The following is a 72,089-nucleotide window of genomic DNA, read 5'->3' as shown; positions in this document are numbered from 1 at the left end:
CGACATTGAATATCCCCTCACTGTCCCTTTCTCCAATCCAGGGGCACTGATGCCTTTCCCCTGCTTGGTTCAGTCCTCAAAGACTTCAGATGCTTTCACTACCCAGATGCTTTCTATCTGCAACACTTCCTGGATGAACAGGGCCGGTTTCAAGTAGAGTGAAGCCTTTGTGGCTTTTTCCTTGGATAGGTTGCTATAGGGTTTCAACTGACTGCAACAGAGCTTTCCCCAGGAACATCCTACATTCATCCCTCAACCTTTGTTTCATCCAGGAATCTGACCATAAGAGAAGTAGGGCCATGTGTTGAGCCCCCTACTGTGTCCCAGCCCCTAGCTGATAAATGTACTGCACAAACTCTTAAAATGGATACCGTGGTGACTACTGACCTAAAGGTTGGTGGTGGGAACCCACTCAGCAGTGCCAAGAATGAAATGCCTGGTGATCTGCTTCTGTAAAGATTACAGCCAATAACCCTTACAGAGCAGCTCTACTCTGTGACACAGGGGTCGCCAGGAGTCAGAATGTATTAGATGGCAATGGGTTTTGTTTTGTTCTGTTTACAGTGACTCTCAGGTGCTAAGGAGGGAGCTGAGGCTTGGAGAGGTGGTCAGGCAAGAAAGTGCCCACCACCCAGTATCCAGACCTTTGGTCTCCCCTAGAAAACACATCAGCCTGGGCAAGGCCTTGGTCCACACGGAATTCTTTCTCTACTTCTCCTCCATCCTTCAGAACTTCTCTCTGTGCCAGCTATTGCCACTCGGACATCAACATCACCCCTAAATTCTCCAGCTTGGGCAACATCTCCCTACCTCACCCCACCCCCACCTATGAGTGCTGCCTCTTGGCAGCTGAGAGCCCCCTGTTGAGAGAAGGGAGAAATCAGAGAACAATGTCAGCTCATGTGTGCATACGCATCTCACTAGATTTTCACAGTATCCGTAAGAGACGGGCACAATTACTTCTACCATGGAGCAGAGGTTTGCTAGGGTGACTGAAAATATAGAGCTGTACATCTTCTGAAAACCCTGGTGGTGTAGTGGTTAAGAGCTACAGCTGCTAACCAAAAGGTCAGCAGTTGGAATCCACCAGGCGCTCCTTGGAAACTGTATGGAGCAGCTCTACTCTGCCCTATAGGGTCGGAATGGACTGGACGGCAATGGGTACGAGTACATCTTCTACATCCAGTGCAAAAGTAAAGCTCCACCCAACATTTCTATAAAATCTCCTGCAGCGTTTACCTTCTCATGGTCATCTCCTGCTAGGCTTTCTGCCTCCACCAAATTCTTGTTGTCCATTCTTTACCTTTGTCTCTGGCCTGAAAATGACCTGATAATGACCCAAACGTGGGTCACAATCTTTTCTTCTTGATTCTTATCTCCCTTCACAAGAAAAAAACAAAGAAAAAAAGTACCTAGGAACTCAAACTGTTCAATGTAGTTAAATTTATTGTGTGTTGTAGCTTCACTGTCCAAACCAAACCAAACCTGTTGTCGATGAGTTGATTCGACTCATACCCTATAGGACAGAGTACAACTGCCTCACAGGGTTTCCAAGGAGCAGTTGGTGCATTCCAATTGCCGACCTTTTAGGTTAGCAGCTGAGCTCTTAAACACTGCACCACCAAGGCTCCAACTTCACTGTAGGGCACAGCAAACAACTTCAAATGGACCTTTAGATTTTCCTCTTATTAATTATGCTTTCCCCAGGCCACAGCTGAGACACTCACTGGTTGGGCAACTTGGATAATACCCCTGCCTCAACTGTCCTCTTCCTAAGCACACCCTTCCCCATCAACTCTTCCTGGAAACACCTGCCTTCTGGTCTTTCTCACCATTACTCTTAACTTGAAATTTTCCTCACTCCATTTTGAAGAATAGTTTAGCTTCCCCCAGCTGCTATGATTCTATTTTTAAACTTTATCAACTTAGTTAATGAAAGCCTTCCCTCCTTATTCAATGTTTATGAGATACGCAGCGTGGGCCAGCACAGCACACCCTCCAGGTACTTGGGATCCAAACAGTGAACAAAATGGACAAAAAATCCTGCCCTAGCTCCTGTCTGGAGGGGAGATGAGAAGGCAGAGGCTGACAGGAGCTGGCTGAATAGACATGGGGGGTAGAGGGTGGAGAGGAGGAGTGTGCTGTCTCCTTAGAGGGAGAGCAACTAGGAGTACACAGCAAGGTGTATGTAAATTTTTGCATGAGAGACTGCCTTGATTTGTAAACTTTCACTTGAAGTACACACAAAAAAATTCTGCCCTCGTGGAGCTTACATTCTAGTGGGGACGGTAGGCAATAAATAATAAAATAAGCAAATCATTTATTATGTTAGAAAAGTAAAGCAGGCAAACGGGATAGGGAATTCCAGGTTTAGAAATGTGTACCAGTGGCCAGGGGCACTCTCACAAGGAGCAAGCCATATGGTATCTGGGAAGGGAGCGTTTGTGGTAGAGATTTAAAAAAAAATCTCAGAGTTGTAAAGGCAGGAGCCTGAGTGTGATCAAAAATCCAAAAGGAGTCTAATGTGGTTGGAGTGGAAGAGGAAGGGAGAGAGTAGGAATAATAAGATGGGGTCAGGAAGTTACCACGGGCCAGATCGTGGGAGATCTTGTGGACCACATGAGGACTTCTGCTTTTACTGAGCAAAATGAGGGTCCTCGAGGGGGTCAGTGGTCAGAGGTTGAACTACACTGACACATTTTCCAAAGGTCACTCAAGCTGCTTCTTGGGAGAAGAGACTTCAGGAATTGGGATGCAAACAAAAACAGAGATACCAGTTTAGGGGCTAGCACCTCATCTTTTAGAACCTCTCCATCTACCTGAAACTTCCCAGGCATCTTCAGGCCCCGTAATAAAGTTCATATTTTTAAGCAACATAAACTACGCATTGCATTGGGCAAATCTGCTGCAAAAGACCTCCTTAACTTGTTAAAAAATGGAGATGTCACTTTAAGGACTAAGGTGTGCCTGACCCAAGCCATGGTATTTTCAGTCTCCTTATATGCATGCAAAAGCTGGACAATGAATAAGGAAGACCGAAGAAATGATGCATTTGAATTATGGTATTGGTGAAGAATATCGAATATACCATAGGCTGCCAGAAGAACAAACAAATGTGTCTTGGAAGACGCACAACCAAAATGCTCCTTGAAGCAAGGATGGCGAGACTATGTCTCAAGTACTTTGGACACATTATGAGGAGGGATGAGTCCCTGGAGAAGGACATCGTGCTTGGTAAAGTAGAGGGTCAGCAAACAAGAGGAAGATCCTCAATGAGATGGACTGATGCAGTGCCTGCAAAAATCTGCTCAAGTAAAATAAAGATTGTGAGCATGGCGCAGGACTGGGCAGTGCTTAGTTCTGTTGTACTTAGGGGTCGCTATGAGTCAGAACCAACTCAACAGTGCCTAACAATAAATAGTTTCCATCTCTCTCAATTGTCTAAATATCTAGGAATGGGATTGCTGGGTATTTTGGCAAATTTATGTTTAGCTTTATGAGAAATTGCCTAACTGTTTTCTGAGTGGTTATGCTATTTTACCAACCACCTGTCTGTCAGTTTGTCATACTGTGTAGCTTGCATGTTGCTTTGATGCTGGAAGCTTCGCCACTGGCATTTCAAATACCAGCAGGCTCACCCACAGTGGACAGGTTCAGTATAACTTCCAGACTAAGACAGACTACAAAGAAAGTTCCTGGCAATCTAATTCCCAAAATTAACCAATGAAAACCCTATGGATCATAAAAGAATATTGTTTGATATAGTGCTGAACATGAGTCCCGTAGGTTGGAAGGCACTCAAAATACACAATGGCTGCAACAATGGACTCCAGCATACTAACAATCCTGAAGATGGTGCAGGACCAGGCAATATTTTCTCCTATTGTGCAAGGGTCCTATATGAGTCCGAGCCAACTTGATGGCTACTGACAATAACATACCATTTTACATTCCCACCAGCAATGTATGAGCACTCCAGTTCCTCTGTATCCTCACCAGCAGTTGGTATTGTCAGTTGTTTTGATTTTAGCCATTCTATAGGGTGTGATAATATTTAACTTGCACTCATTAGCTCATGGTTTTAACTTGTACTTCCTTAATGACTAATGATGTGGAGCATCTTCTCATATGCTTATTTGTCATCCATATATCTTATCGGTGAAGCATCTGTTCAAATCCTTTGCCTATTTAAAAAAAATTGTTGTTGAATTTTTCAATTTCTTTAATATTCTAAATACAAGTTCTTTCTCAGATATTTGATTCGCAAATATTTTCTCCTAGCCTATGACTTATCTTTTCATAGTCTAAACAGTGTATTTGGAAGAACAGAAGTTTTTACTTTTGACAAAGTTCAACTTACAATTTTTTTACTTGTATGGATTATGCATTTGCTGTTGTGTCTAAAGCATCTTGGCTTAACCCAAGTGTTGTGAATTGAATTGTGTTCCCAAAAATGTGTGTCAACTTGGCTAGGCCATGGTTCTCAGTACTGGGCGATTGTCCACCATTTTGTCATCTGGTGTGATTTTCCTATGTGTTGTAAATTCTACCTCTATGATGTTAATGAGGTGCGATAAGCATGTTAATGAGGAAGAACTTAATCTACAAGACAAGGTTTTGTCTTAAAATGGGATCACACCAGATGTATGCTTTTGTTATTTGCTTTTTCCACTCAATATTATGTTTCTGTAATTCATCCATGTTGATCCAAGTAGCTGTAGTTCCTTATGGATTGCATATTGTATAAACAATTTCATTTTATGAAAATACCACAGTCTCTTTATCCATTCTCTTATTGATGGACGTTTGGGTTGTTTCATGACTTTCTTATATGTCTCCTGGTGCAAACTTGTAAGAGTATCTCCAGGATACATAAATTTAAGAGGGAGATTATTGAGTCAAATTGGTTTGATAAAGCTGAACTTTTCCAACATTACTGCACAATTTGCAATTCCGCTAGTACTGGAAAAAGTTCCCATTGCTTCACGTATTCTCTATCAGTTGATATTATCAGACACTTTTAGATTTCCCTAATTTGGTAAAAACAAAATGGTTAATCATTTTAGTTATAATTTGCATTTTCCCAATTACTGGTACAGCTAAGTATCTTCCACATGTTATGGGTCATTTATACTTCCTTTTCTGTGAAATGAGTGTTTGTGTCTTTTGCCTATCTTTTCCCTGGTATATATTTTTTGTTATTGTTGATTCTTAGGTGTAACTTACCCTGTTTAAGGCATTAGTTCTGACAGGTGATATTGAGCTCAATGTCATCACTCAGAACAAGACCAGGGGCCCACTGCAGAACAGACCATCAATTGTTCGTGTGCAAGTACAAGTTGAAACCGAAGAAAATTAGAACAAGCCGACAAGAACCAAAGCGCAAGCTTAAGTATACGCGACCTGAATTTAGAGACCATCTCAAGAATAGACTTAATGCGTTGAACACAAATAACCAAAGACCAGGCGAGTTGTGGAATGACATCAAGGACGTCACACATGAAGAAAGCAAGAAGTCATTAAAAAGACAGGAAAGACAGAAAAGACCAAAGGGGATGCCAGCAGAAACTCTTGAAACTTGCTCTTGAACATCGAGTAGAGAAAACGAAAGGAAGAAGTGATTAAATAAAAGCATTGAACATAAGATTTCAAAGGGCGGCTCAAGGAGACAAAGTAAAGTATTATAATGACATGTGCAAAGAGCTAGAGATAGAAAACCAAAGGGAAGAATACACTCAGCATTTCTCAAGCTGAAAGAATTGAAGAAAAAATTCAAGCCTCAAGTTGCAATACTAAGTGACACAGAAAGCAGCAAAAGAAAAAAAAAAAGCCCAAACCCATTTCCGTTGAGTTGATTCTGACTCATAACAACCCTATAAGATGGTGTAGAACTGCCCCATAAAGTTTCTGAGAAGCACCTGGTAGATTCAAACTGCTAACCTTTTGGTTAGCAGCCTTAGCTCTTAACCACTATGTCATCAGGGTTTATGCATCAAAAGAAGATGGAGAGAATACACAGAATCATTTTACCAAAAAGTATTGGTCGAAGTTCAGCCATTTCAGGAGGTAGCATATGATCAGGAACCGATGGTACTGAAGGAAGAAGTCCAAGCTGACCTGAAGGCATTGGCAAAAAACAAGGCTCCAGGGATTGATGGAATATCAACTGAGATGTTTCAACGAATGGAGGCATGGCTGGAAGTGCTCACTTATCTATGCCAAGAAATTTGGAAGACAGCTACCTGGTCAACTAACTGGAAGAGATCTATATTTATGCCAATTCTCAAGAAAGGTGATCCAACAGAATGTGCAAATTATTGAACAATATTAATATCACACACAAGTAAAATTTTGCTGAAGATCATTTAAAAGTGGCTGCAACAGTATATTCACAGGGAACTACTAGAAATTCAAGCAGGATTCAGAAGAGGTTGTGGATTGAGGGATATCATCGCTGATGTCAGATGGATCCTGGTTGAAAGTAGAGAATATCAGAAAGATGTTTATCTGTGTTTTACTGACTATGCAAAGGCATCCAACTGTGTGGATCATAACGAATTATGGATAACTTTGCGAAGATTGGGAATTCCAGAACACTTAATTGTGCTTGTAAGGAATGTGTACGCAAATCAAGAGGCAGTCATTCGAACAGAACAAGAGGATACCTTGTGGTTTAAAGTCAGGAAAAGTGTACACCACAGTTGTATCCTTTTGCCATACCAAGTCAATCTTTATGCTGAGCAAATAGTCAGAGAAGCAGAACTCTACGAAGAAGAATGGGACATCAAGATTGGAGGAAGATGCATTAACAACCTGGGTTATGCAGCTGACACAACCTTGCTTGCTGGAAGTGAAGAGGACTTGAAGCACTTATTAATGAAGATCAAAGACCACAGCCTTCAGTGTGGATTACACCTCAGCATAAAGAAAACAAAAATCCTCACAACAGGACCAATAAGCAATATCATGATAAACGGAGAAAAGACTGAAGTTGTAAACGATTTCATTTTACCTGGATCCACGATCAACACCCACGGAAGCAGCACTCAAGAAATCAAAAGACCCATTGCACTGGGCAAATCTGCTGCAAAAGACCTCTTTAAAGCATTGAAAAGCAAAGATGTCACCTTGAAGACTAAGGTGCACCTGACTGAAGCCATGTTTTCAATCTCCTCATATGTCCAAGCTGGACAATGAATAAGGAAGACCAAAGAAGAATTGACACCCTTGAATTGTGGTGTTTGCAAAGAATATTGAATATACCAGGGACTGCCAAAAGAACAAACAAATTTGCATTGGAAGAAGTACATCCAGAATGATCCTTATAAGCCAGGATGGTGAGACTATGTCTTACATACTTTGAACATGTTATCAGCAGGGATCAGTCCCTGGAGAAGCACATCAAGCTTAGTAAAGTAGATGCTCATCAAAAAAGAGAAAGACCCTTAATGAGATGGACTGACAGTGGCTCAAGGATGACTCAAGTGTAACGATTGTGAGGATGGTACAGGAGTGGGCAATGTTTCATTCTGTTGTACACAGGGTCACTATGAGTTGGAACCGACTCGACAGCACCTAACAACAAGGCATTAGTGAGCTGAAATGAACTGGTACTGGCCATTTTGAATCAGACAATCATATGGTCTACTATGCTGGGAATGACGAATTGAAGAGGAACAACATTGCATTCATAGCCAAAAAGAGCATTTCAAGATCTATGCTGAAGCACAATGCTGTCAGTGATAATATCCATACGATTTTATAATGAAGACTGGTTAATATGACTATTATTCACATATAACCACCAACCACTAATGCCAAAGTTGAGGAAATTGAAGATTTTTACCAACTTCTGAAGTCTGAAATTCAGTGAACATGCAATCAAGATGCACTGATACTATAGACTCCGGGGACATCTACATCAGTTGGCAGAACATAGTTCTTAAAGACAGTGTCCTACATCCCACTTTGGTGAGTAGTGTCTGGGGTCTTAAAAGCTTCCATGTGGCCATCTAAGTTACAACTATCAGTCGCTTCTAGTCCAGAACGAAGAAAAAAATAAATAAATAAAGACCTAAGGGGGCAATTTGTCCAAAGGACTAAAGGAACACATGAATCACAGCCGCACAACCCAGAGACCAGAAGAACTAAATGGTGCCCAGCTACCACTACCAACTGCACTGACGGGATTACAATAGAGGTCCCAGACAGAGCAGGAGAAAAATGTAGAACAAATGATCAAATTCAGAAAAATACCAGACTTACTGGTCTAACATAGACTGGAGGAACCCCCAAGACTATGGCCTCTGGACACTCATCTAACTCAGGCTTGAAGCCATTCCCAAAGTTCTCCTCTCAGCCAAAGATTAGGCTGGCCCATGAGACAAATAACAACACACTTGAGGAATATGCTTCTTACATTAATCAAGTATATGAGATCAAATGGGTAACACCAGCCCAGGAAGAGAGATGAGAAGGCAGGAGGTGACAGGGAAACTGTACCAAAGGACAAGGTGAACCCAGGGTGGAAAGAGAAAGGGGGAGAGTACTGACACAACATGGGATTGCAGCGGATGCCATGAAAAAAAATTCGTATACATTTTTTAATGAGAAACGGATTTGCTCCATAAACTTTCACCTAAAGGATGATAATTAAAAAAAAAAAGATGTGGTGAGAATTACTGGTAATTGGAATGCCAAAGTTGGAAATGAAGAAGGATCAGTATTTGGAAAATATGGCCTTGGTGATAGAAATGACGCCGGAGATTGCATGACAGAATTTTGCAACACCAACATCTTCATTGCAAATACCTTTTTTCAACAACATAAACGGTGACTGTACACGTGCACCTCTCCAGATGAAATATGCAGGAATCAAGTTGACTACATCTGTGGAAAGAGATGATGGAGAAGTTCAATATCATCAGTTAGAACAAGGGCAAGGGCCAACTGTGGAACAGATCATCAACTGCTGATACGCAAGTTCAAGCTGAATCTGAAGAAAATTAGAGCAAGTCCATGGGAGCCAAAAGATGACCTGAATATACCCCACCAAATGTGGAGACCATCTCAAGAATAGATCTGACATCTTGAACACTAATGACCAAAAACCAGAGAAGTTGTGAAATGGCATAAAGCACGTCATATATGAAGAAAGCAAAAGGTTATTAAAAAGACAGAAAAGAAAGAAAAGACCAAAATGGATGTCAGAAGAAACTCTAAAATTCCTCTTGAATGTAGAGTAGCTAAAGCCAACAGAAGAAATGAAGTAACAGAGCTGAACAGGAGATTTCAAAGGGAGGCCCGAGAAAACAAAATAATTGTAATGAAATGTGCGAAGACCTGGAGTTAGCAAACCAAAAGGGAAGAACATGCCCAGCATTCCTCAAGCTGAAAGAACTGAAGAAAAAATTCAAGCCTCCAGTTGCATTATTAAAGGACTCTATTTTTTTTTTTTATGGACTAAAAATTGAAGGACGCAGGTAGGATCACAAGAAGATGGAAGGAATACACAGAGTCACTGTACCAAAAACAATTAGTCGATGTTCAACCATTTCAAGAGGTAGCAATATGATTAAGAATTGATGGTACCAAAGGAAAAAGTCCAAGGGGCGCTGAGGTGAAATGGTGAAAAACGAGCCTCCGGGAATTGAAACAATACCAACTGAGATGTTTCAAACAGATGCAGCACCGGAAGTGCTCACTCATCTATGTCAAGAAATTCGGATGACAGCTCCCTGGCCAACTGACTAGAAGAGATCCATATTTGTGTCCATTCCAAAGAAAGGTGATCAACGGAATGTAGAAATTATTGAACAATACAATTACTATTACACACAAGTAAAATTTTGTTGAAGATTATTCAAAAAGCAGTTGCAGCAATACATTGACAGGGAACTGTCAGAAGTTCAGGCTGGATTCAGAAGAGGACATGGAATGAGGGATATCATTGTTGATGTCAGATGGATCTTAGCTGAAAGAAGAGAATACCAGGAAGATGTTGTGATCATTAAAGCTGTGTGTCAACTTGGCTGGGCCATGATTCTCAGTGGTTTGGCAGTTATGATGTAGCTTGACAGTCCTATGATGATGTGATTTGATATAATGTGATCACCTCCATGATGGGATCTGCTGTGAGTAGCCAACCAGTTCAAAGGAAGTTTCCTTGGGGGTTTGGCCTGCATCGAATATAAGTGGACTTTCTGACAAGACTCGTGGGCTTTTGCTTGCTCTGGGTCCTGCAGCTGGCTCCTGATCATCTGGCCTTCCGTCCCTGGGACTTGAGCTAGCAGCTTACCTGCCATCTTGCCTGCCAATCTTCTCAGCCTGTGAGCAAGAGCCCTGATGTCTGACCTGCTGATCTTGGGTTCACCAGCCCCTGCAGTTAAGTGAATCAGAAGAAGCCTCTTTCCTGACCCACAGGCTTTGGACATTTCAGTCTCTACAATGGCACGAGCCATGGCGTTCCTTGACATAAATCTGCATGTGTGTGTGGGGGGGGGGGTACATGCTTTACTGGATTTGCTTCTCTGGAGAACCCAGCCTAAAACAGATGTTTACCTGTGTTTTATTGAACATGCAAAGGCATTCAACTGTGTGGGTCATCACAAATTCTGGGTAACATTTCAAAGAACGGGAATTCCAGAACATTACACTGTATTCATGAGGAACCCGTACATACACCTAGAGGCAGTCATTTGAACCAAATAAGGGGATAGTTCATGGTTTAAAGTCAGGAAAGGTATGTGTCAGGGCTTATTCAATCTGTATGCTGAGTAAATAATCTGAGAAGCTGGACTATACGAAAAAGAACACAGAATCAGGATCGGAGGAAGACTCACTAACAGCCTGCTATACGCAGATGACACCACTTTGCTTACTGAAAGTGAAGAGGACTTGAAGCACTTACTGATGAAGATCGAAGACTACAGTCTTCAGTATGGATTGCACCTCAACATAAAAAAGAAAACAAAAATCTTCATAACTGGACCAATAAGCAACATCATGGTAAACAGAAAAGATTGAAGTTGTCAAGGATTTCATTTGACTTGGATCCACAATCAATGCCCATGGATATACCAGTCAAATCAGATGACATATTGCGTTGGGCAAATCTGCCGCAAAAGATCTCTTTAAAGTGTTGAAAAACAAAGATGTCATTTTGAGGACTAAGGTGTGCTTGATTCAAGCAATGGTGTTTTTAGTCACCTCATATGCATGCGAAAGCTGGACAATGAATAAGGAAGACCAAAGAAGAATTGATGCCTTTGAATTATGGTGTTGGTGAAGAATATTGAATATACCCTTTTTTTTTGGCCAAGAAGGTTGAACAAATCTATCTTTGAAGAAGTACAGCCAGAATGCTCCTTAGAAGCAAGGATGGGGAGACTTCATCTCACATACTTTGGACACGTTATAAGGAGGGACCAGTCCCTGGAGAAGGATATTATGCTTGGTAAAGTTGAGGGCCAGAGAAAAAGAGGAAGACCCTTGACAAAATGGATTGACACAATGGCTGCAACAATAAGCTCAAGCATAGCAAAAACTGCGGGGATGGCACAGGGTCAGGCAGCATTTCATTCTATTGTACAGAATGTCGTTATGTTTGAGAACCAACTTGACCCCACCTCCAAAAAGAACAAGTCCTATGGTTAGATTTTATTTTTAATATTTAACTTTACTCCACCCAGATGTCCTGATAAGTAACATAAAGGGAGGAGAGCCAGATTTGTCCTCCATTTCCCAGTCTTGCTCAAAACAGACTTTCCTCTCAAGAGCACACCTTTCCCTAACACCATCTCAAATGAAGGTTACTCATTCTTTTACGCCCAAAGAGCCTCAGGGTCAGAAGTTAGGGTCAATACCTCTTGCTCTTCGGTACTATTTCTACATCCTTGGGCATAGACATAATAGCTGCTTTAAAAAACCTTGTCAGAGATACATAAAACAAACTTTAACAGAACTGAAAAGTGAGATACACACCTCCACAATTATAGTAGGAGACTTCAATACACCACTTTCAGAGAAGGACAGGACTTCCAGTAAGAAGCTCAATAGAGACGCGGAAGACCTAATTGCTACAATCAACCAACTTGACCTCATAGACTTATACAGAACACTTCACCCAACAGGTGCAAAGTATACTTTTTTTTCTAGCGCACATGGAGCATTCTCTAGAATAGGCCACTAGGTCATAAAAAAAACCTTTGCAGAACCCAAAATATTGAAATATTACAAAGCATCTTCTCAGACCACAAGGCCGTAAAAGTGGAAATCAATAACAGAAAAATCAGGAAAAAGAAATCAAATACTTGGAAACTGAAAAATACCCTGCTCAAAAAAGACTGGGTTATAGAAGACATTAAGGAGGGAATAAAGAAATACACAGAATGCAATGAGAATGAAAACACTTCCTATCAAAACCTCTGGGACATAGCAAAAGCAGTGCTCAGAGGTCAATTTATAACAATAATTGCACACATACAAAAAGAAGAAAGAGCCAAAATCAGAGCACTGTCCCTATAACTTGAACAAATAGAAAGCGAGCAACAAAAGAATCCATCAGGCACCAGAAGAAAACAAATAATAAAAATTAGAGCTGAACTAAATGAATTAGAGAACAGAAAAACAATTGAAAGAATTAACAAAGCTAAAAGCTGGTTCTTTGAAAAAGTTAACAAAATTGATAAACCATTGGCTAGACTGACTAAAGAAATACAGGAAAGGAAACAAATAACCCAAATAAGAAACGAGAAGGGCCACATCACAACAGACCCAACTGAAATTAAAAGAATCATATCAGATTATTATGAAAAATTGTACTCTAACAAATTTGCAAACCTAGAAGAAATGGATGAATTCCTAGAAAAACACTACCTACCTAAACTAACACAATCAGAAGTAGAACAACTAAATAGACCCATAAGAAAAAAAGATATTGAAAAGGTAATCAAAAAACTCCCAACAAAAAAAAGCCCTGGCCCGGACGGCTTTACTGCAGAGTTCTACCAAACCTTCAGAGAAGAGTTAACACTACTACTACTACAGGTATTTCAAAGCATAGAAAACGATGGAATACTGCCTAACTCATTCTATGAAGCCACCATATCACTGATACCAAAACCAGGTAAAGACACCACAAAAAAAGAAAATTACAGACCTATATCCCTCATGAACATAGATGCAAAAATCCTCAACAAAATTCTAGCCAATAGAATTCAACAAGAGATCAAAAAAATAATCCACCACGACCACGTGGGATTTATACCAGGTATGCAAGGCTGGTTTAATATTAGAAAAACCATTAATGTAATCCACTATAAAAATAAAACAAAAGACAAAAACCACATGATCTTATCAAATGATGCAGAAAAGGCATTTGACAAAGTCCAACACCCATTCATGATAAAAACTCTCACCAAAATAGGAAGTGAAGGAAAATTCCTCAACAAAATAAAGGGCATCTATACAAACCAACAGCCAACATCACTCTAAATGGAGAGAGCCTGAAAGCATTTCCCCTGAGAATGGGAACCAGACAAGGATGCCCTTTATCACCGCTCTTATTCAACATTGTGCTAGAGGTCCTAGCCAGAGCAATTAGGCTAGACAAAGAAATAAAGGGCATCCAGATTGGCAAGGAAGAAGTCAAATGATCTCTATTTGCAGACGACATGATCTTATACACAGAAAACCCCAAGGAATCCTCCAGAAAACTACTGAAACTAATAGAAGAGTTTGGCAGAGCCTCAGGTTACAAGATAAACATACAAAAATCACTTGGATTCCTCTACATCAACAGAAAGAACATCGAAGAGGAAATCAGCAAATCAATACCATTCACAGTAGCCCCCAAGAAGATAAAATACTTAGGAATAAATCTTACCAAAGATGTAAAAGACCTATACAAAGAAAACTACAAAGTACTAGTGCAAGAAACTACAAAGGACCTACATAAGTGGAAAAACACACATACCTTGCTCATGGATAGGAAGACTTAACATAGTAAAAATGTCTATTCTACCAAAAGCCATCTATGCATACAATGCACTTCCAATCCAAATTCCAATGTCATTTTTTATTGTGATGGAGAAACAAATCACCAACTTCATATGGAAGGGAAAGAAGCCTCGGATAAGTAAAGCATTACTGAAAAAGAAGAAGAAAGTGGGAGGCCTCACTCTACCTGATTTTAGAACATATTATACAGCCACAGTAGTCAAAAGAGCCTGGTATTGGTACAATAACAGGCACATAGACCAATGGAACAGAATTGAGAATCCAGATATAAATCCATCCACATATGAGCAGCTGATATTTGACAAAGGCCCAGTATCAGTTAATTGGGGAAAAGATAGTCTTTTAACAAATGGTGCTGGCATAAGTGGATATCCATTTGCAAAAAAGTGAAACAGGACCCATACCTCACACCATGCACAAAAACTAACTCCAAGTGGATCAAAGACCTAAACATAAAGATTGAAACGATAAAGGTCATGGAAGAAAAAATAGGGACAACCTTAGGAGCCCTAATACAAGGCATAAACAGAATACAAAACATTACCAAAAATGACGAAGAGAAACCAGATACCTGGGAGCTCCTAAAAATCGAACACCTATGCTCATCTAAAGACTTCACCAAAAGAGGAAAAAGACCACCTACAGATTGGGAAAAAATTTTCAGCTATGACATCTCCGACCAGCGCCTGATCTCTAAAATCTACATGATTCTGTTAAAACTCAACCACAAAAAGACAAACAACCCAATCAAAATTGGGCAAAGGATACGAACACACACTTCACTAAAGAAGATATTCAGGCAGCTAACAGATACATGAGAAAATGCCCTCGATCATTAGCCATTCGAGAAATGCAAATTAAAACTATGATGAGATTCCATCTCACTCCAACAAGGCTTGCATGAATCCAAAAAACACAAAATAATAAATGTTGGAGAGGTTGCGGAGAGATTGGAACTCTTATACACTGCTGGTGGGAATGTAAAATGGTACAACCACTTTGGAAGTCTATCTGGCGTTTTCTTAAACGTTAGAACTAGAACTACCATACAACCCAGAAATCCCACTCCTTGGAATATACCTTAGAGAAATAAGAGCCTTCACACGAACAGATATATGCACACCCATGTTTATTGCAGCACTGTTTACAATAGGAAAAAGTTGGAAGCAACCAAGGTGTCCATCAACGGATGAATGGGTAAATAAATTGTGGTATATTCACACAATGGAATACTATGCATCGATAAAGAACAGTGACGAATCTCTGAAACATTTCATAACATGGAGGAACCTGGAAGGCATTATGCTGAGCGAAATTAGTCAGAGGCAAAAGGACAAATATTGTATAAGACCACTATTATAAGATCTTGAGAAATAGTATAAACTGAGAAGAACACATACTTTTGTGGTTACGAGGGGGGGAGGGAGGGAGGGTGGGAGAGGGTTTTTTATTGATTAATCAGTAGATAAGAACTGCTTTAGGTGAAGGGAAAGACAACACTCAATACATGGAAGGTCAGCTCAATTGGACTGGACCAAAAGCAAAGAAGTTTCCGGGATAAAATGAATGCTTCAAAGGTCAGCGGAGCAAGCGCGGGGGTCTGGGGAACATGGTTTGCGGGGACGTCTAAGTCAATTGGCAAAATAATTCTATTATGAAATCATTCTGCATCCCACTTTGAAATGTGATGTCTGGGGTCTTAAATGCTAACAAGCGGCCATCTAAGATGCAGCAATTGGTCTCAACCCAACTGGAGCAAAGGAAAATGAAGAACACCAAGGCCACACGACAACTAAGAGCCCAAGAGATAGAAAGGGCCACATGAACCAGAGACCTACATCATCCTGAGACCAGAAGAACTAGGTGGTGCCCGGCCACAATCGATGACTGCCCTGACAGGGAGCACAGCAGAGGACCCCTGAGGGAGCAGGAGATCAGTGGGATGCAGACCCCAAATTCTCATAAAAAGACCAAACTTAATGATCTGACTGAGACTAGAAGAATCCCGGCGGCCATGCTCCCCAGACCTTCTGTTGACACAGGACAGGAACCATCCCCGAAGACAACTCATCAGACATGAAAGGGACTGGTCAGCGGGTGGGAGAGAGATGCTGATGAAGAGTGAGCTAATTATATCAGGTGGACACTTGAGATTGTGTTGGCAACTCTTGTCTGGAGGGGGGATGGGAGGATAGAGAGAGAGGGAAGCAGGCAAAATTGTCAAGAAAGGAGAGACTGAAAGGGCTGACTCAAGAGGGGGAGAGTAAGTGGGAGTAGGGAGTGAGATGTATGTAAACTTATATGTGACAGACTGATTGGATTTGTAAACGTTCACTTGAAGTTTAATAAAAGTTATAAAAAAAAAAAAAAAGACCACTATTATAAGATCTTGAGAAATAGTATAAACCGAGAAGAACACATAGTTTTGTGGTTATGAGGGGGGGAGGACGGGAGGGTGGGAGAGGGTTATTTACTGACTTTAGGTGAAGGGAAGGGCAATACTCAATACAGGGAAGGTCTGGTCAACTGGACTGGACCAAAAGCAAAGAAGTTTCCGGGATAAACTGAATGCTTCAAAGGTCAGCGGAGCAACGGCGGGGGTTTGGGGACTATGGCTTAAGGGGACTACTAAGTCAATTGGCAAAATAATTCTATTATGAAAACATTCTGCATTCCACTTTGAAGTGTGGCGTCTGGGGTCTTAAATGCTAACAAGCGGCCATCTAAGATGCGTCAATTGGTCTCAACCCACCTGGATCAAAGGAGAATGAAGAACGTCAAGGTCACACGATAACTATGAGCCCAAGAGACAGTAAGGGCCACATGAGCCAGAGACTTACATCATCCTGAGACCAGAAGAACTAGATGACTGCCCGGACAGGGAGCACAACAGAGAACCCCTGAGGGAGCAAGAGAACAGTGGGATGCAGACTCCAAATTCTCATAAAAAGACCAGACTTAATGGCCTGGGGACTAGAAGAATCCTGGCAGTCATGGTCCCCAAACCTTCTGTTGGCCTAGGACAGGAACCATTCCTGAAGACAACTCATCGGACAAGGAAGGGACTGGACAATGGGTTGGAGAGAGATGCTGATGAAGAGTGAGCTACTTGTATCAGGTGGACACTTGAGACTATGTTGGCGTCTCCTGTCTGGAGGGGAGATGGGAGGGTAAAGAGGGTTAGAAACTGTCAAAACGGTCACGAAAGGAGAGACTGGAAGGAGGGAGCGGGCTGACTCATTAGGGGGAGAGTAAGTGGGAGTATGGAGTAAGGTGTATATAAGCTTATATGTGACAGACTGACTTGACTTGTAAACTTTCACTTAAAGCACAATAAAAATTATTAAAAAAAAATAATAACTTGTCAGGAAAATTCCAACATTAAGATCATCCCAGCATCAGTCCCTATCAATGGCCTTTCTCTTCAGTATGGGCTACATTTTCCTGTTTCTTTGTATGCCTAGTAATTTGGGATTTCATTCTCGACATTAGTGATATACTGTAAAGACTGGAATTTGTTGTGTTCTGAGGAAGAATACTGATTTTGTTTGTCAGTTTCAGAGGGCAGTTAACTTGGCTGAACTCAAAACTCAATTCTGAAATCTCAGTTCATTTCTTTTAGCCTTAGCTGGGCACCTTGGAGTTTTCCAGCGCATGAGTGGTTCAACAATCAGCCAGAAAGGCCGACAGAGTTTATATACAGAATATGGGGTTCCCCCTCTCTGACTCTCCTTTTTTGAGATTCAACCATCAGGTTCTTTGCTCACCCTGAACTTTGCCTTCTAGCTCTTCAAGTCAGAAAAACTACAAGGTTTCTATCTGTGTTTTAGCCACCCCACTTGGTGCTGACCAGGTTCTGCCTGCCTTCAGGCCAAAAGCTATAATAAATGGGAAATTCCCTTCCAACCTCCTCAGTATCTGCCTGCTTTTGTTCACTCTCCAGTGACTTCAGGGTTTTTTGTTTTTTTTTTTAATATTTTATTCAGAGTGTATAGTTCTTATTTGCCGAATGCCTGACATAATAGGAGCTTCTCAACCATCATCAGAAACAGAAGCGCCTAACTGCTCTTCTAGACTATGACCCCCTCCATCCTCTTATAAAAATCCTTCATCCTTGGAGCCTCTTCTTTCTCTTCTTTACCCTTTCCATACCTAGCTCTGATCACACTTAACCATGCTTCATGTGCCTTCTGGCCATTATAATGGAAATCTCTCTCCCACCTCTAACAAGGGTTTTAAAAGCAGCTATTAAGTTCTGCCATTCTCCTGGTAGGGTGGCCATGAGCATGAGCTGTCCAAATAGCCAGAGAGTGAGATAGTTGACTTTCTTCTCTTCTTCGGCCTTCTTCGCTCCATTTCAGCTGAAACTCTCACAGCCCAACCCTAATCCTTGGCGTCATTCAGGGTGCCCTACCTCTCAAATTTGAAACACAAAAGCATTTCCCTCTCTGATCACAACACCTTGTTCTCTAGACTCACTCACCACCTTACTGGCAATGCCCTGAGTGGTAACACTGGTTGACCAGGTGTTTGGTTAAGGTTCCAGTGAATGTAAAAATGAGAGGTCAAGTCTCCCTCTTATTAAGACTTTTAAAAAAACTTTTTGGAATCTTTTGTTTCAGGCTTACAGGGAAATTTCTCAAGAACCACAGGTGATTAGGTGTAGTTTTTTTTTTTTTTTTATAAAAAAACTTTTTTCATAAAAGAAAAAAGGTAGGGTTCAGGAGTGCTGAGTAGTGGTTAAGAGCATAGAACTGAGAGTCACACAAACAAGTCTAGGCTCTACCTGTGAAACCCAAAGCAAGTCACTCCCAATTTTTGAGGCCTTACTTAATTCATTTGCAAAATGGGGGTGATAAAACCAACCCATTTGCTGTGAAGACAATAAGATCATGCTCACAGAAAACTTTGCAAAGTAAGATAATAAGCTCAATGAATGACATCATTATTAACAGTGCTGGTATTTAAATTTAAAGCAAGGAGGCTCACTTAAGATTCTCATTTGAAAATGTTTTGGAACTAGAGGTAGTGGCTGTACATCCCTGTGAATGTACTAAATGCCACTGAATTGTTCACTTTGTGGTGGTTGTGTGCCCTTGAGTGGATTCCAACTCATAGTGACCCCATGTGACAGAGTAGAACTGCCCCGGAGGGTTCTCAAGGCTGCAATTTTTTTTTTAATTCATAAAAATATTGAATTTCAGAAACTTGGTACTTTTCCATTAAATTTTCAAATCCTTGCATACCAATCACCACTGTACTTTCTAGAATAGTGTGTTAGGACTTCAAGATTGTTGTTTATATCCTGTGGCACATAACATAGAAATCCCAAATCCTGACACTGCTCCCACTCCACCCTCCTTTCTGACCATAACTACTGACTTCTCTGTTATACTAAAAAGCAAAAAACCCATTGCCATTGAGTTAATTCCAACTTACAGCAACCGTGTAGGACAGTGTAGAACTGCCCCATAAGGTTTCCAAGGAGCAGCAGGTGGATTCGAACGGCCAGCCTTTTGGTTAGCAGCCAAACACTTCGTCACTGGGCTACCAGGGCTCCTCTCTGTTATACTAGCATAGGACAGTGATGGAGGTGGCTGGTATATTTAAGGAGCTCAACCGTCCACATGCATGCTCCATTGAAGCAAGAGGAAGATCAATTGAGAAATCATTCCGTGGATGATTTGGATTGCAACACATAATTTGGATTCTATGTGAGTTTCCCTTTTGTATTATTGTTTGATTATGGCCAAAGCTGTTGACGTTAAGCTTCTGCTCCCTGAGGGAGCTCAAAAGTTTGGCAAAGGTCAAAGCAGGACTTCCTTAAAATAAAATATTTAGGAATCACAAGTGGATAGCTGGGAGCTCACTCCACATGTATCTGCGTGGAGACGCAAGAGTAAGAGATGGGATGTTGACATGGTAGCTGTGAAAGTGCCCGACAGCTGCATCCTGATATGAGTTCAGTGATCTTTGGTGTGCTGAGGGCTCTTGGGAATTTAGGGCTCAACCCCAACTTCAAAAAGTGCCTTAAAGGCTGGGAAGAAAAGCTGGGATATGGTAACTTGCTAGCTCATGGCTTTGTTTCTGCCCTTTCCTTGATATTTGTAAATTCCTATGTGCAATGAATAAGCTAACTGAATACAGCGGCCAGAAGGAAACAGGAAAAAACACCCTCACATCTGACAAAAGGCACACCTTTTAGTCTGAGCTGATGATTTAGAATGCTGTCCTTACAGCAAAACAACTCATGCTTTTCCCTCTGTAAAACCTGAGAACTGGGCAACTCTCTTACATATAATCCCAACAAGAATATCCCACCAGCCCTAGAAAGCCTGTTTTAGGCTGGAATCACCCACTTTCTGGACTGTGCCAACGCAGGGTGCCTTATTTATCTGGTGCTGCTATAGCAGAAATACCACAAGTAGATGGCTTTAATAAACAGAAATTTATTGCCTCGCAGTCTAGGAGGCTAGAAGTCCAAATTCAGGGTGCCAGCTCCCAGGGAATGCTTTCTCTCTCTGTCAGTTCTGGCGGAAGTGCCTTGTCATCAGTCTTCATCAATCTGGGAACTTCTCAACGTAGGGACGCTGGCTGCAAAGGATGTGCTCCACTCCTGATGCTTCTTTCTTGGAGGCATGAGGCCCCTATCTCTCTGCTTGCTTCTCTCTCCTTTTATCTTTTAGAAGATGAAAGGTGGTGCAGGCCATATCCCAGGGAATTCCCCTTACATTGGATCAGGGCTGTGACCTTAGTAAGGGTGTTACATCCCACCCTAATCCTCTTTAACATAACCTAATCTTGCCTCATTAACCATAAGGAGAGATAAGGATTTAAAACACATTGGAAAATCACATCAGATCACAAAATGGAGGACAACCACACAATACTGAGAAACACGCCTAGCTAAATTGACACATATTTTGGGGGTGATGCTATTCAATCCATGAAATTTCACCCTTTGGCTCCCAAGAATCCATGTCCTTGCCACATGTAAAACACATGCGGTCCATCATATCATTCAAAAAAGTATTAAATCAACTCCAAGTCCAAAATCTCCTGGGGGAAAATGTCTCCTCATCTGTGAAACCTAGAATACAAGTTACCTGCTTCTACAGTGCAATGGTGGAAGGGGCACAAGGTAGACATTGCCATCACAAATTGGAGAAACTGGAGGGAAAGAAGGGATAACATGCACCAAGCAAGTCAGCAGAACACATTACATTAGCTACCGAGGCTTGAAAATAATCCTCTGTTCTCTGAGAACATTTAAGCAACAACCCTGCCCTACAAGCTTTGGGTGTTGGCCACACTTTCCGGATTCTGGGTGAAGGCTCCTCAGCCCTGGGCTTTAGCTCTGCCTTCCAGGTCCACCAAAATAGGAATTCTGCTCCCTCGCATTTGGGCAGCCCCATTCTTCTTGTCCATCTGAGTGGCAGCCCTGAACCCTCAGCTTTGGGCAGCAGATCTGGCCCCATCTCACTGAATTCTTGAATGATGGCCCCACACCCTAGAACCTAGTTGGTGAAGATCTGACTGTTTGAAACCTAGGATGCTGTGGCCCCACTCTTTGAAAACCCAGAGGCCATGGCCCCACCCTTTGAGACCCCAGAGGTCATGGCCCTACCCTTTGAAACTGAGACAGTTCTTCTTCCTGTGTTTTTTGTCTCTTCAGCTTCTGCTTCCTTTTCCCTTGGCCTTCGGCCTCTCAGAACCTTGGGCTGGCCTGGCGTCTGCCCTGCTTGGGCAAGAGTTCCAAAGCTCTTTAGTTCTACCAATAAGTGCCTGGAGGCATCCCACTCCACCAGTAAACCTTGGCTGGAAGGCACTCAGCTCTCGCACGGTGGGTCAGCAGGCCTACCTCCAGCAATAAATGCCCAGAGGCACCCCACTCCACCAGGAAGACTCCTGCCCAGAGGCAATCAGCTCTCTTGCTCCATGTGTGTTGGCTCCAACACTATCTCCCTGAAGTATCCTGGTTCTGCGGCTGACATTTCTCTGCCACTGCTTCTTGCTGTCTGCACCGTCTCTGGTGTTACACCTGTCTTCACTTTCTTCTGAGTCCTCACCAGAATTGTCTTTGATGTCCATAATTCCACCAACAGTCTCTTCAAAGCAATCTAGGCTACTACCGTTTGGCAGTTTTAAAACTCTTCTGGCCTCTACCCGTTCAGTTTCAAAACTACTTCCACATTGTAGGTATCTGTTAGAGCAGCACCCTACTCTCCTGGTACCAAATTCTCTCTCAGTTAGCTAGTGCTGCTATAACAGTAATACCACAAGTGGATGGCTTTAATAAACAGAAATTTATTCTCTCACAGTCTACGAGGCTAGAGGTCCAAATTTAGGGTACAAGCTCCCAGGGCATGTTTTCTCTCTGTGTCAGCTCTTGGGGAAGGTCCTTGTCATCAATCTTTCCCAGATCTAGGGGCTACTCAGCGCAAGGACCCTGGGTCTAAAGGATGTGCTCCACTCCTGATGCTTCTTTCTTGGTGGCATGAGGCCCCTGTCTCTCTGCTTGCTTCTCCTTTTATCTCTTGTAAGATAAAAGATGGTGCAGGCCACATCCCAGGGAAATTCCCCTTGCATTGGATCAGGACTGTGATCTGAGTAAGGGTGTTGCATCCCACCCTAATCCTCTTTAATTTTTTTTTTAATCTTGCCTCATTAACCACAGGCAGAGATTAAGATTTACAACACTTAGGACAATTAAAATCAGATCACAAAATGGAGGACAACCACACAATAGTGAGAATCATGGCCTAGCCAACTTGATACATATTTTGGAGGGACACTGTTAAATCTATGTTGTTTGTTGTTAGGTGTTGGCTCCAACTCACAGCGACCCTATGTACAACAGAATGAAATATTGCTCAGTCCTGCACCATCCTCTCAATCATTGCCATGTTTGAGCCCATTCTTGGAGCCACTGTGTCAGTCCATCTTGTTGAAAGTATTCCTCTTTTGCTGACCTTCTACTTCACCAAGCATGATGTCCTTCTCCAGGGACTGGTCCCTCCTGATAACATATCCAAAGTACGTGAGACAAAGTCTCGCCATCCTCACTTCCAAGGAGTACTCTGGCTGTATTTCTTCCAAGACAGAATTGTTCATTCTTCATGCAGTTCGTGGCCAATCCATGACACAGGACTAATCCACCCTCTGAGATGTCCTGGATGACAACGGAATGTAGCACACTGCCCAGTAGAGACAGCTCCAGAAGATGCTTTGTCCATTCACCTGTCTGAAGTTCCTGGGCTGGTCCTCTGTGGAGGATGTGAGCACAGGGCTGTTCCTCCTATGCTGGCTCTGGAACCAGCCAACCCCACACACAGGATACAGGGAAATCCAAATTATTTCACAAACTGCCAATCTCCTGAATAAGAAAGCAGAAAAAACTATGCATTCCAAGGTATCTGTGAAGTACTTGGAAGCCGTGGGCTGCAGCACTGAGGCGTATGAACTCCCAACATGCTGCTGGCTTAGCTTTTGCTACACAATGCTCTCTATTTTTTTTTACATGTCTGAGTCTTAAATCCAGCTAGTGTGTAGGGATTTCATAACCTTTAATAGCATATCTGCAGGAACATTGTGATAGGTCCATGCTACGGATCAACACAAAATACTTAAAACAGATTTATCATATTTGGTCTTTAGGTAAATAATACAATGCCTTAAAATTGCTGAAATATACCATTCTGGGCTGTTTAATTCCACTAGGAAAATACAGGCTGTTTTCTCTCTCTAAAAGAAAAAATGAAATACCAAAATAACTATATTTAAATGAATAATGTGATAAAGATGATTGTCTTAGTCATCTAGTACTGCTGTAACGGAAATACCACAAGTGGATGGCTTCAATAAACAGTTTATTCTCTCACAGTCTAGGAGGCTACAAGTCCAAATTCAGGGTGCCAGCTCCAGGGGAAGTCTTTTTCTCTCTCTCAGCCCTGGAAGAAGGTCCTTGTCATCAATCTTCCCCTGGAGTAGGAGCTTCTAAGAGCGGGGATTCTGGGTCCAAAGGACACGCTCTCCACTCCTGCCTGTTCTTCCTAAGTGGTGGTGGGATCCTCTCTTTCTGCTCTGAAATTGGCCCTCTTTTAAGGAAAAAATGAGCAATTCCCTCAGTGGGCCACAATTGCCTTATTTGCACAGTCCTACACAATCACTTGCGTGGAAGTCACAAGACCATGGGAAGGAAGGCCACAGAAAAGTAATCCATAGCACCCCACTGTCCATGAAAAATTCCTACTTAGCCCTCATATGGTCTTCCCTGAACTCCTCCCCGCCAGGTTGAGTCAGGTGCCATTTCTGGGCTCCCACAGGTCCCATGGGAGCCTTCCCCATTCTGGGCCAGACCCCTCTGCCTGTGCTTCCCCTGTTCCAGGCCCAACATCTCCGCCTATGTTTCCCCTTTCCAGCACTGTCCATTCTGAGCTTCCACTGTCTCATAGGGGTCTGTCTCCTCTGCAGACTGACAGCTGCATGAGGCAAGCCCCAGGGCTGTCTCAGTCACCCTCTGTGTTCTCAGCATCACTGAGCACAGGGCTGGCATGGAGCTGTGGGTTCAGTGAGCACTGGCTGAATCCTTCTGTTAAATTTGCTGAATTGCTTCAAAGGCTGGGGTGATGCTGTGGGAAAGAGAACATTCTTCAAGGATATTTAAATTATTCAACGGAAAGTAACTAGCCTAGAGAATGCTCTCACAACACACGTGTCCCCTGTCCCATGGAGACTTTTTCTACTTAGTGTGATCCTTGAAAATGGAGGGAGGTAAATACCCTGAAAGATAATGGAACTGTTTGTTTTCTGAGAAGGGAAATGGAGCTAGGTCAGGGCTATGTTTGAATCTAAACACAAAGAAGCTCACGGGTAGGCAACGTGGACCCAAATGCCTACACTCCTACCCCAGAGTGCCTCAGAGAAACATCCACACACTCATATGTATCACCCAGTGGTACACGCACACACACAGACGTCATTATGCAGCCAGACATCAGCCTGGACACAGAAACACACAAGTAAACAACCCCAACAGGCATGTGTACGCTCATGCTCCACACACACCAACAGATGCAGAGATTGGTGTGCACTCAGGTATACAGGCATGCATACACACAGTCATAAACATATGTACGTGTAGACAATCTGCTATGGATACTCACTTATCATGCACACTCAGACACACACCACAAATACAGGTGTATACATAAATTCATTTATCAATACCGTCACCCTGAAACACATGTGCACACAGATATACACAGACACCCGAATGGCACACACAGGCATATATATGAATAAAGACAAACATGACAGAGCCATCTAGGAGAACCCACCAGATGAAATGAAAAAATCATGAACAGACCCAGAAGCACATGAGGAGGTGGAGGGACAGGCTGACCTGCAGGGAAGCAGAGAGAGAGAAAAAAAAAGTCCGGGACCAGAGAAGAGGGACTGAGAAAGACAGATGGACAAAGTCCTATGCAGGGCTCCCTGTCTGTCCAAAATAACCTGAGAGTCTAACCTTCACCCGCCCATTCTCCAAACCCCCAAAAATAAATGAACAACAAAAAAAAACCCATTGGTGTTGAGTCAATTACAACTCATGGCAACCCCATGCGTCACAGAGTAGAACTGCTCCATAGGATTTTCTTGGCTGTAATCTCTGCAGAAGTAGGTTGACAAGTCTTTCTTCTAAGGTGTCACTGGGTGTGTTCAAACTGTCAACTTTTCAATCAGTAGTCAAATGCAAACCATTTACCCACCCAGGGAACTTCACCAATTCTCCATGTACTGCCTAATCCACACCACTCCTCCAGAAAGTTTCCCAGAAGATCAGTTTCCTATTTACAGCTCCACGGGATAAGGCTTATCTGTGCTGAGGAAGGTATAGGAAGAGAGTTTCTCCCAGACTCTCTCTCTACCTTTTCCTTTTCCCAAAGTTTTGGCAACTTTAGACCAGAGAATGTAAAAGCCAGAAATTTAGAGAGTCTCTCCTCCATCTCCTTCATCCTACAGGTTATTAATAAGAACAGCTAACACTTATTGAGCATTTATGACCCCCTAAGTACGTTTTTTATTTTTTTTTAAGTACTTTACATGAAGTAACCATTCGCTTCTCACCAAAAAACCCAAGAGGCAGGTGCTGTCTTTGGCCCCATATGGCTCACCCCATACGGCTCAAAGACGTGAAGTTACTAATTGGAGATCATGCTTCAATGAAGGTATAAGGCTAGAACTCCAATCCATGTCTTAAATTTGTTCTTAACCACTATACAGTCCTTTCAGAAAGGGAAACAGAGGCCCAGTGAGGGGAAGGGTTTTGCCTGGCTTCACAACTAGCGAACACTGGGAGACCATCCCTGAGCCACCACCTTCCGGCACATGTCCTGCCTCAGGAGGTAAGGCATGTGATTTCAGACATTGACCTCTCATTCCATCTTCATCAACAAGGCCAAACTAGCATAACTTCTCTGTCCCCAAGTACCTCTGTACTTTGATTCTGTGCTATCTGACCCTTCCACCCCTTGCCCAGCTCATGGCAGCCTGCCAAACACTTAGTACCCTCCCTGGTGCCAATATCGTCGAGAAACAAACTCCTCAAATTTCTACCACCCTCCATTTCAAGAAATGAGGGGGAACGGGAGGGGCCCAGGCTTGGAGCCAGCCCAGGTGCAGGCTGGTGATCGGGATTAAGGGGACTGATACCTGCCAAACCCATGCTAATCCTCTTTCCCACATCATCCCCCTCCAAAACCAACAACCAACTTTCCTCTCTCTGCTTTGTTCTCCGCTCTTTGTTCCCTACCCACAGGTCTCAGAGCCCAGAAGCCTGAACTGTCTGAGCAAGACGCCAGTCCTGGGAGCGCAAACATCACCCATCTCCACTCACCCAAGGTTAGAGACCTTAGCAGGGTGCCTACCTTCTGTCTTTCCTGGTTCAACCTTCAAAGCCAGCCCAGTGCCCATCTGGGGTCCCCCTTAGGGCCTGGCTAAGGCCAATGTCAGCCTCACATATTACTAATCCCAGCACCCATCTGAGGTTGGCCTGCTAGAGCCAATCTTAGAACCTATATGGTACCACCCATATGTCCTCCTGAAGCCAACCTCAATGACCACCTGGGCCCACGCTCAGGGCCCTCTTGACATGAGAAGTGGCTCCATTAATTTTCTCCTGAAATCAAGTTCAGTGCCAACTTGTTTTCAATCCCAGGGTCCACTTGGGGGCAATCTCAATGCCAACAGTATAAACCCTCCCAGGCCTACCTGGATGCCGATATCAAAATCTATGAGTGTAATCCCTGTATCCAATGCTGGTGCCAATCTCAGCACCCAAGTGGTGCTACACTTGATCCCTGCTGGACCTTCAGGGTGGGCTAGGCAGGTCAAAAAAGAGAGAAGGGAAGAAGGTCAAATCCTAGCAACCTCACTTACTACCTGTGTGACCTGAGCAAGTAGTTTGGTCTTCTGCTCTGCAAAATGAGGATGCTAAGGAACTAGCCCCCACTGTTATAAAGATTCAATAAGATCACGAATAACCAAAACGAAACATCAAACCCATTGCCATCAAGCCAATTTCAGCTCATAGCAACCCTATAGAAAAGAGTAGAATTGCCCCATAGGGTTTACAAGACTTTACAGAAGCAGAAAGAAACATTTTTCTCCCACAGGGCAGCTGGTGGGTTCAAACCACTGACCTTTAGGTTAGTAGCTAAGCGCTTAGCCATTGTGCCACCAGGGCTCTTTAAGATCACAAATACACAGACATAATGTTCCTGGAATACAGTAACCACCCAACAATGGGTAAATGTCATTATTAAGGAAGAATTTCAAGGAAGGAAGGACAGTAGGCCATCCAATCTTTCTCTACTTGTGCCAACAGCATCCCAGGGTTCCCAACATTAGGTTTACCCAAATATTTCCTGCTACAGTTCTCTCTACGTGTTAATAAAAACCCATTGCCGTTGAGTCAATTCCAACTAATAGCGACCCTGGAAGACAGAGTAGAACTACCTCATAGGATTTGAACTGCTGACCTTTTAGTTAACAGCTGAGCTCTTAACTGCTACACCACCAGGGCTCCTCCTGCTAATAGCAGCCCTTGAGAAACCAGGAATCACCCTAAAAGGAGACTCTCAAATATAACCTTCTGTTCCCAAATACTTCTTTTCAACAGTTGGGGAAATCAAGGCCCAGAGAAGGGGTAAACTAAGAATGCAAGAGAGAGACAGGAACTCAAGACCCTTGGATTAATGGCCCCTCACATGTGCGCTCCCTGCCCACTCCCTGCTTCTTGTCATCAGTATACCCATATATAAAATGGGAAACACTAAGAATAATAATAACAAGAATAATGATAGAAATGGTACAATCAACCTTGTGGGCTTCCCTAAGGATTAGGGCAGGGTCCCGGTGGGACTCTTTGTAAATTATAACCTTTGAAACAGGTGGGATGTTTTGGTACCATACTGGAAGTTGTAATTTCCCAAGACTTGGCCGGTCCCTCTGCCAGAGACCATGAGTTACTCTTCTCCAATTCTCTGGCAAGTTCCAGTGAAACGTGACTCTGTCACTCTACCTTCCCCCACTTCTTTCCCAACCAGAGGTGGACAGTGGAGGTTCTATGGCACCCACTCTGTTCTCACTTTGAGGCTTCAGTGAGGATTCTGGGCATCAAGAGACAACACTGAATCCAAGAAAATGGAGGTCAACACCTGGGGTCCAAGGCTGACTCCAGGACACTGCTGGGCTCTCAGGAACTCCACATCCACAACCATCAGTCCTTCCTCATTCCAAGACCCTCAAATCCATGTCCCTGGAATCTCCCCTCCAGAGACCCTTAAATCTACATCTCTTATTACAAAAAAAAAAAATCCACAGCCACACATCCTGTCTCACTCCAATACCCTTGAATCCATATCTTTGGAGTCTTCTCTTTTGAGACTCCTAAATCCATCCTGAGACTCCAAATGCAAAGCTGAGGGGCTCCCCTGTGCAGATGCACCAAAACATTCAGTTCTGGAGTTTATTTCCTCTCCCCCAAAATTTAAAGGCCCTGGTATTACAAATTCAGTCTTGGGTCCCACTCCCTGTTAATCTGCCCTGAGTTTCTCCTCCTCCCTTGCTGGCTGTGTCCCAAGCTAGGCGAGATGCAGGGTGGGAGGTGTAAGTGGGAGGGGAAATGAGATAATTACATAATCAGGACCAAAGTCCACCCCTCTCCCCAAGTAGTATAAAGGCAAATCACCCCAAGCCATCCATATTCGATCATCACTCTCACTGCCACCATGCTGGCCTCAGGGATGCTTCTGGTGGCTTTGCTGGCCTGCCTGTCTGTAATGGTCTTGATGTCTGTCTGGCGACAAAGGAAGCTCTGGGGGAAGCTTCCCCCTGGTCCCACTCCCTTGCCTTTCATCGGGAACTACCTGCAGCTGAACACACAGCAGATGTACAACTCCCTCATGAAGGTGTCATGAGGCAGGGCGATGGGTGTAATGGGGTCAGAAATGGGGAAGACTTTGTGGTAGGGGACTGACCAAACTGGACCAGAGTCCTAGGACAGGGGAGTTTTGAAGGTTCCATATCAGGGGCCTAGCCCGGAAAAACCAGATGTTGGGATGTTCAGCCACTTCACTGTTAGAACCTGGGGAAAATGGACCCTAGTTTCCAGGGTCTGGGTACAGGGCCAGGTCAGAAGTAGGGGCTCCTACCTCTAACCACTCTCACCCACCTCCACCAGCTCAGTGAGCGCTATGGCTTGGTGTTCACGGTCCACTTGGGGTCCCGGCGGGTTGTGGTACTGTGCGGATACGACGCTGTGAAGGAGGCTCTGGTGGACCAGGCTGAGGAATTCAGTGGGCGAGGCGAGCAGGCCACCTTCGACTGGCTCTTCAAAGGCTACGGTGAGGAGACCCCGGTAGGGATGTGGTCAGGCAGACCCAACGGCCTCAGTTTCCCCAGCTTCTCCCCTTAACTAACCTGCCCATTCCAGAGAGTGGCAGGCCCCTCCCTCAGGTCTTTTGGCTCCCCATCCCTGCTCCCTGTGGCCTCTCCCTGGTCTGTCTCTAACCTGTTTTACAGTTTCTGTGGTTCCATTTCTCCCTGCCTCTCTCTGTCTTTATCTCCCTGTTTCTCTCTCAAAAGATGTCTCTTCTTTCTGTGTATCTCTCCATCTTTTAGTAGAATCTCTTGGTATTTCTGTTTGGGAGCCCCGGACCTCTGTATAACCCATAGCTATTGAGTGGATTCCAACTCATAGCGACCCTATACCTTTGTCTTTCTCTGCTTCTGTATTCTCTAGTGTTTCCCTGCCTCTTTCTCTCTCCTTCCTCTGTCTTAGGATCTTACACTAAGATCTTAGGTGGGGCTGGATGGAAGTATATATCTAAGTTTTCAGGTGGGTTAAGTGTGAGGGTATCTGTCCACGAATTTAGGGGAGATTGATTGGGGCGTACATCAAGGTCTTCATCTATTCAAGTGAGGTTGGGTTGATTGATACCTGTCCAGGTGTTTAGGCACTCAGGTAGGCTAGGTTCGAGACACTTGTCCACATATTTAGGTATTTAGAGGATTTGGATTGGGGACTTTCTGCTTCAAAACCCCTGTGTCTGTCTCCTGGTAACAATTGCCAGACCCTGTGCCTCTGTTTCTCTCTCCCTAATTTTTTCTCTTTTCCAGCTCAGTTATAGAATTCTTCACAATTTTATTTCAACCTCTCAGCTCTCCACTATTTCATTTCTCCTCTTCCTCTTTCTGCCGCTCTCTCTTCAGGCAGGAATCTCTGTATATTTCTGTTTCTGTGTTATCTGTCTGGCCTTTCTGTCTCTCTCTTCTGTTTCTCTTCTTCCAACTCGGTCTCTCTCTTTCTGCATCTCTCTGTCTCTGACTCAGTTTCTCTCTCTCTTTCTAGTTTGTGGCTCCGTGTCCTTTCTCTGGCTCTGTGTCTGCCTCTTTCTCCCCAACTCTCAGAAGTCGTCTGGGCTGGTCTGTGCCCTGTCCCTGTCCGTCTCTGACCTAGACACCCCTGTACACCCCCCTCCAGGAGTGGCGTTCAGCAACGGGGAGCGAGCCAAGCAGCTCCGGCGCTTCTCCATCACCACGCTGCGGGACTTCGGCGTGGGAAAGCGTGGCATTGAGGAGCGTATCCAGGAGGAGGCCGGCTTCCTCATCGAGACCTTCCGGGGCACGCGCGGTACATGGAGACCCGTTAGTGCTCGGGATGGAGAAGGGAAAAACCCAGCGGGAAGGACCCGTGCGCTCTGGCCCAAGCAGGGAACAGGTTGGGGAAAGGAGTCCAGACTCCCAGCTCTGGGGCCTGATCACTTCAGTGACCTTCTGGAATTCTCAGACTGGCATCAGATCCCAGAGTTGACTCCCCAACCCCCTCTTCCTCCTTCCTCCACTCCTCCCCTCCCCAGGCACCTTCATTGATCCCACCTACTTCCTGAGCCGAACTGTCTCCAATGTCATCAGCTCCATCGTCTTCGGAGACCGGTTTGACTATGAAGATAAAGAGTTCCTTTCACTGCTGCGTATGATGCTGGGAAGCTTCCAGTTCACAGCTACCGCTACCGGACAGGTAACCGTCTCTGCCAGGCACTACCATGCCTCTAGCACAACCTGCCAGCTGCTCCCCCACACAGAGGCAGGTACTCCTCCTCAAGATAGCCCCTACTCAAAACCAGCCCCACTCCTGGAAAACTGAACAGTTGTGCCAGAACTCAGGAGAAGTCCCCAATACCCAGGCTCCAAGGACACCTGGATATCTCAACATAAATGCCCTCAGCACAGCTCTCTCCCTAGGTGTTCCCAGTTCAACTTACCTTAATATCTAGCAGGTGCTGTCTACTCAGCTCACCTCCCAAATACCTAAACACCTGAATCCCTGGTGCTGCAAAATTTAGCCTACCCAAATCCTCTGACACTTATGCAGGTGTCCCCCACCCGAGTACCTAGACAGTGCCTTCCACCCAGTCTACTTAAATACCTGAACACCTGGACAGGTACCCCAATAAGACCCCTACACACCTGTACAGATTTCTCCTCAAGCACCCAAATAAATGTGTCCCAATCCAGCCCACTTGAACACCTACAGAGGTGCACCCTAGGCAGCCCACTTAAATATCTGAACACCTGAATAGGTACCCCTGAAACCAGTCCCACTTCACACATAAACACCTGTACAGAAGCCCCCAATCCAAATCCTCTAAATATCTAAATATCTGGACAAGTGTCTCCAACCTAGCCCACCTGAGTGCCTAAACACCTGGACAGATACTTACCAAACCAACCTCCCTTGAATATATGAAACCTGGATGTGTGCCCCAATCCATCTCACCTAAACTCTTGGGCAGGTACCCTCACACATAACTCACCTGTAAACTTAGACATACACTTCCATCCAGCCTCACCTAGATACCTGGACAAGTGTCTTGGACCCAGTACCTTCCTTTCCCTGAGAAAAAGTTCCTCTCCCATTGGATTCTGCCCACTGACTGCTGCCCTTCCTTTCTCCTCTCCCCATCTCCAGCTCTATGACATGTTCTACTCGGTAATGAAATACCTACCAGGGCCACAGCAACAGGCCTTTAAGGAGCTGCAGGGGCTGGAGGACTTCATAACCAAGAAGGTGGAGCAGAACCAGCGCACACTGGACCCCAACTCCCCACGGGACTTCATTGACTCCTTCCTCATCCGCATGCGGGAGGTGCATTCAAGCAGCCAGTGCAAATGATGCGGGGGAGGGTTGGTTTCCAAAGCCAGGCAGAGGGAAATCAATCTGGGGAGGAGCACAGAGACCCATTGAGACTAGCCCCTCATCACAATAATCCCCATAATCTTGATTATAATTAATCACCACTGCTCTATTGACTGAACTCTTACCCATGGCGGGACCTGTGCCTGTGAATCATAGTACACCCTCTCCTCACTTACTAACATGATTAGGTTCCAAAGACCGAGTCATTATGCAAAATCAGCATTATGCCAAAATGGAGGATGACCACATCAGATCACAAAATGGAGGATGACTACATCATTACATAACATTCAAATTACATCATTACCTAACTGCCAAATCACATCATTACATGACTGCCAAACCACTGAGAATCATGGTCCAGCCAAGGTGACACATAACCTTAACCATCAAAGTCAGCATTACTCTTGCCTCATACCTCAGCATGCATTACTGGTAGACACCCATCATTAATGTGCAAAATAGTTGGATTCTAGATTTTTTACTGTTGTCATAAATGAGAAACGTCAAGTAATGGGATAGTCAATAAATGAGGAAAAGGAATAGTGTAGTACTATTGCACAACCAGGTTGTCTGGGTGGCACAAGTGGTTAAGCACTGGGCTACCAACTGAAAGGCTGGTGGTTCAAATACACCCAGAAGCTCTTTAGAAGAAAGACCTAGTGATCTGCTTCCAAAGGTCACAGCCATGAAAACCCTTCTGGAGGGCAGTTATACTCTGAAACGAGTGGGGTCGAAATCAGTTGGAACTGACTGAGTGGCAACTGGATTTTTTTTTTTGGGTGGGGGGGAGCCAAAAAAAAAGAAAACCAAATCCGTTGCTGTTGAGTTAATTCCAACTCATAGCGGCCCTACAGGACAGAGTAGAACTACCACATAGAGTTTCCAAGGAGCATCTGGTAGATTCAAACTGCTGACCTTTTGGTTAGGAGCTGTAGCACTTAACCACTACACTGCCAGGGTTTCCTTCTGGCGGGGGAGGAGGGGTTTATTGCCCTACCAAATGCCAGTTGCTATTTTAAGTGTTTTATAGGATTTGCCTATTTAACACAACAGCTCCTTGAAGGATGTTCTGTTGGGACCCCAATTTTGCAAATGAAGAAACTGAGACCCAGGTTGCATAGTGAGTTGTCCGAAGTCACACAGCCAGGAAGTGGCGGAGTGTAGCTCAAATCCTAGGCTCCCGATTCTAAGGTTGGCATTTTCAGTCACCATGCTCTCTTACCTTCTGTACCCTGGTTAGCAGACACATCTCTGTGGACTGTGACCTGGCTTTACTATGTGATATTGGAAGGTCTTCATCCCCATCTGGTTGCCAGTCTCCCAACTCTGAGAAAGGAGATGGGCTTTAAGGAGTCTGAAGTTCAGGATAAAAGGATTAAAGGAGGAGAGCCTCCCACAATAAGCTTCAAGTTTTTTAGTGAAAGGAAGAAGATGCTGTTGCTAAAACTCTGTGTCTCTGAAAATTGGACTTTATCTCTGATGCTCTCTGACTCGGCCTATCTGGCCATCTCTGTCCCTCTCTCTTATGCAGTGTCCCTCTCTAGCCTTCTCTTTCTAAATGTTTCTATCATAAAAAGTGATAATTAAAGGCAGATAGTGAGCCAGGGAAACAGTGTGAGAGCTTGGAGACCAGAGAAAGCATGGTAGATCCATGTCCCTCTTCCCACTTATGGTCTGAAGAAATGAGACCTTAGAGATCTAAGTGAGGTAGGTCCGTAGAGAAAATCCCCAAAAGGCCCTTGAGGAGTGTGGAGTGGGCTCAGCCTGAAACCTCCTCTCCCCACAGGAGAAGAAGAACCCCAACACAGAGTTCTACATGAAGAACCTGGTGCTGACCACGCTAAACCTCTTCTTTGCGGGCACAGAGACCGTCAGCACAACCCTGCGTTACGGCTTCCTACTGCTCATGAAGCACCCAGATGTGCAGGGTGAGGCTAGAGGGAGCTTTACCTCGGACTCAAAAATTCTCTGAACCCACTACAATGCCCTCATCTCTCTCAGATCCCTGGACCCTCAGACACCCCCTGATACCCAGAAAACCAAAAAACCTGCTGCCATCGATTCGATTCCAACTTATAGAGACCCTATAGGACAGGGTAGGATTGCCCCATAGGGTTTCCAAGGAACAGCTGGTGGGTTCCAACAGCTGACCTTTTGGTTAGTTCCCAAGCTGTTAACCACTGCACCTCCAGGGCTCCTGCTACCCAGAGACAGGGGTGATATTCAGCTGATAGGCACCAGCTAAGTTTAAAACACTGAAAATGTCTGAACTGCTAGCTCTTGTGCTGAGCACAATGAGTACCAATTGCCCGCTACTCCAGTCCATCCCAGATCCCTTGCACCTTCTCTATGATTCTGGCACAAACAGCTCCCAGGGCCCTGCTCCAGCCACGTGGATGGTCTACATCCATGTCAAAGGTAGGCTGGATGGCAAAAACAGTTAACCATTTGACTAATAGCTGAGAGGTTGGTGGTTAGAACCCACCGAGAGGCACCTTGGAAGACAGGCCTGGCGATCTGCTTCCAAAAGGTCACAGCCTTGAAAATCCTATGCGAAAGTTCTACTCTGCACGAACAGGGTCGCCATGAGCTGGAATCAATCGAACAGCAAGTAACAATAAGAACGGCATCCATATCACACCAGTTTTAAATATTTCAACTATCCTGTCTGTCCTGAGACCTTTAGGTGCCTAAATGCATCCTCCCTCCTCCCCCAGCCAAGTTGCACGAGGAGATTGACCGGGTGATTGGCAAGAACCGTCAGCCCAAGTTTGAGGACCGGGCCAAGATGCCCTACACCGAGGCTGTGATCCATGAGATCCAGAGATTTGCAGACATGATCCCCATGGGGGTGGCCCGCAGGGTCACCAAGGACACCAAGTTTCGGAACTTCTTCATCCCCAAGGTGCTGCTCTGCCCAACCTTCCAAACCTGTGACCCCTGTACCCTTAGAAAATTTCCAGCCCATGTCCACTCCCTCAGTCAAAGACTTTCCCAACCACTTTCAGCCTTCCCATTCGGGAACTCTAATCCCTAATCCCTATATCTCCCTCAAACTTCCTGCCTTGGGAGACATGAACACATGTCCCTCAAACCTCTTGCCTCAGAAGACACAGACGCCATGTCCCCAAGCCTCCTGTCTTAGGAGACACGAACCCCATGTTCCCCAAAGTTTCTGTCTTGGGGAACATGACACCGCATAACCACCAAAATTCCTGCCACAGGAGACACAGATCCCATGTCCCCCAAACTTCTTGTCTCAGGGGACAAAAAATTCAAAGCCTGCAGAGTTCTTTGGAGGATCCTAACTTCCATGCCCCCATTTCTCTTCACTTTTGGCCCCCTAAATCTCCTGACTCCCATGTGCTTTCAGCATGCCCACCCCCCACTTGCCCTTAACAAATCCCCTTTTCTCCTCCCCACCAGGGCACAGAAGTGTTCCCTATGCTGGGCTCTGTGCTGAGAGACACCAAGTTCTTCTCCAACCCCCAAGATTTCAACCCCCGGCACTTCCTGGATGAGAAAGGGCAATTTAAGAAGAACGACGCCTTTGTGCCCTTCTCCATTGGTAAGAGACCACGGGCTGCTACCAGACCACCCCACATACCACCAGGGGCCTCCCTCATCCCAGTCAGTTCCTCTGAGGTATAGCCCAGCATCTTTCTCCAGCCCAGAAGTCCCTCTTAGAAGCTACCCTCGAGCCACCCAGCTGCAACCTCCCTTAATACCAAGCACCTGCACTCAGGCAAAAAGGAAGGGATGATCATACCGTTTCAGAAATGGGGGAAATGAAGGCCCACAGTGAGTCAGAAATTTGTCTAAGGTCATACAACAAAGACTCCAGATTCCTAAGAAGGATATGACGGTATAGCAGCCATATTTGGGAGAAAGCAGCATCTAAAGTTCCCATTGCTAGAGGCTGGCAGAGATCACCCCCATCTCATCTACAGGGGAAACTGAGGCTCTGAGAGGATTACAGTCTGCCCTGAAAGTCTCTCAGGCTACAATATCCAGCCCTTCCTCCCTGGGAGAATGTTGCTAGGACTCTGTAGTAGGGTGACGCAGCAGCAGTGCTGTCGCCTCACCTCCGGGCCTCCCACCTCACCTCTCCAGGAAAGCGGTACTGTTTTGGGGAAGGTCTGGCCAGAATGGAGCTCTTTGTCTTCCTTACCACCATCTTGCAGAACTTCTGCTTCAAGTCCCCGCAGTCGTCCAAGGACATCGATGTGTCTCCCAAACACGTGGGCTTTGCCACTATCCCACGAACCTACACCATGAGCTTCTTGCCCCGCTGAGTGGGCACTAAGACGGGGCCGGGCTAGTGTGAGGGACAAGTAGGGAGAGGGAGGGGTTAGCGGGCAAGGGTAGTGGGTGGGTGAGGCTAAAGGGGGACTGAAGGAAAAGGAAGGGGGACGGTGGTTAAGAAGACAAGAAGAAACAAGATGAGCTCTCTGTGTACACTTGCAAGAGACAGATCCTTCAGAGGTGGGATGGGAGGGAGGAAAACCTTAGAGCTATATTGTGGATAAAAATAATAATAACCACTATTATTTATTAAGCAAGTACTCTGTGTCAGCTCTGTGCTAAAAAGCCTTACATGCTCACATCACGTAAAGCTCACAAATCTACCCTATAGGGAACAGTGTCCATGCCCACTTTACAGGTGACACAACCGAGGTTCAGAAAGTTTAATAACCCTCCATCTAGGTCTCACAGAATGCAAGTCCTTGAACCCAGATCTGTGCAGGGATGGCTTGGCATAGTCTGAGTCCTTGAGGCAAATTCTAAAAAGGCACCACTTTCTCAAGTAAAACAACAACAGCTTAGCATATTATTACACAATCTGAACACCTCTATCAAGGGATTTTTCCATTGCTCTGGTGGGCAGCTGGCTAGCCTTCACTACACTCTCGCCCACTCATGAACACTTGGATGCCAATACATACTGTGTGCCCCCACCAGGTAAGACCACTGTATCCGGTTCAGAATTGGATAGGAAGACAGGAATCTGAACTCTTAATGAAGTGGGTGGGGGAGAGAAACACTTCCAGGGAATATGGGAGAACATTGGAGCATGGGCATGGCACAGGACCAGGCAGCATTTCTTTCTGTTGTGCATGGGATCGCCATGAGTCAGGGGCCGAGTCAACAGCAGCTAACAACAACAGCATTTGACAACCCAGTGTCAGAGTCAAACCACATCCACCCATGTGTAGGTGACTTTAAGAGGCTTCCAGAAACCTAGACTCGCGGAATCTTAGAACTGTGGAGAAACAAAACTTTCAAATCTTAAAACTGCAGAGTCCACAATTCAGAATCACAGAATCTCAGATTCCCAGAACCTTAGACTCAGAAACTTAGATGCTTGGAACCATTCGTGCTCAGAATTTTGGCATCAGGGGTTCCTCTGCACACATCTTTGAGAACTGCATTCCTGCCATAGCCAATTGTCAGTCCTCCAAGCTGAACGTTCCCTCTGAGAGAGAGTGGAGTGAGGAAAGTGGGAGCTAGAGCTAGCTGGGCTCTGCCAACAAGAGGCACCTCTAAGGGAAAATAGAATAGCTAGGAGATCTTTGCCCTACAAGGGGGGCGAGGAGAGGGAAGAGAAAGTAAATATTAACCCCCTTAATCTTCAAATTCACCCTGTGAAAGTAGAAAGCATGAGCATATCCAAGCATTATCGGATGCGCTGAGAGAAATTGCATTCCAGCCACCAACACCCAGTCACACTTGTACAAACAGGACCCTCTCAGCTTTGGTGCTCTGGAAGGGCCAACTCATCAACCCAGCAAAGACATCGAGCTGGGGGCTTGAGGGAACAGGAGCCTGAATTCTGGTCTAGGCTCTGCTAATAAGTTCTCGGATGTTCTTTTTCTGTTATCATTTTATTTTTAATTTTATTTATTTTGTTGGTGGTGGTGGTTGGCATTTCAAATCCACCAGCCACTCCTTGGAAACTCTGTGGGGCAATTCTACTCTGTCCTGTAGGGTTGCTATGAGTCGGAATTGACCCGACAGCAGCAGGAATGGGTTGCTGAAAATATACACAACAAAACATACTCTAATTCAACCATTTCTACATATACAATTCAGTGACATTGATTACATTCTTTGAGTTGTGCAACCATCCTCACTTTCCTTTTCCGAATTGTTCCTCCCCCATTAACATAAACTCACCACCCAGTACGTTTCCTATCTAATCTTTCAAGTTGCTGTTGTCAATTTGATCCCATATAGGAAGATTTTGAAAGAGCACAATGCTCAAGGGAGACATTCTTTACTAGTTAAGCTAAATTATTGTTTGGTTTTAACAAGACTTCAGGGAATATTTTTGGCTCAAGGTTTAAAGATTATCTCAGGGCAATAGTTTCAAGGGTTTGTTTAGCCTCCATGGCTCCAGAAATTCTGAATTCTATGAGAATTTGAAATTCTGTTCTGCATATTCCCCCTTTTGATAGAATCTTTGATCAAACTGTTCGGTAATGGCAGCCAGGTACCATCCAGTTTTTCTGATCTCATGGAAAAGGAGGCAGTGGTTCATGGAGACAAGTAGCCACACGTCCCATATCCTCCACCTATTCCTGACTCTCGTTCTTCTTCTGCTGCTCCTGCCTTTTCCGCTGAAATGAAGAGCTGTTGCTGTGATGATATTATTGTGCCTTGAATGACTGCATGCAAGCTTTTAAGACCACTTGGGTATTCTTTTTTGTGGGTGGGGGGAGTGCTTTAGGGTGAAAGTTTACAGCTCAAGTTAATTTCTCATACAAAAATTTATAGGCATGTTGTTATGCGACCCTAGTTGTAATCCCTATAATGTGACAGCACTCTTTCTTTCCACCTGGGTTTCCTGTGACCATTCAACCAGCTCCTGTTCCTTCCTGCCTTCTCATCCTGCCTCCAGACAGGAGCTGCCCATTTATTCTTGTATATCTACTTGAACTAAGAAGCACACTCTTCACATGTATTTTATGTTTTATAGTCCAGTCTAATCTTTGTCTAAAGAGTGGGCTACGGGAATGGCTTTAGTTCTGGGTTAACAGGTGGAATGGGTGGAGCCACCAATCCTTAGGCCCCTGAGGTGGGTAGGTAAGGACCCTAGTGTCAAATGTCACAAATCTGCCACTCGCCCCTAGCTGTTCCAATTGAAGATAGGCTTCAGGTATATACCCTGTTCTACTGTGCTAACGAGGGCCTTCGTGCATTAGTAATCATTTTAACAACCTAACTTTGGTCTTATTGATTTTTGTCTATTTTATGCTGCTTTCTATTTAATTACTTTCTACATTTTTTTTGTTACACTGCTTTTTTGTTTGATGTCTTTACTTTTTCATTTTAATAAGTTGAAACCTTAAATCATTAATTTTCAGTCTTCTTTTCTATTATAGACATTTGAAGCTAAAGCTTTCTCCGTAAACACTGATACAGTTGCTTGTCAAAGGTTCTCATGTATATTTTCATTATCATTTGGTGCAATTATGTTCTATTTTGACCCAGTGATCATTTAGAAGTATAAAGTTTAATATACAGACTGTTAGGAATTCTGTAACTATAATTTTGTAGTTGAATTCTAGCTTAATTCTATTGTGGTCGTGCTCTGAAATTTTTCATCTTTTGAAACTTTTTTAGGTAAGTATGAGATGGACTGACGCAGTGCCTGCAAAAATGGGCTCAATCATAGCAACGATTGCGAGAGTGGCGCAGGACTGGGCAGTGTTTCATTCTGTTGTGCAGAGGGTCACTATAAATCAGAACCAACTTGACCTAACAACAACAAGAATATATGACCTAATATATGGTTAATTTTGGTAAATTTTCAATGAGTTGTTGCAAGATAAACAACTAGTTGCTTTATAACAATCGAATGATCTACAAGAGGCAACATACCTCACACTGTGTAAAGTGCTGAATACATTAATTAACAAAGTAATTTATAAGTAGTAGGGTGTCAGAGCCCTGGCGGCCCAGGGGTTATGAACTAGGCTGCTAACCAAGAAGTTGGCACTTTGAATCCACCAGCTGCTCTTTGGAAGCTCTATTGGGCCATTCCACTCTGTCCTGTAGGGTCATTACGAGTCGAAACCGACTCAATGGCAGTGGTTGTGGTTTTGGTTTGGAATCAACACTCATGGCAATTTGCAGTTATTTGTGGATGTGTGCTGAGTGGTGATGAATTGGAGTCCCCCTATGAGCACATCCCCAGCTGAAGTCGAACAAACCTACTTGTTTAAGCTCTCATACTTAGTTTAAGCGCTCATATTTAGTGCCATTTTTTTTGCATATTTGTGCTTTGTTGTTGTTGTTGTGATCTTGCTATTTAAAATGGCCCTTGAAGGGTAGTCTTGAAGTGCTGTATAAAGTTCTCAACTGCAAGAAGGCTGCAATGCTCTTTACAAAGAAAATGCATGTGTTAGATAACATTCGTTCAAGCATGAGTTATAGCACAGCTGGCTATGAGTTCAGTGTTAATGAATCAAAGATACATTTTAAATAAATTGTCTTTAAACAGAAACACACATAAAACAAGGCTATATATTGATCAGCTGATGAAAATATTGTGAGCACAGACTCGCAGAAACCTAACCTATTATTTCCCCCAGGTGTGATGGTTCAGTACTCACTAATTCAGTGTGTGGGGCAACTTGATAGAAGACAACTACTAAGAATAACAAGAATTGACTGCAATTAATATAAACATTGCCAGTCTAAGCTGCCCTGAAGGCATGGGGGAAAAACAAGGCTCCAAGGATTGATGGAATATCAACTGAGATGTTTCAACAAATGGGTGCAGCACTGGAAGTGCTCGCTCATCTATGCCAAGAAATTTGGAAGATAGCTACCTGGCCAACCGACTGGAAGAGATCCATATTATGCCTATTCCAAAGAAAGGTGATCCAACTGAATGCCTAACTCATTGAACAATATCACTAATATCACACACAAGTAAACTTTTGCTGAAGATCATTCAAAAGCAGCTGCAGCAGTATATAACAGGGAAATGCCAGAAATTCATGCCAGATTCAGAAGAGGACGTGGAACCAGGGATATCATTGCCAATGTCAAATGGATCCTGGCTGAAAGCAGAGAATACCAGAAAGATGTTACCTGTGTTTTATTGCCTATGCAAAGGTACTGGACTGTGTGGATCATAACAAATTATGGATGATATTGTGAAGAATGGGAATTCCAGAACACTTAATTGTGCTCCTGAGGAACCTGTACATAGATCAAGAGGCAGTTATTCAGACAGAAAAAGGCGATACTGCCTGGCTTAATGTCAGGAAAAGTGTGCGTCATGGTTGTATCCTTTTGCCATATTTATTCAATCCATATGCTAAGCAAATAATCCAAGAAACTGGACTATATGAAGAAGAACATGGCATCAGGATTGGAGAAAGACTCATTAGCAACCAGCATTATGCAGATGACACAACCTTGCTTGCTGAAAGTGAAGAGGACTTGAAGCACTTAGTGATGAAGGTCAAAGACCACAGCCTTCAGTATGGATTATACCTCAGCATAAAGAAAACAGAAATCCTTACAACTGGACCAATAAGCAACATCATGATAAACAAAGAAAAGATTGAAGTTGTCAAGGATTTTATTCTACTTGCATTTACAGCCAACAGCCATGGAAACAGCAGTCAAGAAATCAAAAGACGCATTGCATTGGGTAAATCTGCTGCAAAAAACCTCTTTAAAGCATTAAAAAGTAAACATGTTACCTCGAACACCGACCCAAACCATGGTGTTTTCAGTCACTGTATATGCATTGGAAAGCTGAACAATGAATAAGGAAGACTGAAGAATTGATGTCTTTCAATTATGGTGTTGGTAAAGAATAAATAAATCAGTCTTGGAAGAAGTACAGCCATGAGGCTGCTTAGAAGCAAGGATGGCGAGACTTCTTCTCACATACTTTGGACATGTTATCAAGAGAGATCAGTCCCTGGAGAAGGACACCATGCTTGGTAAAGTAGAGGGTCATCGAAAAAGAGGAAGACCCTCAAGGAGGTGGACTGACACAGTGTCTGCAACAATGGGCTCAAGCGTAACAATGAGCGTGAGGATGGTGCAGGACCAGGCAGCGTTTTGTTCTGTTGCGCAGGGAGTTGCTATGAATCGGAGCAAAGTCGACGGCACCTAACAACAACAACAACAACATCTTTTACTATACCTTCTTTTGGTCTCTTCCCCAATTTTGAGAGCATTATTGGATTTATTGGGTTTTTCTCTACTCTTACCTTTTTTTTCCATATCAAATTTTTTGGAAATTATATACAATATTCTTATCGTCTTTTAAAACTTACTCATGCATACTTGACTTAACAAAACAATCCCAAATAATACAAGGACCTTAGAATCTGTAAATTCTGATGAACCCAGTCCTCTGTTTTATGTTTTTGTTCTCCATTATTTAATTCCAACTTGTATTCATACTCCCATAACTAGTCGTTTTATGCTTACTTTTTTACCCAAGCAATTCTGATCTGATATGTATAAGACATTATTCCTCGGTCTCTTCCCGTGTCTCTTTCTCTGTTTCTCACTTTCTGTTGGCTTACGCCTGTATCTCTGTTTGTACACCCCTGTGCTGCTTGCCTGTTCTCTTTCTGTCCAGGTGTCTCTCTTTGAGCTAGTGTCTTTTTCTCCCTCTGCCTTGGTTTTTCTGTCTCGGCTCCTTGTCTTTGGTCCTCCACTGTGTTTATGTCCCAGCCTGCCCTAAAAAAATCTGATTCCACCGCCTGGGCTTCCCTGAGGGTGAGGACAGAAGGAATTACAGCTCCTTGCCTTTCTCCAGGAAGAGTGTGACTTCCCTTCCCTCTTTCCCAAGGAATCATCCTCCTGCTTTTAACTCAGGCAGACCATGTTGCATCCATTCCAAAGATAAGTTTATTTGGAAATGAAACAAAAAGTGCAGAGAAGTCTGAGATGTAGACAACTTCCAGTCTCTGCAAGTGGCTAAAACAGAGGCATAGACTTCTTCCTAATTTCTTTTGCTGACTGTGGGTTGGTAAGTAACCATGGGAGATGGAGCATGTGGAAGACCAAGTTGGTGTGTGTGTGTATGTGGGGTGGTGGGGGCGGGAGGTTGAAAGCAAGAGGGATACAGGGGAAATAGAGTGTGACAAAGAGAAGCACTGCCAGCCACTATGAATTAGATCTTAGGGCATGTGCAGGCACATCTGGAAGGACCACAGCAGCCTGCTGGTGGCCAGAGCCGATTGGGGTCAGGTTGATGTCCTTGGGGGCCCCCAGTGGCTAAAGTGAGACGCTGTGCCGGATGGCCGTGAGGTAGTGGAAGAGCTCTCGGCAGCAACTCTCCCAGGCACTTCTGACTCCCTCGAGTAGGGGTGGGGTGTGAGTTGAGGTGGTAGATGAGATGAGAGGTTAAGTGGCTTGCTGAAGGTCACACAGCTAATTAGCTGTGATGCAAACCCTGTAGGTTTGGTTTCGGCATCCAGGTTCTTAGCCACGGACGTCCTATCTATAGTCATTCTGAGGTATAGTGTGCACACAGTATGCAATTCTGTGTTACCTCTTACAGTTATACTATTTTTTTCTGCTACTATGTAAATACCAAGTTGCTTATTTTTCGTGTAATTTGTTACACAGTAATAACTAATACAGCCATATTTTCTTGCTTCTTTGCTTGCTTGGCAATTTTTGATACTAGACATTACTGAGTGCTGGATATGTTTGTATTTTTATATGTAGTTTTAAACTATTATGGGATATAGTGGAGTTACTTGGAAACACTTGATTCTTTTGAAACTTACTTATAAGGTTTGTTAGATGGGACTAGAGTATGTTTTACTCTAGAAATAATTTTGGACGACTACTGAGAGATAATACCCTTCTGACTACTCTACCAGTTGCCCCATAAATGATGACGTTTTCAACTCTGTAAGGGGAAGCATGAAATGTTCCCAGCCTAAGCAAGCTATGAGGATTGTTCTCTCTGCTTCTTTTGGATGGATTTCTTCACTCCTTACACACACATGCTAATCAGTCTTAGCTGCACCAGAGGCAGACCCTCTGCAGATCTCCCGAGCTCTCAGTCTGTGCAGCTCTCTCCTTCATGGTAGGCTTCTCTGACAACTCTAGCCACCTTGGCTTCCCTGGACTCCTCAGCTCTGTTTACTCAACACAGGAAGACTTTGGGGCTTCACCTGGGTTCCCCTTCCTTGTGCTGCAGCTTGGAAACTGTCTATTGGCTACTGTCTACAGGCAATAAGTTGGGACAATTATAGAGATCAGCTTATTTGTTTCTCCTCTCTCAGGCTCATTTTCCTATGATGCCTGTGGTCAAATGACTGAAGAACATTGTTTCACGTATTTTTAAAACATTTTTAATTGATTTAAGTGATCCAAGATAAAACTTGTCTCTGTTACCCCATCTTGGCCAGAAGCAAAAGTCCCATAAGTGCTATGTAAGTGATTACCATTACTGTTAACTCTTTTCCTTGAATCCGTACCCAGAATGGTGTGGAAAAGCACAGATTTTGACTTGGCTTTGAATCTTGGCTCCTCCACTTCCTGACTGTGGCCTTGGGGAAATGATTTAACCTCTCCGGGTCTCAGTTTCCTCCTCGGTAATAGTACCCATCTGTCTTAGTCATCTAATACTGCTATAACAGAAATACCACAAGTGGATGGCTTTAACAAAGAGAAATTTATTTTCTCACAGTCTAGCAGACTAGAAGTCCAAAATGAAGACATTGGTTCTAGGGGACGGCTTTCGCGTCTCTCTGTCACCTCTGGAGGACAGTCCTTGTCATCAGTCTTCTCTTGGCCAAGGGGTTTCTCAGGCACAGGGACCCTGGGTCCAAAGGACGTGTGCTCCTGCTCTTCATTCTTGGCGGTATGAGGTTCCCCATTCTCTGCTCACTTCCCTTTCCTTTCATCTCTTATAACATAAAAGGTGGTGCAGGCTATACCCCAGGGAAACTCGCTTTATGTTGGATCAGGGATGTGACCTCAGTAAGGATGTTACAATCCCACCCTAATCCTCTTTAACATAAAATTACAATCACAAAATGGAAGACAACCACACAATACTGGGAATCATGGCCTAGCCAAGTTGACACATATTTTGGGGAGACATAATCCAATCCATGATACCATCCTAAAGGCTTATGGCGAGGATGGAATGATCTGGTATGTGTGAAGCATTTAGCACACTGTATGACTTATACTAAGTGCACATTATTAGTGGGCTTTGTAGAGATAATGTCTTAGATGTAAATTACATTGGTTGAGTGTGGACTCTAGTTAGACGTGGGTTTGAGTCCTGATTTCCCCACTTAGCAGCCTTCTGACTTCAGGATAGTTATTTAAATCTCTCTTTGCCTCTGTTTCCTCATCTGAAAAACTATTATGAGGCTTAAGGAAACTCTTGCATGAAAAAGTGATTAACACAAAACTTGACACCTGGTGAGTGCTCAAAAATATCATCTTCATCATCTTCACCCTCACAATTACACATAAACCCATTATCCCCAAGTCGAATCCAACTCATAGCGACCCTGTAGCACAGAGTAGAAGTGCCCCATAGGGTTTCCAACGAGCAGCAGGTGGATTCGAACTGCTGACTTTTTGGTTAGCAGCTGAATGCTTACCCACTACGCCACTAGGACTCCTACCCATGCTGGCTCCAAATACCACCCAAAACAAACAAAAAAAAACCCATTGCTATCAAGTCAATTCCAACTCATAGCGACCCTATAGGACAGATTAGAACTGCCCCATAGAATTGCCAAGGAGAGCCTGGTGGATTTGAACTAACTACCTTTTGGTTAACAGCTATAGCTCTTAACTAGTACACCACCAGGGTTTCCAAAATACCATCCAGGGACAGATAATGGTACCAAATGCTGCTGCTGCCACATCTAGCATATCTTGCCAACACTCCTCAGGGGATACATCACCACAAGCTTGAATATTCTGTTGCAAAACTTCAAGGTATGCCATTCACATTATAGTCTAAGTGAATTAAGCCTCCAAGAGTTGTGCAGTGCAGTCTGTGCTTCCATACATGGTGGGTCTGAAAGGTAGGGTGGAAATGGGCCAGGACCAGGGCTGACCTTCAGTTTTCCTTAGCTCTACTAGCAGAAAGTTGACTTTTTCCAGGATCCACTTCTTTAGGCTCCTTTCTCCCATCAACAAGTTATGCTGGCCAGCAAATTTTCTTAGGACCTTCCACTTGTCACTATTGGAGAAGGTAATGCCTGGGAGAAACAGAAGGGGGATAGCTTAATTGGCACCCAGTCACTGACGCCATTGTACTGAGTCTCCCTTTCTTAAGGCCCACTGGGAGAGACAGAGATTTTATAAGTCTCTACACTAGGAAGAATTACCTGACCTCCAGGTGGGTCATGCATCTCCTTTGGGCTACCATAGCTCCCCGGGTTTTCCAGTCACAACACTGCCCAGTCCAGAATGTCACTGCCTGATGACAGAGCTGTCTCCGCCATTGGACTGAGAGCTTTGAGAGGGCAAGGTCTATTTATCTCTAAATCTGCCGGGATTAAAACAAACAAATGCATCATCTCATTGACTCTTCAATTTTCTCAAGATAGCGAACTGAGCATCAGCTAGCAGAGACTACCTGCCCAAGGGTACACAGAATAAGTGGCAGACCCCAGGCTCTTTCCTCCTTTCTGTGCATTGAATGATTGGGTGGTGGCTATTTTTTATTTTATTATTTTCTTTATTGTGCTTTAAGTGAAACTTGGAAGCCCTGGTGATGTAGTGGTTAAGTGCTATGGCTGCTAACCAAAGGGTCAGCAGTTCGAATCCGCCAGGCTCTCCTTGGAAACTCTATGGCGCAGTTCTACTCTGTCCTATAGGGTCTCCATGAGTCGGAATCGACTCAATGGCTCTGGGTTTGGTTTTCTTTTTTAAATGAAAATTCACAAATCAAGTCAGTCTCTCATACAAAAACTTATACACACTTTGCTATGTAACCCTAGCTGCTCTCCCCCTAATGTGACAGCACAGTCCTTCTCTCCACCCCGTATTCCCCATGTCTGTTCAACCAGCTTCTGTCCCCCTCTGCCTTCTCATCTCATCCCCAGACAGAAGCTGCCCACATAGTCTCATGTGTCTACTTGAGCCAAAAAGCTCACTCTGCACCAGTATCACTTTCTGTCTTATAGTCCAGTCCAATTCCTGTCTGAAGAGTTGGCTTTGGGAATGGTTCCAGTCTTGGGCTAATAGAAGGTCTGGGGACCATGACCTCTGGAGTCCTTCTATTCTCAGTCAGACCTTTAAGTCTGGTCTTTTAATGAGAATTTAAGGGCTGCATCCCACTGTTCTCTTGCTCCATCAGGGATTCTCTGTTGTGTTCCCTGTCAGGGCAGTCCTTGGTGGTAGCTGGGCACCATCTAGTTCTTCTGGTCTCAGGCTGATGGAGTCTCTGGTTATACCAATTAACTTAGATGTCCCCTGAAACCATGGTCCCCAGACCTCTGCCTCTGCTACGCTGGCCTTCGAAGCATTCAGTTTATTCATGAAACTTCTTTGCTTTTGGTTTAGTCCAATTGTGCTGACCTCCCCTGTATTGTGTGCTGTCTTTCCCTTCACCTAAAGTAGTTCTTATCTACTATCTAATTAGTGAATACCCCCTCCCACCGTCCCTCCCCCACCCCCGTAACCACAAAAGAATGTTTTCTTCTCAGTTTAAACTGTTTCTCAAGTTCTTATAATAGTGGTCTTATACAATATTTGTCCTTTTGCAACTGACTAATTTCATTCAGCATAATGCCTTCCAGGTTCCTCCATGTTATGAAATGTTTCACAGGTTCCTCACTGTTCTTTATCGATGGGTAGTATTCCATTGTGTGAATATACCATAATTTATTTATCCATTCATCCGTTGGTGGGCACCTTGGTTGTTTCCATCTTTTTGCTATTGTAAACAGTGCTGCAGTAAACATGGGTGTGCATATATCTGTTCGTGTAAAGGCTCTTATTTCTCTAGGATATATTCCAAGGAGTGGGATTGCTGGATTGTACGGTAGTTCTATTTCTAGCTTTTTAAGGAAATGCCAAATCGATTTCCAAAGTGGTTGTACCATTTGACATTCCCATCAGCAGTGTAGAAGTGTTCCAATCTCTCCACAGCCTGTCCAACTTTTATTCTTTTGTGTTTTTTGGATTAATGCCAGCCTTGTTGGAGGGAGATGAAATCTCATTGTAGTTTTGATCTGCATTTCTCTAAGGGCTAATGAACGTTAACATTTCCTCATATATCTGTTAGCTACCTGAATGTCTTCTTTAGCGAAGTGTCTGTTCAAATATTTAGCCCATTTTTTAATTGGGTTATTTGTCTTTTTGTAGTTGATTTTTTGCAGTATCATGCAGGTTTTAGAGATCAGACGCTGATCAGAAATGTCAGAGCTAAAAACTTTTTCCTAGCCTGTAGGTAGTCTTTTTACTCTTTTGGTGAAGTCTTTGGATGAGCATAGGTGTTTGATTTTTAGGAGCTCCCAGTTATCTAGTTTCTCTTCGACATTGTTAGTAATGTTTTGTGTACTGTTTATGCCATGTATCAGGGCTCCTAACATTGTCCCTATGTTTTCTTCCATGATCTTTATAGTTTTAGATTTTATATTTAGGTCTTTGATCTATTTTGAGCTTCTTTTTGTGTATGGTGTGATGTATGGGTCTTGTTTCATTTTTTTGCAGGTGGATATCCAGTTATGCGAGCACTCTTTGTTAAAAAGACTGTCTTTCCCCCATTTAACTGTTTTTGGGGCCTTTGTCAAATATCAGCCGCTCATATGTGGATGGGTTTATATTGGGATTCTCAATTCTGTTCCATTGGTCTATGTATCTGTTGTTGTACCAGTGCCAGGCTATTTTGACTACTGTGGTGGTATAATAGGTTCTAAAATCAGGTAGAGTAAGACCTCCCACTTTGTTTTTCTTTTCAGTAATGCTTTATTTATCTGGGCCCTCTTTCTCTTCCATATGAAGTTAGCGATTTGTTTCTCCATCTCATTAAAAAATGTCGTTGGAATTTGGGTCGGAATTGCATTAAATGTATAGATCGCTTTTGGTAGAATAAACATTTTTATAATGTTCAGTCTTCCTATCCATGAGCAAGGTATGTTTTTCTACGTATATAGGTCTCTTTTGGTTTCTTGCAGAAGTGTACTGTAGTTTTCTTTGTATAAGCCTTTTACATCTCTGGTAAGACTTACTGCCAAGTATTTTATCTTCTTGGGGGCTACTGTAAATGGTATTGATTTGGTCATTGCCTATTTGATGTTCTTTTTGTTGGTGTAGAGGAATCCAACTGATTTTTGTATGTTTATCTTATATCCCGATACTCTGCTGAACTCTTCTATTAGTTTCAGTAGTTTTCTGGAGGATTCCTTAGGGTTTTCTGTGTGTAAGACCATGTCATCTGCAAATAAAGATACTTGTACTTCTTCCTTGCCAATCTGGATGCCATATATTTCTTTATCTAGCCTAATTGCTCTGGCATGGACCTCCAACGTAATGTTGAATAAGAGCAGTGATAAAGGGCATCCTCGTCTGGTTCCCTATCTCAGTGGGAATCCTTTCAGGCTCTCTTCATTCAGGATGATGTTGGCTATTGTCTTTGTATAATTGCCCTTTATTATGTTCAGGAATGTTCCTTCTATTCCTATTTTGCTGAGAGTTTTTATCATGAATGGGTGTTGAACTTTGTCACATGCCTTTTCTGCATCAATTGATAAATTCATGGGATCTTGTCTTTACTTTATATGTGACCCTATAGGACAGATGATAGATTACATTAATTGTGTTTCTAATGTTGAACCATCCCTGCATATCTGGTATGAATCCCACTTGATCATGGTGAATTATTTTTTGATACATTGTTGAATTCTGTTGGCTAGAATTCTGTTGAGGATTTTTGCATCTGTGTTCATGAGGGATATAGGTCTTTAATTTTCTTTTTTTGTGGTGTCTTTACCTGGTTTTGGTATCAGGGATATGCTGGCTTCATAGCAAGAGTTTGGTAGTATTCTGTCCTTTTCTATGCTCTGAAATACCTTTGGAAACCCTGGTGGTGTAGTGGTTAAGAGCTATGGCTGCCAACCATAAGGCAGGCAGTTCGAATCCACCAGGCGCTCTTTGGAAATTCTATGGGGCAGTTCTACTCTGTCCTATTGGGTCGCTATGAATCGGAATCAACTTTAGAGCAGTGGGATTTTTGGTTTTGAAGTTTGGGAGTATTCCATCCTTTTCTATCCTCTGAAATACCTTTAGTGGTAGTGGTGTTAACTCTTCTTTGAAGGTTTGGTAGAACTCTGCAGTGAAGCTCTCTGGACCAGGGCTTTTTCTTGTTGGGAGTGTTTTGATTACCTTTTCAATCTCTTCTTTTTTTATGGGTCTCTTTTGCTGTTCTACCTCTGTTTGTGTTAGTTTAGGTAGGTAGTGTGTTTCTAGGAATTCATCCATTTCTTCTAGGTTTTCAAATTTGTTAGAATACAATTTTTCATAGTAGCCTGATATGATTCTTCTAATTTCTAATATTGCCCATCTCATTTCTTATTCAGGTTATTTGCTTCCTCTCCTGTTTTTCTTTTGTCAGTTTGGCCAGTGCTTTATCAATTTTATTGATTTTTTCAAAAAAACAGTTTTTGGTCTTGTTAATTCTTTCAATTATTTTTCTGTTTTCTATTTCACTTAGTTCAGCTCTAATTTTTATTATTTCTTTTCTTCTGGTGCCTGTGGATTTCTTTTGTTGCTCTCTTTGTATTTGTTCATGTTGTAGGGATAATTCTTTGATTTTGGCCCTTTCTTCTTTTTGGTTGTGTGCATTTATTGATATAAATTGGCCTCTGAGCACCGCTTTTGCTGTGTCCCAAAGGTTCTGATAGGAAATGTTTTCATTCTCATTGGATTTTCTGAATTTCTTTATTCCATCCTTAATGTCTTCTACAATCCAGTCTTTTCTGAGCAGGGTATTGTTCAGTTTCCAAGTGTTTGATTTCTTTTCCCTGCCTTTCCTGTTATTGGTTTCCACTTTTATGGCCTTATGGTCAGAGAAGGTGCTTTGAATTATTTCAACGTTTTGTATTCTGCTAAGGCTTGCTTTATGACTTAATATGTGGTCTATTCTAGAGAATGTTCCATGTGCACTAGAAAAGAAAGTATACTTGGTTGCTGTTGGGTGGAGTGTTGTGTATATGTCTATGAGGTCAAGCTGGTTGATTGTGCCCTTTAGATTTTCCGTGTCTTTATTGAGCTTCTTTCTGAATGTCCTGCCCTTCACTGAAAGTGGTGTGTTGAAGTCTCCTACTATTATTGTGGAGATGTCTCACTTTTCAATGCTGATAGAGTTTGTTTTATGTATCTTGCAGCCCTGTCATTGGGTGCATAAATATTTAATATGCTTATATCTTCTTGGTGTATTGTCCCTTTAATCATTAGATAGTTTCCTACCTTATCCTTTCTTATGGATTTAGCTTTAAAGTCTATTTTGTCAGAAATGAATATTGCCACTCCTGCTCTTTTTTCATTGTCGTTTGCCTGACATATTTTTTTCCATCCTTTGAGTTTTAGTTTGTTTGTGTCTCTAAGTCTAAGGTGTGTCTCTTGTAGCCAGCATATAGACGGATCATGTTTTTTTTAATCCATTCTGCCACTCTCTGTCCCTTTATTGGTGCATTTAGTCCATTTACATTCAGCGTAATTATGGATAGGTATGAATTTAGTGCTGTCGTTTTGATATCTTTTTTGGTCTGTTGTTAACAGTTTCTTTTTCCCACTTAGTTTTTTGTGCTGAGTAGTTTATCTTTATATGTTGTCTTTTCCTCTTATTCATTGTTGTTGATTTTGTTTCTGCTGAGTCTCTATGTTTTTCTCATATTTTATTTTGATGAGTAGCATACTTTGTGTCCTTTGTGGTTACCTTATTATTTACCCTTATTTTTCTAAATTTAGACCTAACTTTTATTTCTTTGTATCGCCTTATCTTCCACTCCATATGGAAGATCTATGACTATATTTCTTAGTCTCTCTTTATTGTTTGAATGTTGTCTTCTTTTACATAATAACATCGCTGTTACCCTGTTTTGAACTTTTTCTTTTTATCTTGATTTATTTTTGTGATTTCCCTGTCTAGGTTGACTTCTGATTGCTCTGCCCAGTGTTCTAGTCTTGCATCGATACCTGATATTATTGATTTTCTAACCAAAGAACTCCCTTTAGTATTTCTTGTAGTTTTGGTTTGGATTTTACGAATTCCCTAGACTTCTCTTTATCTGAAAATGTCCTTATCTCACCTTTATATTTGAGAGACAGTTTCGCTGAATAAATGATTCTTGGCTGGCAATTTTTTTTCTTCAATTTTTGAAATATGTCATCCCATTGCCTTCTTGCCTGCATGGTTTCTGCCGAGTAGTCTGAGCTTATTCTTATTGGCTCTCCTCTGTGTCTGACTTTTCGTTTATCCCTAGCTGATCTTAAAATTCTCTCTTTATCTTTGATTTTGGCAAGTTTGATTATGATATATCTTGGTGACTTTCTTTTAACATGTACCTTATGTGGAGTTTGGTGTTCATCTTGGATAGATATCTTCTGATCTTTCATGATATCAGGGAAGTTTTCTGCCAATGAATTTTCAAGAATTCTCTCTGTATTTTCTGTTATCCCTCCCTGTTCTGGTACTCCAATCACTTGTAGGTCATTTCTCTTGATGGAGTCCCACGTGATTCTTAAGGTTTCTTCATTTTTTTTTTTAATTCTTTTATCTGACTTTTCTTCAAATATTTTAGTGTCAAGTGATTTATCTTCAAGTTCAGGAATTCTAGCTTCCACTTGCTCAAATCTGCTTCTCTGACTTTCTATCGAGTTATCTGTTTCTGTAATTTTATTGTTAATTTTCTGTATTTCTGATTGTTGTCTGTTCATGGATTTTTCCAGCTTATTAAATTTTTCATTACGTTCCTGAATAATCTTTTTAATTTCTTCAGTTGCTATACCTGTGTGTTCTTGGCTTTTTCTGCGTATTGCCTCATTTCCTTCCTGCTGTCTTGAAGGGTTCTGTATATTAATCTTTTGTATTCCACCTCTGGTAATTCCAGGAAGGGACTTTCATCTAGAAGATCACTGGGTTCTTTGTTTTGAGAGCTTGTTGAGGCAATCATGGTCTGTTTCCTTATGTGACTTGATATTGACTGTTGTCTCTGAACCATCTATAAGTCATTGTATTAGTTTATTTAATGTTTGCTTACTATGTCGTAGCTTCTTGCTTTGTTTTGTTTTGATATGCCCAAATGGGTTGCTTGAGTGAGCTAGCTTGATTATTTTCACCTTTGGAGCTCTGACATCCTGTCCCCAGTTGGCTAGAGCTGTTATCAGGTATATCAGTCTAGGAGCCCGTTCAGTTTTCTTGCATGAATTCAGCTCAGGTTTCCAGGTAGCTGATATCAAGTGTGTGGTACAGGCTTTGTCCTACAGTCTTAGAGTGGCTCGGGTGATTGGTGTAGGTACCGGTATTTGGTTGCAGCTGGGGGTCACACTCTGAACAAGGCAGGGGACTGGGAATTATCCTCCATGTGTCTCTGAGGAAAGTGTGTCCCTGCTCCCTAAAGTGTACAGATGGGCCAGTTCTGCAGACAGACCATGGGCACCCAGTGTTTTTGGTTGTAAGGACTGGGATGTACCAGTTATCCCTGGACCCCTGTTGTTGGTGGCTGGGTGACCTGAGTGGAGCTACCAGTCCTTAGGCTCCTGATGTGGGTAGGTGAGGACCCTGTTTAATAGGCAAAGCAATGTCAAACATCAGACACCCAACTCTCTGCTGCACAGCTGAGAAGGTTGGAGTCTGCCAATGAGGGCCTGTTCTCCTGAAATAGGCCCACACATGTTCATGCAGGGGGGAAAGGTACTCAAAGTCCATGGACCTTTTATGCCTGGACAGGAGCTGCTTCTGTCCTGAGCTTCCACAGTTAGTGGAGCTGGCAAATTATCTTTTTCCCCAATTGCAACTTTATTCCTTCTCCAAGGCCGGGAGGATGGCTCTAGGTGCTCAATCGGCCTACCTCAGGCCCAGGGAAGTCAGCTGCTGTAGCCGGCTCGGGGGCTGGGGGTGGGTGGTGGTGTATTAAAATATATGCAAGTCTGTCCCAATGATGACTTTTGTAACAATCACCTCTTTCAATCAGTTCAGGACCTAAACCAGGATCATTTGTGTCTCTAGCCTCATTTAATCTGGAACAGTTTCTCAGCTTTTACCTTTCTTGACCATGACATTTTTGAAAAGTATATAGACTAGTTGTTTTGGAAACTGTCCAGACGTCAATATGGATTTGTCTGATGTTTCCTTACGCATTTTTTCCAGCTCAATTTTAATCCTTTGGAGGTGAAACCTTTTCAACAGACAACTAACATGGCATTGCATCAACACCCAGCCTTTGGCTGCCATGAATTCTATGGAAGTGGGCTTTGGAGAACACCAAAAAACCCCAAACTCATTACTGTTGAGTTGATTCCGGCTCATGGTGACCCATGTGTTACGGAGTAGAACTGCTCCATAGGGTTTTCTTGGCTTTAACGATTAAGGAAGCAGATCACCAGGCCTTTCTTCCATGGTGCCACAAACCAAGGACCTTGCTTTAGAGAAAGCCCTTCCAATTTCCAGTGTCTCTTGGCTCATGGTTTCATGAGGCTCCATGGTCAAGCGTTTATGCACATAAGCGTTTACGGTCACATTTCATTTGACTTCTTGGAGCTACCTCACATTCAGAGGATATTTTAGGTTATCTTCAGTGAGGCATTTTTTTTTTAAATAAATCTGCTGAGTTTTTAACATCCTTGTTATTCCTTAAAAAACTTTTTTTTTTTATTTTACATATAGTAGAATTTGCTTTTTTGGGGGGCGTGTGGTCCTATGAGGTTTTCCAAATGCATAGATTCTGATAACTGCAAACAGGATCCAGAACAATCCCAACACCACTAATGCTGTCCCTTTGTTTTGGGCTCTTCCTCCCACCACTAACTCCTGGCAACCGCAGATCCATTCTCTGTTACATTTTTGCCTTTTCCAAAATGCCATGTAAATGGAATCATACAGTATGTAACTTTTTGAGACCGGGGTCTTTCACTTAGTGTAATGTTTTTGAGACTCATTCAAGTCGTGTGTATCAATAGTTCATTCTTGTTATGGCTGAGTAAGTTCTGCTGTGTGGATGTGCCACGGTTTGTTCATTTACACTTGGAAGGACATTTAGGTTATTTCCTGTTTCCGGTAATTAGGAATAAAGCTTCTGTAAATGTTCATGTACAGGTTTTGTGTGAACACAAGCTTTCATTTATTGAGGATAAATACCCAGAAATGTGATTGCTGGGCCATCTGGTTAAGGGTATATTTAACTCGCAAAGAAACTTGCAAACTGTTTTCTAGAGTAGCTGTGTCGTTTTGCTTTTTCCCTGGCAATGCAGAACGGCTCCAGTCGCTCCACATTCTCACAAGCACTTAGGTATTGTCAGTATTTTAAAAAAAATTTTTAATTTTATTTGTTGTGAAAATATTCACAGCAAATCTATTCCCATTCCATAGTTTCTAGACGTAAATGATCAGTGACATTGATTACATTCTTCACACAGTGTCAACATTCTCATTATTTCTGTCCTAGAAGCTTCACATCTGCTGCAAAAGACCTCTTTACAGTGTTGAAAAGCAAAGGTGTCACCGTGAAGATTAAGGTGCTCCTGACCCAACCCATGGTGTGTTCAGTCGCTTCACATGCATGTGAAAACTGGATGATGAATAAGGAAGACCGAAGAAGAATGAACACCTTTGAATTGTGGTGTTGGCAAAGAATACTGAATATACCACGGACTGCCAAAAGAATGAACAAATCTGTCTTGGAAGAAGTACAATCAGAATGCTCCTTCGAAGCAGGGATGGTGAGACTACATCTCACATACTTGGATGTGTTGTCAGGACAGATTAGCTCCTGGAGAAGGACATCATGCTTGGTAAAGCAGAGGGTCAGCAAAAAAGAGGAAGATCCTCAGTGAGATGGATTGACACAGCGGCTGCCACAATGGGCTTAAGCATAACAATGATTGTGGGGATAGCACAAGACTATGCAGTGTTTTGCTCTGTGGTACATAGGGTCACTATGAGTCCAAACTGACTTGATGGCACCCAACAACCACAGTACTTTCACTTCTAATAAACTCTTTGCCCCCAGCCTTCTCATCTATACTTTCAAATGGGTCAGTATTTTTTATTACAGTGATTTTAATAGGTATGCAGGGTACCCCATTACAGTTTAATTTGCATTTCCCTAATGAATATGGGGAAACCCTGGTGGCGCAGTGGTTAAGTGCTATGGCTGCTAACCATGAGGTCCACAGTTCGAATCTGCCAGCCACTCCTTGGAAACTCTATGGGGCAGTTCCATTCTGTCCTATAGGGTCACTAGGAGTTGGAGTCAACTCAACAGCAGTGGGTATGGTTTTGGTTTTTTAATGAATATGGGACCAATTGCATTGGGCAAACCTGCTGCAAAAGACCTCTGTAAAGTGTTAAAAAGCAAAGATGTCACTTTGAGGACTAAGGCGCACCTGACCCAAGCCCTGGTGTTTCATATGCATGCGAAAGCTGGACAATGAATAAGGAAGACTGAAGAAGAATTGACACCTTTCAAATACAGCGTTGGTGAAGACTAGCGAATATACCCTGGACAGCCAGAAGAAAGAAAATATGTGCCTTGGAAGAAGTACAGCAGAATACTCCTTAGAAGCAAGGATGGTGAAGCTACGTCTCACATGCTTTGGAAATGTTATCAGGAGGTAAATGCTTGGTAAAGTAGAGGGTCATCGAAAAAGAGGAAGATCCTCACTGAGATAGATTGACACAGGCTGCAAAGATAGGCTCCAGTTTAACAAGGATTGTGAGGATGGCTTAAGACGGGGCGGTGTTTGGTCTGTTGTACATAGGGTCGCTATGAACTGGAACCCATTCGATGGCACCTAACAACAACAACAACAACAACAATGTGTGGTGTTGGGCATCAATTCATGTGCTAATTTGTCATCTGTAGATCTTCTCAGAGGAAGTGCCTATTCAAATCTTTAGCCTATTTTAAAATTGGGCCATTTTTTTCCTTATTATTAAGTTTTGAGAGTACTTTGTATATTCTGGGTACAAGTCTTTTGTCCAGTATGTGAGCTGAAAGTATTTCCTCCAAGTCAGGCTCATCTTTTTCTTCTCTTGACAGTGTTCTTTGCAGAGGAAATACTTCTAATTTTGAAAAAGTTCAGTTTATCAATATTTTCTTTTATGGATCATACTTTTGGTGTCATATCTAAGAGCTCTATAACAAGCTGATTAATGACTCCAAGATATATCCAGATCCTAATATGGGAACGTATGAATGGTACCTTGTATGGGAAAAGGATCTTTACAGACACTTTTGAATGAAGTATCTTGAGAAGGGAAGATTATTTTGGATTATCCAGGGGTCCCTAAATCATAAGTACTCTTGTAAGAGGGAAAAAGCAGAGGAAAATTTGACCATGAGCAGAAAAAAGGAAGGCAATGTGACCACAGAGGCCACAAGTTGAGCAATGTCGACATCTACAGGAAGCTGGAAGAGTCAAGCAATGGACTGTCCCTTACAGCTTCTGGAAGGAGTACGGCCTGGCCAAGGACACCTTGATTTCAGATTAGTGAAACTGATTTTGGGTCTTAGGCCTCTCGAACTATGAGAAAATAAATTTCTGTTGTTTTAAGCTACCAAATTTATGGTAATCAGTAGTTTGTATCATGAATGGAGATTAAAAATTTTTTTTTCTGCATCTATTGAGATGATCACATGTTTTATTTTACTTACTTTTTTTTTTTGTCTGCTAATTTGGTGAGTACCATTGATTTTTTAAAAATAATATTTTATTGTGTATTCAGTAAATGTTTATACACCAGTTTAGGATCCATTCAACAATTTCCGCACAAATTATTTAGTGATACTGGTTACATTCTTCACAATGCATGAACGTTCTCATTATTTCCATTCTCGTTTCATGTCCATTAATCTAGTTTCCCTGCCCCCTTACTGTCTCATCTTTGTTGTAAAATAATTGTTGACCATTTGGTCTCGTATAGACAATTTTCTAAAAATAATTTTTATTGTGCTTTAAGTGAAAGTTTACAAATCAAGTCAGTCTGTCGCATATAAGCTTATATACACCTTACTCCGTACTCCCATTTACTCTCCCCTTAATGAGTCAGCCCGCTCCGTCCTTCCAGTCTCTCCTTTAGTGACTGTTTTGCCAGTTTCTAACCCTCTCTATGCTCCCATCTCCCCTGCAGACAGGAGATGCCAACACAGTCTCAAGTGTCCACCTGATACAAGTAGCTCATTCTTCATCAGCATTTCTCTCCAACCCATTGTCCAGTCGCTTCCATGTCTGATGAGTTGTCTTTGGGAATGGTTCCTGTCCTGGGCCAATAGAATGTTTGGAGACCATGACCACTGGGATTCTTCCAGTCTCAGTCAAACCATTAAGACTGGTCTTTTTATGAGAATTTGGGGTCTGCATTTTTATCCCACTGTTCTCCTGCTCCCTCAGGGGTTCTCTGTTGTGTTCCTTGTCAAGACAGTCATCGGTTGTGGCCGGGCACCATCTAGTTTTTCTAGTCTCAGGATGATTGTAAGTCTCTAGTTCATGTGGCCCTTTCTGTCTCGGACTCATAGTTATCATGTGACCTTGGTGTTCATTCTCCTTTGATCCAGGTGGATTGAGACCAATTGATGCATCTTAGATGGCCGCTTGTTAGCATTTAAGACCCCAGATGCCACACTTCAAAGTGGGATGCAGAATGTTTTCATATTAGAATTTATTTTGCCAATTGACTTAGAAGTCCCCTTAAGCCATAGTCCCCAAACCCCCGCCCTTGCTCCATTGACCTTCGAAGCATTCTGTTTATCCCGGAAACTTCTTTGCTTTTGGTGCAGTCCAGTTGAGCTGACCTTCCCTGTATTGAATATTATATAGACAATTTTTAAAGGAGCACAGTACTTGTGGGTGCCATTGATGGATTTTTAAACATCGAACCAGCCTGGCCTTGCATTTTTTGGATGAACTTCGCTTGGTTGTCATGATGTATATATATATTCGTTCCCTGAATGGTGCAAATGGTTAATGTGCTTGGCTACTAACCTAAAGGTTGGAGGTTCAAGTCCACCCAGAAGTGCCTCGGAAGAATGTCCAGATGATCTAATTCTGAAAAATCAACCAACGAAACCCTGTGGAACGGTTTTACTCTGATACACATGGGGTCACTGTGACTTGGAGTCAACTTGACAGCAACAAGTATGATATATGAGTTGTTAATATTTTGTGGAGGATTTTGCATCTGTGTTTATGAGTGATGCTGGTTGTCTTAGTTATCTAATGCTGCTATAACAGAAATAGCATAAATAGGTGGCTTTAACAAATAGAAATTTATTTTCTCACATTTTATTATGCTAGAAGTCCGAATTCAGGGTGCCAGCTCTAGGGGAAGGCTTTCTGTCTCTGTCAGCGCTGGAGAAAGGTCCTTGTCTATTTGAGCTTCTGCTCCTGGGCGGTATTCGTGTGACTTGGCATCTCTCTTCCCCTATCTATGCTTCCTTAATCTCTGCCTTTTATATTTTGCAAAAAGATTGACTCAGAACACCTCATACACTAATACACTGTCATTAACATAACAAAGATGACCATTCCCAAAAGGGATTATAACCACAGGCATAGAGGTTAGGATTCACGACATATATTTTTGGGGGGATACAATTCAATCCATAACTTTGGTATATAGTTTTCTTGTACTGTCTTTGTCTGGTTTCGGTATAAGGGTAGTGATGGTCTCTCATAATGAGTTTGGAAGTGTTTTCTCCTCTTCTCTGGTAAAGGTTGTGAACAATTAGTGTTATTTCTTTCTTAAACATTTGGTAGAATTCTTCGGTAAAACCATCTGGGCCTGTAGTTTTCTTTTTGAATGGTTTTAAACTATTTAATTCCTTTAATAGATAAAGGACTATTCCGTTTATCTATTTCTTTTTGAGTGAGTTTCAACAAAATGGTCCTTTTCATTTAAGGTTTTGAATTTATGTACATGGATTTTTTTCTTACCTGATGCTACTGAGCTGATTCCGACTCACAGAGACCCTATAGAACAGAGTGGTGTTTCCAAGGAGCAGCTGGTGAATTTGAACTGCCGACGTATTGGCTCGCACCTGTAGTTCTTTTTTTTTTTTTTTAATTAATTTTTATTAAGCTTCAAGTGAACATTTACCATTCCAATCAGTCTGTCACATGTAAGTTTACATACATCTTACTCCCTTCTCCCACTGCTCTCCCCCTATTGAGTCAGCCCTTTCTGTCTCTCGTTTCGTGCCAATTTTGCCGTCTTCCCTCTCTCTCTATCTTCCCACCCCCCCTCCAGTCAAGAGTTGCCAACACACTCTCCAGTGTCCACCTGATTTAATTAGCTCACTCTTCATCAGCCTTTCTCTCCCCCCCGCTGACCAGTCCTTTTCATGCCTGATGAGTTGTCTTCGGGGATGGTTCCTGTCCTGTGCCATCAGAGGGTCTGGGGAGCATTGCCTCCAGGATTCCTCTGGTCACAGTCGTACCATTAAGTATGGTCTTTTTATGAGAATTTGGGGTTTGTATCCCATTGGTCTCCTGCTCCCTCAGGAGTTGTCTGTTGTGCTCCCTGACAGGGCAGACATCGATTGTGGCCGGGCACCAACTAGTTCTTCTGGTCTCAGGATAATGTAGGTCTCTGGTTCATGTGGCCCTTTCTGTCTCTTGGGTTCTTAGTTGTGTGACCTCGGTGTTCTTCCTTTGCCTTTGCTCCAGGTGGGTTGAGACCAATTGATGTATCTTAGATGGCCGCTTGTTGGCATTTAGGACCCCAGACGCCACATTTCAAAGTGGGATGCAGAATGTTTTCATAATAGAATTATTTTGCCAATTGACTTAGAAGTCCCCTCAAACCATGTTCCCCAGACCCCTGCCCCTGCTCCGCTGACCTTTGAAGCTTTCATTTTATCCCGGAAACCTCTTTGCTTTTAGTCCAGTCCAATTAGGCTGACTTTCCTTGTATTGAGTGTTGTCTTTCCCTTCACCCAAAGCAGTTCTTATCTAGTGATTGATCAATAAAAAACCCTCTCCCTCCCTCCCTCCCTCCCCCCTTTGTAACCACAAAAGTATGTGTTCTTCTCCGTTTTTTCTATTTCTCAAGATCTTATAATAGTGGTCTTATACAATATTTGTCCTTTTGCCTCTGACTCATTTCGCTCAGCATAATGTCTTCCAGATTCCTCCACGTTATGAAATGTTTCAGAGATTCGTCACTGTTCTTTATCGATGCGTAGTATTCCATTGTGTGAATATACCACAATTTATTTACCCATTCATCCATTGACGGACATCTTGGTTGTTTCCAGCTTTTTGCTATTGTAAACAGTCCTGCAATAAACATGGGTGTGCATATATCTGTTTGTGTGAAGGCTCTTGTATCTCTAGGGTATATTCCTAGGAGTGGGATTTCTGGGTTGTATGGTAGTTCTATTTCTAACTGTTTAAGATAACGCCAGATGGATTTCCAAAGTGGTTGTACCATTTTACATTCCCTCCAGCAGTGTATGAGAGTTCCAATCTCTCCGCAGCCTCTCCAACATTTATTATTTTGTGTTTTTTGGATTAATGCCAGTCTAGTTGGTGTGAGATGGAATCTCATCGTAGTTTTAATTTGCATTTCTCTAATGGCTAATGATTGGGAGCATTTTCTCATGTATCTGTTGGCTGCCTGAATATCTTCTTTAGTGAAATGTGTGTTCATATCCTTTGCCCACTTCTTGATTGGGTTGTTTGTCTTTTTGTGGTTGAGTTTTGACAGAATCATGTAGATTTTAGAGATCAGGCGCTGGTCTGAGATGTCATAGCTGAAAATTCGTTCCCAGTCTGTAGGTGGTCTTTTTACTCTTTTGGAGAAGTCTTTAGATGAGCATAGGTGTTTGATTTTTAGGAGCTCCCAGTTATCTGGTTTCATCATTTTTGGTAATGTTTTGTATTCTGTTTATGCCCTGTATTAGGGCTCCTAGGGTTGTCCCTATTTTTTCTTCCATGATCTTTATCGTTTTAGTCTTTATGTTTAGGTCTTTGATCCACTTGGAGTTAGTTTTTGTGCATGGTGTGAGGTATGGGTCCTGTTTCATTCTTTTGCAAATGGATATCCAGTTATGCCAGCACCATTTGTTAAAAAGACTACCATTTCCCCAATTGACTGACACTGGTCCTTTATCAAATATCAGCTGCTCATATGTGGATGGATTTATATCTGGGTTCTCAATTCTGTTCCATTGGTCTATGTGCCTGTTGTTGTACCAGTACCAGGCTGTTTTGACTACTGTAGCTGTATAATAGGTTCTGAAATCAGGTAGAGTGAGGCCTCCCACTTTCTTCTTCTTTTTCAGTAATGCTTTGCTTATCCGGGGGTTCTTTCCCTTCCATATGAAATTTGTGATTTGTTTCTCTATCCCCTTAAAATATGACATTGGTATTTGGATTGGAAGTGTGTTATATGTATAGATGGCTTTTGGTAGAATAGACATTTTTACTATGTTAAGTCTTACTATCCATGAGCAGGGTATGTTTTTCTACTTAAGTATGTCCTTTTGAATTTCTTGTAGCAGAGTTTTATAGTTTTCTTTGTATAGGTCTTTTACATCCTTGGTAAGATTTATTCCTAAGTATTTTATCTTCTTGGGTGCTACTGTGAATGGTATTGATTTGGTTATTTCCTCTTCGGTGTTCTTTTTGTTGATGTAGAGGAATCCAAGTGATTTTTGTATGTTTATTTTATAACCTGAGACTCTGCCAAACTCTTCTATTAGTTTCAGTAGTTTTCTGGAGGATTCCTTAGGGTTTTCTGTGTATATAATCATGTCATCTGCAAATAGTGATAGCTTTACTTCCTCCTTGCCAATCTGGATACCCTTTATTTCTTTGTCTAGCCTAATTGCCCTGGCTAGGACTTCAAGTACGATGTTGAATAAGAGCGGTAATAAAGGGCATCCTTGTCTGGTTCCCGTTCTCAAGGGAAATGCTTTCAGGTTCTCTCCATTTAGAGTGATATTGGCTGTTGGCTTTGCATAGATGCCCTTTATTATGTTGAGGAATTTTCCTTCAATTCCTATTTTGGTAACAGTTTTTATCATAAATGGGTGTTGGACTTTGTCAAATGCCTTTTCTGCATCTATTGATAAGATCATGTGGTTTTTATCTTTTGTTTTATTTATGTGATGGATTACATTAATGGTTTTTCTGATATTAAACCAGCCTTGCATACCTGGTATAAATCCCACTTGATCAGGGTGAATTATTTTTTTTGATGTGCTGTTGGATTCTATTGGCTAGAATTTTGTTGAGGATTTTTGCATCTATGTTCATGAGGGATATAGGTCTATAATTTTCTTTTTTTGTAATGTCTTTACCTGGTTTTGGTATCAGGGAGATGGTAGCTTCATAGAATGAGTTGGGTAGTATTCCGTCTTTTTCTATGCTTTGGAATACCTTCAGTAGTAGTGGTGTTAAGTCTTCTCTGAAGATTTGGTAGAACTCTGCAGTGAAGCCGTCTGGGCCAGGACTTTTTTTTGTTGGAAGTTTTTTGATTACCGTTTCAATCTCTTTTTTTGTTATGGGTCTATTTAGTTGTTCTACTTCTGAATGTGTTAGTTTAGGTAGGTAGCATTTTTCCAAGAATTTATCCATTTCTTCTAGGTTTTCAAATTTGTTAGAGTACAATTTTTCATAGTAATCTGAAATGATTCTTTTAATTTCATTTGTCTCTGTTGTGATGTGGTCCTTCTCGTTTCTTATTAGGGTTATTTGTTTCGTTTCCTGTATTTCTTTAGTCAGTCTAGCCAATGGTTTATCAATTTTGTTAATTTTTTCAAAGAACCAGCTTTTGGCTTTGTTAATTCTTTCAATTGTTTTTCTGTTCTCTAATTCATTTAGTTCAGCTCTAATTTTTATTATTTGTTTTCTTCTGGTGCCTGATGGGTTCTTTTCTTGCTCACTTTCTATTTGTTCAAGTTGTCGGGACAGTTCTCTGCATTTGGCTCTTTCTTCTTTTTGTATGTGTGCATTTATCGATATAAATTGGCCTCTGAGCACTGCTTTTGCTGTGTCCCAGAGGTTTTGATAGGAAGTATTTTCATTCTCGTTGCTTTCTAAGAATTTCCTTATTCCCTCCTTGATGTCTTCTATAACCCAGTCTTTTTTCAGGAGGGTATTGTTCATTTTCCAAGTATTTGATTTCTTTTCCCTGGTTTTTCTGTTATTGATTTCTAGCTTCATTGCCTTGTGGTCTGAGAAGATGTTTTGTAATATTTCGATGTTTTGGATTCTGCAAAGATTTGTTTTATGACCTAATATGTGGTCTATTCTAGAGAAATGTTCCATGTGAACTAGAAAAAAAAGTATATTTTGCAGCAGTTGGGTGGAGAGTTCTGTATAAGTCAATGAGGTCAAGTTGGTTGATTGTTGTAAGTAGGTCTTCCATGTCTCTATTGAGCTTCTTACTGGATGTCCTGTCCTTCTCCAAAAGTGGTGTGTTGAAGTCTCCTACTATAAATGTGGAGGTGTCTATCTCACTTTTCAATTCTGTTAAAATTTGATTTATGTATCTTGCAGCCCTGTCATTGGGTGCATAAATATTTAATATGGTTATGTCTTCCTGATCAATTGTCCCTTTTATCATTATATAGTGTCCTTCTTTATCCTTTGTGGCAGATTTAAGTCTAAAGTCTATTTTTTCAGAAATTGATATTGCTACTCCTCTTCTTTTTTGCTTATTATTTGCTTGATATATTTTTTTCCATTCTTTGAGTTTTAGTTTGTTTGTGTCTCTAAGTCTAAGGTGTGTCTCTTGTAGGCGGCATATAGATGGATCGTGTTTCTTTATCCAGTCCGTGACTCTCTGTCTCTTTATTGGTGCATTTAGTCCATTTACATTCAGCGTAATTATAGATAAATAAGTTTTTAGTGCTGTCATTTTGATGCCTTTTCATGTGAGTTGTTGGCCATTTCATTTTTCCAGATACTTTTTTGTGCTGAGACGTTTTTCTTAGTAGATTGTGAAATCCTCATTTTCATAATGTTTAACTTTATGTTAGTTGAGTCGTTACGTTTTTCTTGGCTTTTATCTTAAGTTATGGAATTGATATTCCTTTTTGTGGTTACCTTATTATTTACCCCTATTTTTCTAAGTAAAAACCTAACTTGTATCGTTCTATATCGCCTTGTATCACTCTCCATCTGGCAGTTCAATGTCTCCTATATTTAGTCCCTCTTTTTGATTATTGTGATCATTTATCTATTGATTTCCATGATTCCCTGTTATGTGTATTATTTTGTTTATTTATTTATTTTTTAGAATTAATCTTAATTTGTTAGTTTTTTTGCTTTCCCTATTTGAGTTGTGTTGATATCAGGACGTTCTGTTTTGTGACCTTGTATTGTGCTGGTACCTGATATTATTGGTCATCAGGCCAAACAATCTCCTTTAGCATTTCTTGCAGTCTTGGTTTAGTTTTTGCAAATTCTCTAAACCTGTGTTTATCTGTAAATATCTTAATTTCTCCTTCATATTTCCGAGAGAGTTTTGCTGGATATATGATCCTTGGTTGGCAGTTTTTCTCCTTCAGTGTTCTGTATATGTCGTCCCATTCCCTTCTTGCCTGCATGGTTTCTGTTGAGTAGTCTGAACTTATTCTTATTGATTCTCCCTTGAAGGAAACCTTTCTTTTCTCCCTGGCTGCTTTTAAAATTTTCTGTTTATCTTTGGTTTTGGCAAGTTTGATGATAACATGTCTTGGAGTTTTTCTTTTTGGATCAATCTTAAATGGGGTTCAATGAGCATCTTGGATAGATATCCTTTCGTCTTTCATGATGTCAGGGAAGTTTTGTGTCAGGAGTTCTTCAACTATTTTCTCTGTGTTTTCTGTCCCCCCTCCCTGTTCTGGGACTCCAATCACACGCAAGTTATCCTTCTTGATAGAGTCCCACATGATTCTTAGGGTTTCTTCATTTTTTTTTAATTCTTTTATCTGATTTTTTTTCAGCTATGTTGGTGTTGATTCCCTGGTCCTCCAGATGTCCCAGTCTACATTCTAATTGCTCGAGTCTGCTCCTCTGACTTCCTATTGCGTTGTCTAATTCTGTAATTTTATTGTTAATCTTTTGGATTTCTACATGTTGTCTCTCTATGGATTCTTGCAACTTATTAATTTTTCCACTATGTTCTTGAATAATCTTTTTGAGTTCTTCAACAGTTTTATCAGTGTGTTCCTTGTTTTTTCTGCAGTTAGCCTAATTTCATTTGTGATGTCTTGAAGCATTCTGTAAATTAGTTTTTTATATTCTGTATCTGATAATTCCAGGATTGTATCTTCATTTGGGAAAGATTTTGATTCTTTTGTTTGGGGGTTGGAGAGGTTGTCATGGTCTGTTTCTTTATGTGGTTTGATATGGACTGCTGTCTCCGAGCCATCACTGGGAACTGAGTTTTTCCAGGTAATCAGCTAAAAAAAAATGCAGTCAGATCCCTATCTGAATTCTCCCTCTGGCTCAGGGTATTCGGATGTTAATGGAGCCACCTGGGGATGGTGGGGGAGGGATCAGAGAGCTAGGAGTGTAGCACCTCAGAATATAGAGCTGATCCCCGCGTTCACGCTCCACCTGTGCCTGCCAAAATCCCGGCGGGACGGCTCCCCAGCTGGGATGCTGCTCTCCCCGCTCCAAGACCAGTCACTTCCTCTCGGGGACTTCTCCCTCCAGTGCGCTGCTCCGCTCGCGCGAACTGGGTAGGCATCGCCTGTAGGAACGGCTGGGCCCGCCCCCGGGGTCTATTCAGGGGAATATAACTGGTCCCCGCGCTCACGCCCTGCCCTCGCCCGCCAAAATCCCAGCGGGACGGCTCCCCGGCTGGGACACTGCTCTCCCCACTCCGAGACCAGTCACTTCCTCCCGGGGACTTCTCCCTCTGGTGCGCAGCACCGCTCGCGCGAACTGGGTGGGCGTCGCCAGCACGAACGTCTGGGCCTCCCCCCGGGGTGGCTTTAGGGAAATATAGCTGATCCCCACGCTCGCGCCACTCCCGCTTCCCGCCAAACTCCCGGTGGGACGGCTGCCCGGCTGGGACGCTGCTCTCCCCGCTCCAAGATCAGTCACTGCCTCTCGGGTGCTTCTCCCACCGGCTGCACCGCTATGCCGCCTGCTCCAACCGGCCAGGCTCCCTCCCGGGATGAGATTGCCCCTGAGGGTCAGGCCCGAGTCCTGTGCTTGCGCTGTCTCAGAAGCCGTGGTTAGTTCCTCTGCTCCCAGTCCAAAACACAGCGCCAAGGTTCCCCAGCTGGGACACTGCACTCCCAGCTCCAAAATCAGTCGCTGCCTCCCGGTGACTCCTCCTCCTGTCAGCCGCATCCCTGCGCTGCCTGCGTGCACCGGCTGGGCTTCCCCTGGGGTCACTTCCGGGGGCTAGGGTTGTGCCCCGTGTTTGCGCCCTCTCAGGATGCTGTGCTCAGCTCCCCTGTGCCTAGTCCAAAGCTCGGCGTCAAGGTTTCCTGACTGGAACGCTGGCTCCAGGCTCCGAAAACAGTTGCTGCTTCCCCATGGTTGTTCGTTCTCAGTCTCTGTCACTCAGGTCAACTCTTTAGACCTGTGTTTGATGGTCGGGTTTCGTAGATTGTCATGTATGTGATCGATTCACTTGTTTTTCTGAGTCTTTGTTGCAAGTGGGATCCAAGGTAGCTTCTACCTAGTCAGCCATCTTGGCCCTGCCTCCTCGGTTCTCTCTTTTACATCTCAAAAGAGATTGGCTTAAGACACTACCTAATCTTGTAGACATCATCAATATAATTTCCACTAATCCATCTCATTTCATCATGGCGATAGGGTTTACAACACATCGAACCCACTGCCGTCAAGTCGATTCCGACTCATAGCAGCCCTATAGGACAGAGTAAAACTGCCCCATACAGTTTCCAAGGAGTGCCTGGTGGATTCGAACTGCTGACCTTTTGGCTAGCAGCCATAACACTTAACCACTACACCACCGAGGTTTCCACAACACATAGGGAAATCACATAAAATGGTGGATAATCACACAATACTGGGATTCATAGCCCAGCTTAGTTGAGAGGTATTTCAGGAGGCCACAATTCAATCCATGACATCACTCTTAGAAGAAAAACAATTGGAATGTTCCTTAGAAGTTAGGACAATGAGACTTTGTCTTGCTTATTTTGGACACATCATCAGGAAAGACCAATCACTAGAAAAGGATATCATGCTTGGTAAAGTAGAGGGCCAGTGAAAATGAAGAAAACTCTCAATGAGATAGACTGACACAACAGCCTCAACCACAAGCTCAAACATATCAAAGATCATGTAGATGGCCCAGGACTGAGCATGTTTGATTCTTTCATACACAAGGCCACCATGAGTAGGAGTCAATTCAGTGGCAACTAACAAGAGGTTCAAGAGTGATATATTCTCTTTTGTTCTTAATGTTGGTAATTTGTGCTTTCTTCCTTTTTTTTTTTTTGTGGTGGTCAATATGGGTACAAGTTTATTAATTTTATTAAGTTTTTGAAGAACTAGCTTTTGATTTTATTGATTTTTTCCATCTTATTGCTTTTAATTTCATTGTATTTTGCTGTTTGTTATTTCCTTCCCTCTCCTTGTATTGGTTTTATGTTGTTATTTTTTTTTCTAGTTTCTTAAGGTGTATGTTAGTTTTCTATTGTGGCATACCAAATCACCACAAATTTAGTGGCTTAAAACAACACCCATTTAGCACCTCACAATTACCTCACTGTTGGTCAGCTGTCTGGGCACAGAGTATCTGGGCTCATTCCTCGGAGTCTCACAAGGCAGAAATCAAGGTGCTGGTCAGGGCTGTTATCTCATCTGAGGATTGAGGTCCTCTTCTAAGCTCACTGGTTATTGATAGAATTCAGTTCCTTGTGGTTATAAATTGAGGTTTCTATTTTCTTACTGGCTGTCAACTGGGGGCCACATTCAGCTCCCAGAGGCTGTCTGCCGTTCCCTGACACATGGCTTTCTCCACAACATGGCCATTTTCTCCTTCAGGGACAGCAAGAGAATCTTCCTCGTGTCAAGTCTCTTCAACCTCATGCAATGAGTCGCCTGATTAGGTCAGCCCCACCCAGGATAATCTCCCTTTTGATTAACTCAAAGTCAACTCATTTGGAACCTTCATCACAGGTGCAAAATCCCTTTTTCCATGTTGTAATATAATCACATAGATGATATCCCATAATATTTACCAGTTCCACTTAGGGTATGAACACCAGGGGTGTGAGTCTTGGAGACCATTCTGCCTATTATAAGATGGGAGCTTAGATTATTGATTTGAGTCCTTTCTTCTTTTCTAATGTAATCATTTAATCATATAGATTTTCTCCTAAGCACACCTTAAACAGCATTCCACAGATTTTTTTTTTCCTTTTTATTGTACTTTCGATGATGATTTATAGGCCATACTAGCTTCTCATTAAACGATTAGTACAAATGTTGTTTTGTAACATTGTTTACTAACCCCACAACACGTCAACACTCTCCCCTTCTCAGCCTTGGGTTCCCTATTACCAGCTTTCCTATCTCCTCCTGCCTTCTCATCCTTGTGCGTGGCCTGGTGTGCCCATTTAGTGTCGTTTTGTTTTATGTGCCTGTCTACTATTTGGCTGAAGGGTGAAGCTCAGGAGTGACTTCACTGCTGAGCTAAAAGGGTACCCAGCCATGGTTTCAGGGGACATCTAAGTCAATTGGCATAATAAAATCTTTTAAGAAAACATTCTGCATCCCACGTTGGAGAGTGGTGGCTGGGGTCCTAAACGCTAGCAAGTGGCCATCTAAGATGCATCAATTTGTCTCACCCCACCTGGAGCAAAGGAAAATGAAGAACACCAAGGACACAAAGTAATTACGAACCCAAGAGACAGAAAGGGCTATGTAAACCAGAGACTACATCAGCCTGAGACCAGAAGAACTCGATGATGCCTGGCTACAACCGATGACTGCCCTGACAGGGAACTCAACAGAGAACCCCTGAGGGAGCAGGAGAGCAGTGGGATGAAGACCCCAAATTCTCATAAAAAGACCAGACTTAACGGTCTGACCGAGACTAGAAGGACCCCAGTGGTCATGGCCCCTAGACCTTCTGTTGACCCAGGACAGGAACCATTCCCAAAGCCAACTCTTCAGACATGGATTGGACTGGACAATGGGTTGGAGAGGGATGCTGGTGAGGAGTGAGCCTCTTGGATCAGGTGGACACTTGAGACTAGGTTGGCATCTCCTGCCTGGAGGGGAGATGAGAGGGTAGAGGGGGTTAGAAGCTGGCGAAATACACGTGAAAAGAGAGAGTGGATGGAGGGAGCGGGCTGTCTCATTAGGGGGAGAGCAATTGGGAGTATGTAGCAATGTGTATAACAATTTTTGTGTGGGAGACTGACTTGATTTGTAAACTTTCACTTTGCACAATAAAAATTAATTTAAAAAAAGTTAAAAAATAAATAATTAAAAGGGTGTCCGGGGGCCATACTCTTGGGGTTTCTCCAGTCTGTCGGACCAGTAAGACTGGTCTTTTTTTGTGTGTGTGAGTCAGAATTTTTTTCTATACTTTTCTCTAGCTCTGTCCGGGACTCTCTATTGTGATCCCTGTCAGAACTGTTGGCGGTTGTAGCCAAGCACCATCTAGTTGTGCTGGACTCAGTCTGGTGGAGGCCATAGTACTTGTGGTCTGTCAGTCATTTGGACTAAATTTCCCTTGTATCTTTGGTTTTCTTCATTCTCCCTTGCTCCAGATGGGGTGAGACCAGTGGAGTATTTTAGATGCCACTCAGAAGCTTTTAAGACCCCAGGTGCTGGCATTCGACAGATTTCTTGATATGTTGTATTTTCATTTTCATTCCGTTGAAAATATTTTCTAGTTTTCTTTAGGAGCCCTGGCGGGACAGTAGTTAAGAGCTCGGCTGCTAACCAAAAGTTCGGCAGTTCGAATCCACCAGCCACTCCTCCCGTTTTGGTTTTACTTGCTGGTATGACCAGATATTACAAGTTTATGTTGTACATTTCCCACCCCTTTGTGAATCATCCATTTATTTATGGAGTCTTCATTTTATTCGGAGCCCTGGTGGCAAACTTGTTAAGAGTCTGGCTGCTAACCAAAAGGTCCGCAGTTTGAATCCACCAGTCACTCCTTGGTAACCCTATG

The 72,089-nt window shown here is 42.7% G+C and overlaps 1 protein-coding gene across 1 annotated transcript; it reads left to right on the top strand.

The window, feature by feature from the left end:
* The first annotated feature begins 29,296 nt into the window (after positions 1-29,296).
* On the top strand, positions 29,297-37,125 carry LOC126085373 (cytochrome P450 2A13). Its single transcript, XM_049900690.1, has 9 exons — positions 29,297-29,489; positions 29,762-29,924; positions 31,064-31,213; positions 31,440-31,600; positions 32,552-32,728; positions 34,569-34,710; positions 35,500-35,687; positions 36,209-36,350; positions 36,896-37,125. Exons 1-9 carry the CDS (start codon positions 29,310-29,312, stop codon positions 37,075-37,077), a joined length of 1,485 nt encoding a protein of 494 aa, XP_049756647.1. The 5' UTR covers positions 29,297-29,309; the 3' UTR covers positions 37,078-37,125.
* The last annotated feature ends 34,964 nt before the right edge of the window (positions 37,126-72,089 follow it).

This window comes from Elephas maximus, chromosome 11, assembly GCF_024166365.1.
Source record: "Elephas maximus indicus isolate mEleMax1 chromosome 11, mEleMax1 primary haplotype, whole genome shotgun sequence".
NCBI classification, from domain to species: Eukaryota; Metazoa; Chordata; class Mammalia; order Proboscidea; family Elephantidae; genus Elephas; species Elephas maximus.
This window is presented reverse-complemented; position numbering and strand designations above follow the sequence as displayed.

Bases quoted from the DNA above. Each gene is read 5' to 3' on its own strand.
- LOC126085373 (XM_049900690.1), top strand. From the start codon at position 29,310: ATGCTGGCCTCAGGGATGCTTCTGGTGGCTTTGCTGGCCTGCCTGTCT. The intron at 31,214-31,439 runs GTACATGGAGAC...TCCCCTCCCCAG, and splicing joins GACCTTCCGGGGCACGCGCG to GCACCTTCATTGATCCCACC. The intron at 32,729-34,568 runs GTGCATTCAAGC...CTCTCCCCACAG, and splicing joins TCCTCATCCGCATGCGGGAG to GAGAAGAAGAACCCCAACAC.